Source organism: Anopheles marshallii, chromosome 2 (genome assembly GCF_943734725.1).
Source record: "Anopheles marshallii chromosome 2, idAnoMarsDA_429_01, whole genome shotgun sequence".
Lineage (NCBI taxonomy): Eukaryota > Metazoa > Arthropoda > Insecta > Diptera > Culicidae > Anopheles > Anopheles marshallii.
The window spans coordinates 33317429-33389181 of NC_071326.1; the positions used below are offsets into that span (position 1 = coordinate 33317429).

General features: G+C 45.9%; 4 protein-coding genes across 4 annotated transcripts; 2 read left to right on the forward strand and 2 right to left on the reverse strand.

Annotated features, from left to right (window-relative positions):
• The first annotated feature begins 520 nt into the window (after positions 1–520).
• Positions 521–13034, forward strand: LOC128719166 (sodium/hydrogen exchanger 9B2). Its single transcript, XM_053812788.1, has 9 exons — positions 521–531; positions 9845–9998; positions 10089–10173; positions 10247–10492; positions 10575–10747; positions 11516–12283; positions 12355–12477; positions 12540–12789; positions 12880–13034. The coding sequence occupies exons 1-9, from the start codon at positions 521–523 to the stop codon at positions 13032–13034; spliced, it is 1965 nt and encodes a 654-aa protein (XP_053668763.1).
• A 1620-nt stretch (positions 13035–14654) lies between these two features.
• On the reverse strand, positions 14655–15502 carry LOC128710184 (ras-related protein Rab-30-like). The gene is made up of 3 exons (XM_053805229.1): positions 15247–15502; positions 14930–15180; positions 14655–14861 (listed from the first exon to the last, which is right to left on the reverse strand). The coding sequence occupies exons 1-3, from the start codon at positions 15500–15502 to the stop codon at positions 14655–14657; spliced, it is 714 nt and encodes a 237-aa protein (XP_053661204.1).
• Positions 15503–20716: 5214 nt separating this feature from the next.
• LOC128719421 (phosphoribosylformylglycinamidine synthase) lies at positions 20717–25916 on the forward strand. The gene is made up of 5 exons (XM_053813045.1): positions 20717–20794; positions 21667–22177; positions 22242–23003; positions 23135–25201; positions 25270–25916. Exons 1-5 carry the CDS (start codon positions 20717–20719, stop codon positions 25914–25916), a joined length of 4065 nt encoding a protein of 1354 aa, XP_053669020.1.
• A 3855-nt stretch (positions 25917–29771) lies between these two features.
• On the reverse strand, positions 29772–41076 carry LOC128715716 (uncharacterized). The gene is made up of 13 exons (XM_053810631.1): positions 40682–41076; positions 40398–40618; positions 39973–40131; positions 37969–38157; positions 37693–37888; positions 36122–36226; positions 35772–35967; positions 33048–33236; positions 32668–32810; positions 31942–32516; positions 31328–31477; positions 31130–31252; positions 29772–31006 (listed from the first exon to the last, which is right to left on the reverse strand). Exons 1-13 carry the CDS (start codon positions 40966–40968, stop codon positions 29772–29774), a joined length of 3768 nt encoding a protein of 1255 aa, XP_053666606.1. The 5' UTR covers positions 40969–41076.
• Positions 41077–71753: the final 30677 nt, after the last annotated feature.

Genomic DNA, 71753 nt, shown 5'->3' on the forward strand with positions numbered 1-71753 from the left:
CGTTGTGCGTGTTTCTCGACTGCTTACTTCAGTCAATTGTCCTTCTGGTCAATAAGATCTGAGAGTCTGAGAGTCCTTTTGGTCAAAGGATAAGAGAGAGAGGGAGTGAGATAGTCCTGCGCATCTCATCACCTAGCACCTGTCCGGGTGACAGTAGTCGCGTATGTGCCTCTGTTGTTTGCGTTGCAGTATAGCACCGGCGTGCGCCTGCGGAAGAGTGCATTAGAATCGGTGCGGCGCGTGCATCGCTCTCGGACGTTCGCACTCGTCCTCCGTCATCGGTGCGAGCTCGTGACAGTTCCCGAGGGTACCAAATCAGCCGTCATCATCGTTACCATCGCTAAACGGTTGCCGGGCGTAGTAGCGTGAGTGTGAGGTTAGGAACGTGCCGCCCTTCACGCCCAAAGTACCCGGTTGTGTGCCCACCAGCCCTGTTTCGGGCGAGTTCATCGAGCGTGTGTACTATCAACACCCGGAACCACCGTACCCGGAGCCGGGAGAGCGCTCCCGAAGCGAAATCATGAAGAAAACGTAATTATAGAGCGCAATGGCGCGGTTTCAGATTGTTTTCCATCTCGCATCACTACACCCAGTCGGAGGCACCCAGCACACTCGCATTCTTGTAGTATCTCATTAGTCCGGTTGCCCCCCCCCCCCCTCCCTCCTCCCACCCCAACCGACTGGTGCGCTCTAGTTGCGATCGAATTTTGGATCGAACGGTGGCACAGCACCGGTGCTGTGCGTCGTTGATTGGTGAGAACAGTTCCCACGGCACCGCTGGTTGTCTACTGCACCGGGCCCGGATTAGTTAAAATGGAAGCTGCAGTTGGTTTACTTCCACAAACCCTCCCCCCCCCCCCGTAACACAGCGCATTTGGTTCGTCTCCATTGTGCGTCAACAACGCTTAGTGCGTGTCGAGAGGTGATCTGATCTGATCAACGGTTCGATCGTTGGCTATAGATGCCCGGTAGCAATGACCCAAGGGACGGATGATGGTGATGATGCTGATGATGTTCGTGAACTCTCACGCACTTTGCTTCAAGGTTGTAGTACTGCAGCCGTTGCACTGCCAGCAACAAGTGCAACGTTGCAGAATAGTTGTCTCCAAATTTATAGCTGGACTTCTTGTAAAATGTACTGTCTGTTGGGTGGCATATCTGCTATTCGGGATTCCGCCAGTATGCACAACTTCGAAAATTCTTCCAATTACAGAAAACACTGTTCTGAATACTGATAAACGGAAGAAAATCTGTTTAATGAGACTATTTGTAAGGTCTCTCCAGAACGAGCTTTAAGTTTTAAGAGACAACAACCTCAATAGGACTAGGTCTATCATTTTCAGCTTTCTTTTACTTAATTTACTCATAGGAGGATAGTTTACCATAAAATCAGATCAAGACCAATTTTGTCCAGTCAAGTCCTAACATGCCCCTATTGCATCTTCTCTAGCAAATAGTGGTTATGCTTGTGGAGAATACTTATTGTCGTGTACACAACGATTCTTACCACACAAAATGCTTTCACTGAATGAAACTAATCATGAAAACAAACAACCTTCTGATACAATACACCTTCGACTGTCGTCAATTCTTCCTTGTAACCTTTCAATCCATTGACACATGAGCAACACTACCTGTGCGAGGGGATCACTCGAAGAGATCCTACACCTCCAAACCACCACTGCCCACATGGTTACGGTGCGGCTCTGTACATGAATTGATAATTTCAATGCCGTCTAGCGGTCTCGGGGTTCGTTTGCCAGCTCCCCCGCTCGTGGAAACTTTTGACAGCGACCCTGTTGCATGCCAAAGATGGCCATCGCGTTCAACTAAACGGCGGTAGCACCGGTACCAATAGTAGTTAGGCAGGACGGAAGGTGTTTTTTTTTTGCCATTGCACAAAGGTCATACCAACTGGCGGTGGTCACGGGAACACGGGAAGGTGCACCTCGTTTTAATTGCGCATTGGTAACACCAAAAACCCATCCTCGCCCCTATGGTGCGTCCTTCCGACACCTACCTGTCCGCCTTTTTGGGGGGAGGCTCTTATCAACCGCCGTCCGCAGCCATGTCGATGCGCGCCCTAGCGTAATTATGAAGCGCTTTGATTAATTGATTAACTTTTAATTGATTTATTAAATTCTAGCGCTTATTAATGTCGAGCACTTATCGTGGCGAGGTTGGGAGCCGCCACCGTAGCCGCGCGGCTCGGTAGATTTGTTTTCTGGCAAAGCAATGGGTTTGCTTTGCGCGCCACCACTTTTCCACTGCGGCTGCCTCCAAGCGCGCCAGCCGCGATCGCGATCGTACTCGTACGAAACAATTAGCTTAAAATGGAATGAAAACATGTCTTGAGCACGCAACATGGCAACATGTATGGGACGGGTATTCCCTTTTCCAGCGGCGAAGCATGTCTGGTGCGCGTTAAACTGACGGCGATACTGCGGCCGCGTGCGTGTGATGAAATGTGCGTCCATAAATCTTCCGACGATTGGTGGAATTCCGCGCACAAATCTGTCAAACCCTGAATGGTGGTTTTTGATAATGATTTCAGAACGATTGTGGCCATACGTGGAGGGAAACTACATTTTATGTACGACGGAGGTGTTTTTGTTGCATTGCTTATTACTGCAAAAAATTAAACACCGACGGGTGGCTCGGCCCATCGACTGCTCGGCACTGCTTAATGAATGATCAAGGTTGTGCACTACTGCTACGGCGAGTGTGATGGGATGTATTTTGTCTTATCTGTCGAGAGCTTGGCACCACATGTTCTTTCTAAAAAAACAACACATCCAACATTCAATGCGTCATGTTTGTTTTGCCTTCAATTGATTAGAATGGGGTGGCACTTAAATTAACAAATATTTGTCCTACAATCAATTCAACGCCTCGCAGCAGCATCGTTCCCATCCCATTATCCTTATCGCCCCTGCCAGGGTGAGTAATTTAGCCACTGCACGTCCAAACAAGCGATCGTAAGGATGGGAACGCGAAGAAATATTGCACGCGATCTACACGCGATCTACACGCGATGGTGAAAGGAGCAAAGTTCGTATATGTGGCCATTGTCACGAGAACACAATCAGCCGGCGCGGCATTAGAACACCAAAACGGCCCAGCCAGAACTGGAAAAAGCGAGTGAAAACGTTACCATTGACGCCACGCAACGCCATCAATTGCCCTTTGGGGGTGAACTGTGTAATTGATCCGTTTTGGCACGGGCGCGAATCGGTTTCCCTTTTCATTGTCATAACCAATCGTTTGGTGAGGCCCACTGGCTGATGAAGGCAATCGTTTTATTTGTTTGTCCCACTGCTCTAATTATGTTGTTTGGCGGAAACTATCGACACATTTGGGAGCCATCGTATTTGCTTCCTCGCCGAATCCAACTGTGCTAATGATGATACTGACGTAATAGCAGGGCGGGTCCGTTCATTGACCATCTGCCTCATGGTGATTGCTGTGATCGCAACATCAAGATGGTCAAGATCAAGCGATGTTCCGGTTGTGACGGAACAAGGTGTTAAATGACGATACCGTCCCTACCGTGATGAAGCCGTGTGAGGTTTTGTGGTATTTTGAGGTATTTGTGCAAACATGACGGTCAAATTGTATGCCTGAGAGCCTCCCAAACATTCGTCCTTTCAGGTTCGGTTAGCGTACTGTTAAGGGTGCGGTTGTGTCATCGTGGCTTAAGTGGCTTTTTTTTATTTATACAAAAGTGTGTTTCATCGGATTTTAGGTTAATTGCATTAGATGGTGTGAATGGATTATTGATTCGTTTTCTTATTTGGAAGAGAAATTCCGCAGGAATTTCCATTGTCCATTGTCCCATTTCCATTGTCTTATGGATTTTGTTTGACCAAAGTCTTCATGTAAGACAATTACAAATATATTATTGAAGATACTCCAAGTTCTCGCAGCTATTAGCACTAAACCAACTTCAGCAAGTAGTGCAAGAATAACTTGTATGACATAAAAGTCTATATTTCATGACGTCTGGTCTTAATTAATTGGAGGAAAAATTGAAGGATGAAGAATAAATCTAGTATAAAATACATTATTGAATTGTGTATTAATCCTCAACGGGCCTGGAGGTTTCATTACGATGTACATTTAACAGATTATTAGAGATTTCACGAAATAAAGTTATGAACAACATAGCAAAGACAAACACAAATCCCTAGATATATGACGGCCATAGCAGGAGTCGAAGTCTAGCTATGAAGAGATGAGCTGAATAGCTGAAGTCAAACACATCAAAGTTTGAATTGAATGCAGCAGACATTCAAAATACTTTTCGGATTGACCAGCACTGGATCAGAGCTGAGCTAGTAGCTAGATATCAAAGATAGAAAGCAACCGATAGAATTAGAATACGAATCCAAAGATACAAAGTTCTGATAATTCTGTTCAGATGTAAAGATTTTTACGAATGGAAATGTCAACAACAAATCAAAAAGAGGCTTCTGAAAGGAACCACTTAATCACTTTCAAATGGATAAAAGATCAATAAAAAAGATATCAGACTTTCAACTTGTTCACATATTCCAAGATCACGATCTTAGACATCATAGTTAGCGTAACGTTTGTGAAGCAACTCAATCGTATGAACAGTCTCCAAACTGTTCCTAATTTGCCCTAACGATTGCCGACCACTTGGATGCAATTCTAAGCGGCAAGAACCTCACGCCCGCTTTCCTTTCTCGGCGGTGACGACGAGCGACTTCCCATATCGATTTTCGCGGATGTCCACACGGTTCAGTTGATGACTGGAGTCGATTAAGTGCTGACCGGTATGGTGCCCAGAGACGATTAACGAATGACGTTAGTGGAGCGTGCACTCGTGCCAATTGCCGTTGCCGGTGCTTCTCTCGTTAGCAAGCGTTGGGTATCATGTCTAATGATACTGCCGATTTTAAAATCCGTGCGGATGGAAGATCCCAGATTGGATTATGTCACCTGTAATTGGTATCTGGATTTACTGTACGCCTTCAGACATCAAACAAACATCGTGCGGTGACGTACGATCCGATCGAGAGTGCGAATCGTGATCGTGGTTTGAGGGAAACATAACGTCTGTTGTCTCCCATCGTCGAAACACAAAACCAACACTGTGTGGCGATACAAATGGAGCTAAAGGCTGTTATTTTTTTTGTCGAATTTCTCCTTCGCTATGTTAAGCACACTTACATGTCGGTGTACAAGCGAAATTGTCACTTTCCAGCTTGATGAACGTCAGCCATCAGGGCGGTCAACATGGAGCATTACCGTGTCGAGACACCTTTTAGCATACTTATCACATGGCCTGTGCCCGTGCCGGACCTCATCATCATAACGCCGGCAGTCGCAAGTGGTCAAAAGCCGGTCGGTAAGTCTAATGTCGTGACTCACATGACTCTCGCGACGAAGAAGATTCGACCGTTTATCACCCTTTGGGCCGGTCGAGAAGCACGATCGCCACGTGTGGTGGCGATGGCGGTGTGTCCATTGCTCCCTGCGCTGTCGTGTGTGCCGGTCCTTCTCGGTTCTACACGCGATCGTATGTCAAACAATCATGCATCAACCGACGTGTGAGTTGCACAGGCGAGTGCATGCGCTACATTCGTTGCAAATATTTAGCTGGACTAAAGATATCTATCGCAAACTGTTTTGTGTGTTTGCAGTAAAAATGAACGTTTCTACAAGCTTTGCGTATCACTTGAACGCGATACTTACGGATACTATCAGTTGTCACAAATCGTTCCGATCAGAAATGCCACAACAAACGTTACTTATGTAATTTGTTTTTTCCCCTCATATCAATTAAAAAGGAAGGCTTGGACTCGGGCTAATAAATCAGCGATAATAGGATCCGCAAACATGATCCGTTTCCCATCGTTGTGTTCTTTTCACAACTGTGTGCTCGGCTGGTATTAGCTTTACGGCCACAGCAGTACCCTGCCTCCACAGCGAGGATGCCAAAACAGAGATTCAAAAAATGCGGGACGATCGATCGAGCATTGCGAAAATGGTTAACAAAAATAGCTCCCATCGATGGCAATAACTATATTTGCTAGTCAAACATCGGCCGATTCAATTAACGCGATCTTACCGTCGTGCCCTGGCCCCCCCTATAACCGGGTGGCGATTCCTAGCCGCGCTGATATGATTGAGTTTTGGAAGCACAAATTAAAACGGCAAACGGACGTGAAACGCTCGTGACTCTTAACTGGATGCGCAAACACACATCGAAAATCAGTAGCCTGCCTGGTGTGTGTACCGTGTGGGGCGGCAAAAACACGAACGATTCAACTACCTTACAGTCCTAACACGTAGCCAGAAGGTGAGAAGATCGGGTACGTTTATGTCTTTCCCCTGCTAAACTTGTCAATCAACACACAGTGCGCAGGGCGTTCCAGATTTGGTAATGTGACGCCAATTAGTTATGGTGATTGTTTTCAGCATTATCACCACCTTCCCAGATTCCGTTTGGAGCAAACTGTATCTTATCGCTGAAATTGACATGCTAATCCGTACAGACCTAGACCTAGTTTGTTTTTTGTTGGGGTTGTTGGGTTTTGGACCAGTGGTGACACTCCACTGGTGATCAGTGCGAATAGCTATTCACGCACTTTTCGTGCAGTTGCAGTTGGACGCGAATTGGACAGGCATGTTCTCCGCCTAAAACCGGCATTGCATGTGCGGCTTTAGGTCGGTCTTGAACTATAATTGCTAGGAAGATGAGTGCTAATGGTTCCAGAGATAACCGAGCGCTGATGCCCTTCGATTAACATCGAGCACGTCTGGATCGTACGTCTCTCCCACGTCGGTTGCAATCCAAAATAGGTTCGCTAAGTAGCAAATGATAAGTATCGCTGTACGGATACAGATGCACACCGACCTAGTGCAGGCGGTGCAGATGGAACATGGTCACGGAACGGGTGATCCACAGGCAACGTCGTTTTGGCACAGCGGTCAACCATCGACGATGATGACGCACTTGAAGGAACCGACCCAGTGCCCTCGAACTCGAAAACAAACTGCCATTTCTCCACCAACCGTTGGCCCAACCATTGTGGTGAGCTTCCAGTGAGGGACCAGATAAAGCTTGTCATTTACCGACTAGACATCATTAAGCGACGATCTGCGGTTGCGCCTTTTCTTGGACTTATCATTGGACAATCAAAAATAATGGTTCACATCCGTTTTGGGAGGACGTATAAGTTAGTATCGCATCGCATCCGTGTTCTTGAGGAAAGCTCGTTGAAGAATGCACCGCCAACTTGATCTTGCTGCACCTTTCCCGAACTGCAGCCTGACATGCGAAAGCATTACGCACCGACCCGGCGTTCGATCGCTTTTCCTGAGGTTGGAGAATTTGATCTTTTTATATCCCCCCTTGTGGGCGGCATTTAATTTCTCATCACCCACCGTAAACTCGGTCAGTTTGGTGTCGGCAGCACTCATTAGCCAGCGCAGCGTGTACGAGTTCTCCCCCCTCCCGATGTTGAAACAATAATTATTGTTGAAGCGTCAAACAAAGGGTGGCCCGGGTGCGATTGTTTGAATTCCACGGCTTACGGCAAGCGTGTAGCCGAACTCGTACGCCTCCGGAGTAGGAACGCGTTGTTCGCGGGCCTCTACGCTGGTGTACTGGAGGTATCGGGCATCGGTTGTCGGTTGCATCCCGGTGCCACGTGGTTGGGCGGAACTTGGAGCACACATTTATAAACCCCAGAACACACACACACACACACACGTACAAGATGTTCGTCTGATTTCCAATCAATCAGAGATATCTAGCATTGGATCATCGCTTTGTGCGACTCGTCGTAAAAGATGAACTGACGATTAATGTACCTTCTCATCGGCCGTTGTTGACCTTTGGCATTGACGCGATGAAAATGGCGGTTGGTATGAAATGGATTAATTATATTGAAGCAAATGTATGCGTCTGTGAAGGAAGAGATTTTCTAAAAATTCCAACTATAAGAACAATGTACACACACAGATGGCATGATTATGACACTGGAGTCAACAATCTACTTACATCGTTAAAGATAGTGATCGGGGTGGTAGTGGTTTCGCACGATAGGATCAGTATAAAATCTCATCCAGGTCGTCTCATCCAACTCATCCAACTATAAGACTACTGAGACAAAAATGGCAGCTAATAGGACGATACGACAAGAAGAAAACCGCATGCCTTTCTAAAGCAAGTTCTCTTCAATAGACTGTCAATAATAAGGACGTCTTTTCAATTAATGCATGGATATTAACAACATTTAGACATGTGACGCAATGTGACCACTTAAACCTTGATTCATCCAAACCTGGAAGGAATTGGAATGATATCCCTTCTTCTGCGATCAAAGTTAACATAGGAGTTCAAGTTCCTGTAATGAACTTGTTCGTGAGCTGTGTGTTTCTGACTTTGTTATGCGTTCTGGAACCATTTGGTTGGTTAACGTGATCCTTGTTCCTGATTTCTTGGAGCTTTGTCCATACCTCCAGAATTGGGTCAAAACGTGTTATCTTGATTTTTATTGATATAAAGTTGTCCGCCAACAATGTTTAACAACAAGTTCTTACTAACTAGAAACCTAAACCTAGCCTAAGTTAATCACGACTCGGTAGAAATAATGGAATAGAATGTACAGATTACGACTCGTGGACATTATGGAGACGCTTATGAATGATTTTTAAGGAAATATTGTTATCGAAAGCATTGGACATAAAATTGCAATTTTTTGTTGCGCTTCGAAAAACAGATAATTCCGGCCAATGGAGTCATATGGACAGAGGAGGTCGACGGGACGGGACACAAGTGTCTTGAATCGGATTAACGTAGAATGAGTCGCTAAGCTTTGGGTCGACTTCACTGATCCCATTCTCACCAGTGCGATAATTTTGACCCGTTGCCTGTTACTTGATGTAGAATCCCTAAAAAACCAGAAGTCGTAACACCCAAGTTTCGTTGATGTCCAAAAGCTCATGTTCGAAACACAGAAACTGATGCTCCAAACCAAAAATTCCGCGACCCTGTGTGCATCAAAACACTATACTGCAGTACTCGTCCGTTCGGTTTTGGAGTACTTGCGCCACTTATTTTGCTCAGTTCGAGATCATTCAGCACAAACTAAGTCGGTTTGTCCTACGCTTCTTTGCCTGGGGAGAGTGTCACCTTTCGTACTATACTGCAGGATGCCGTTTTCTCGTCCTTGAGCCTCTCACCGTCAGAAGATGCAACGCTCAATGTATGTTTGTTGCTGGCCTGTTGGCAACCATATCATCGATTCACCGTATCTGTTGTCCCATTTTGACATCTAACCAACATTTTGACTTTTGAGGACTAGGGATTTCCTTCCACTAGCTCATCACTGGTCCAGTGCTGGTCGATCCGACAGAGTACTTCGAATGTCTGCTGCATTTAATTCAAACTTTGATGTATTTGATTTAATCTATTCATCTCGTTCTTCGTCTTTGCTTTGTTGTTCATAACTTTGTTTCGTGAGATCTGTAACAATCTGTTAAATGTACATCTCAATAAGTCCTCCAGGCCCGTTCAAGATTAATAAACAACACATTACAAAACTCCTATCCAGGAATTAACTTACTTTTACATGACGGCAAACCTGTCACCTGCGTCATTTTCGTGCATTGTAACAGATCGTGATCTGAAATCCAAATAGAATTTCGTCTCTTAATGCAGTTAAAACAACCAGGTCTCTTTAGATAGTGCAAATATAACAAACACAACATTCGCATCTTCAACATACATGTTCAATCGTCGGTTACGATCTCGTAGAATAATGTACATGCTAATCGATCGCTACACCTTTGGTCCCATTCCCGGCAGTATTATCAAGATGCCTTCGGAGGAAGGGAATGCTTCCTCGCAGTCGTCCAGCGGCGACACGAAGCGCAAGGTCAGCATCATCACCGAACCGGTCGTCGAGCGATTAGGGCACGACAACTTGGGCTTTGAGCAGAACAAACGGAAAATATCGCAGGTTGGTAATATAACGCGTGTGTGTGTGTGTGTGTGTGCTGGCGTTCTAAAAACATGCCTCCCATTTTCACCGTATCGCGTCCGTTCGTAGCAATCGCACCATTCCGAGGAAGGTCCGGCACGAAGGAAAAGTAACCTGCACAACAACAACTTTGACACCTCGTCCATCCACAGTGGTAAGTGGGCGCGTAGCATGCTTCTAGTGTAATTTAGGTAACCCATCCATCTTTCTTTTCTTTGCTCTTCAAGATCGCTACAACGGCGAAGCTGGTGGTCGTGCCAAAAAGCAATCGTTCTCGGAGGCGCTCGAAAAGATCGAACGGGATTACGATAACTCCCGGCTGGAGCAGTCCTGGATCTATTCGCTGTGCATGCGATGTCGGGTCGAGTACACAACGCCCTCGTGGGAACCGCCCGGTTGGCAAAAGATTTGCCCATATCCCCTGTGTCCGTCCTACCGCCAGTTCGCCCGGATCCTGTCGATCATTCTCATAGGTAATGGGTAGCGAGGCGAGCGAGCAGCACTAGTAGCCGCGCTTTTGCTCCACTATTTGCTCACACCTGTACCGTGTTTCAGGTGTACTGCTATGGATTACGGCGTTTGTCATCATCGGTGATACGGCCGCGCCCGGCGGACAGCTGTTTCAGCTGGTGGTGCTAACAGTGGCTGCCAACTTTGGTGGTTTTCTCATCTCCCTAACCACGCTACCCCGGCTGATAGGTATGCTGTTGGTGGGCATACTGTTTCAGGTGAGTTAGCGGCAGACGACACTTTGTATAAGTGAGTTATCGGCCAGTACGGCTAGTACGGGAGCCATGGGAAAAGGTCACCTGTCGACGGGAGACTGTACACCGCCCCATGGACCTTTACGCGCACGGCTCATTAGCCCGGGTGGTGGCAATGGAATCGGATAATAAATTAGTTGCGTCCTTCCAACGCCACCGTGCCTGGAGACGCATTTTGCACCGGACCGAAGAAACGGATTATTATATTAAGTCATCTTCATGGAACTCGACCCCCTCCCCAATCGGGAGGAAAGATGCGCTCGTGTGCCCCGGAGGAATGCGCGAAAGATTGATGAAGAGTTGATTGCATATGCATTTTCGCGGCAAACCTCGGTCGGTTTGCATCTACTTAAGGCCGATCGAGTAGCGAACCGGGGTAGATGATGGAAGTGCCTGGTAGCGCTATGGTATTTATCATGACCCAGCTCGGCATCATGCTGGGCACGAGTTAAAGCTCATCAGCCCATTAGCTCATGATGTGGAGTGCGCAGAATAGTTTCGTTTGTGAGTAAACAGACTGTAACAATGCGTTAGAGTCGTTGGTTACCGAAGGAATGAACCCAAACGATGATCATGTACTGCGAACCGTAAAGAGATTCTCATTATGACTGTTCTAAGATTAGAAGGCATATTGGGTCTTTGCGTTTAGATGTCACGATAAAATATTGCCTGTTTCAAATAAACTCTCCCAAGCAACCTGTTAATTTCCGTTCTCTTCTCCTCCTTGGACAGAACGTTGGCTGGGTAAATCTGGACGGTGACTTCCAGATCGTGACGGCCGAACTGCGCAAACTCGCCCTGGTCATCATTCTGGTACGCGCCGGGCTGGAAATGGACCCGACCGCGTTCAAGAAGATCTACAAAACCATCCTGAAGCTCGGTCTCATCCCGTGGTTCGTCGAATGCTCGCTGATTGCGGTGTGCGCACGGTTCTTCCTACAGCTACCGTGGATGTGGAGTATCCTGCTCGGTTCGATCGTGGGTGCAGTTTCGCCGGCCGTCGTCGTGCCCTGCCTGTTCCGGTTGCGTACCAAGGGGTACGGTGTGGTGAAGGGTATTCCGACGCTCATTATCGCGGTAGCCGGTATCGACGATGCGGTGTCGGTGGCCGGCTTCGGCATCATCTCCAGCATCATGTTCAGCACGCAGAGCCTCGGGCTGCAAATTGCGCAGGCGCCCGTCTGCATTATTGGAGGGCTCGGATTCGGTGTGGTGTGGGGCTTCCTGTGCAAGTACGTACCCGAACCTGGCGATGCGTACGTTGTTCCGATACGCACACTGATGCTGTTCGGTGGCGGACTGCTTGCCGTGTTTGGTAGTGAGGAAATCAATTTCGAAGGTGCTGGTCCGTTGGGCGTTGTGTTTGCCGCGTTCACCGCGTCGTACTTCTGGTGCGGACAGGGCTGGGAGTTGGAGGACAACCCGGTGTCGACGGCGTTCGAAATTTTCTGGATGATCTTCGAACCAATTCTGTTCGGAATTACTGGTGCTTCTATCAAGGTAGGGACGGGAAGTGGGGGTTGAGAGTTCCAGGAGTGCTTAATCAATACGTGATAAATACTACGCTTCAGATTGCTGAGCTGGATCCTCACATAGTATCGATCGGTGTTGGAAGCATTTACGTGGTTGCTGTAATCCGCATCCTGACCACGGTGGCGATCGCCTTCGGAGATAAGCTTAACGTCAAGGAAAAGGTGCGTAAGGCAGTTGATAAACGTTCGCTAACTTTGCTAACACTCCGACTTCCACTTCACAGATCTTTGTTGCCATTTCCTGGATGTCGAAAGCGACGGTACAGGCCGCCCTCGGACCGGTCGCCCTGAAGACGGTCATGTCGAATGAAAACCGCACGGAAGAGGAAGTCCACTACGCGGAGATGGTAAAGATGGTGTGCATCATGAGCATCATCCTGACGGCACCGCTCGGTGCGATTCTCATTTCGGTGACCGGTACTAAGCTGCTCAAGAAAACGAAACAACAGCTTGAGCCCATGGATGGTACGTTGGGTGCGTTGGGAGCTCAGTCATGCCGGAAGATCAGTCACGAATCGCCCACTATTGTATCGATGTTTTTCTTTTGCCCCCCCTGTGTTTCAGGCTGGCGGCGAAGCCATCGACCCTCACTGCACGACATCAGCATCATCGACGAGGAGGAAGAGCGGGAAGATATCGAAGGTATCGCGGACGAGGATACGGCTGCCAACACGCTGTCCAACGCCCAAACGGCAGCAGCGTTCACCATCACGAAATAGATCGCTCTAACGGTCGGAGAGACGATACGTTGCTAATGGGAAAGAGCTACCACGAACGATCTTCCTGTCTACTTGACGACGTGCATTCTAAAAAAGCGTGCGTACGAGAGTCGCTAAGAAAGGAGACGCTAAGTATTTGCTCCGTTCGTCATAGAGAAGAGTGCCGATCGCGTCTGCGTATCAACATTCGCTGTAGTTAGCATACAATTAGTTTTAACCAATGCTATTGATGTAGCGTTAATATTGCAGAACAATGATCAGCTTACCAGCGTACTATATTCCCTGCTATAATCCAGCTCAACGATATCTTCCAATGATGGTGAATGTGATCATTTGTAGATAAAATAGCGTTTCAACAATTGTATACATTCCTAAATCTTACCCGATAGATTATAATAGTGTGCCGAGCATACCGGTACTGATCCGGCAGGTTCATGGTTCTTTGGTGCTGCCGTGTGTGTAGTGAAAGGACATACAAACGGACGACACGGATAGTTGAAAAAAATAAAAACATTTGTTTAGAGGTGCTCGTGACGGGAAACACGATTCCCTTGCGATTCGCCGATTTGTTTTTTTTTAATCGTAAATGAAATAGTACTCGCAAACGCGCTGTAGTTAGTGTAGCACTGTTATAGCTCATTATTGTTGTATGAAAATAAATGTACTCTAAGATGTTAATAGTACTTACTCCCTTGTGAGGTGATTTGTAGCTGGTGTTTATGAAAGAAATGCCATCCTTTCTAATTTGTGGTGCCCGTAGCTTCACTCCAGAGTCCGCGTAGTGAAAGAGAGTGTCCAGATAAGCTGTACAATTATTTCTATCCATTAAATTTTCTAGTTGAATTTATGTGTTTGTCAACGTGTTATACTCCGTCCTCTACAGAGATTTTAAACTATAATTACAGTATTGAGCCGATTTCATAAGTGTTGACCTTCTGAAATCACTACTGTTTTTTGCGTAAACGTGTAGAGTTAAATTTGATTTCTTTTCTAACTTTTTTTTGTAAATTAGCTTCAATAGCTGGTATTTACTTGCGCACGAACTGATGCGATGGGAGTTCACAGTGAGATAGGAAGGCCACGTGAGATGAGTGTGCAATGTTTTCTCACCAAGCGGCATGTTTTCTCACTAAGGGTTTCTGCTCAGTGATGTTCATCCTCAGTGAGATTCAGTGCGGCAGTTTCTCACCATTCGATTGGAACGAAACGAATGATCGTTACGTTTGAATTTTTTCGCACACATGCACGCCATTCCTTTTTTCTGTAAATTTATTTATTTATCGCTAAAATTAACACAGGAACATAGTCTAAAACCTTAAATCTTACATCAACGATTTCGATCCCCTGTTGCAAACCCCCAGCCATTCCGCACACATAATGGGTTCCTGTTTTTTCCTCTGCTATTTGGTACCATTGCAAAATCTCATGTCTTTTGTGTGCACCGGACGACGCGTTGTGCATGGAACGAACCCAGTGGTTATTGTTTTTTTAAAACACGCACACAAACATCCCTCCAAAGATGATCTCCTGACGGTGTTCCGTACTTGTGGTAGCGGCTTTTTTCCCTGCTCTTTACGTTTCATCATCTTTTGATTCCGATTCGTTATTCTGCACAGTGCTTTACTGTTGGGTGATAAAATTACCACTATTACTACTGATGCTAGCCGGACCGGAACTGTCCGAGTAGTGTGCGTCGCTGGTGCTACTGCTACGGGCATGGTTCCGATCGCCGATGCTGCAGCAGCTCGGATGGTAGATCGTTTTTTGGGAGAGATTCGTCAACACGCTCGTTTCACTGCGCAAGGTAAACTCTTTCGTGCGGGCTTGCTGTAATGGTGAAACGAGAAATACGGGGTTTAGCTATGAGGACGCGCGTTAAACAACTGTGTGTTTACCTCAATCAGTACGGCCGCAATGTCGTAGAACAGTCGCTCCACATTATCCGCCTGTTTCGCGGACGTTTCGAGGAAGTACATGCCGTGCTGTTTCGCAAATTCAGCACCTACCTCCTGCGGTATTTCACGATCGTCCCGGTCCGTCTTGTTGCCGACGAGAATTTTCAGCACTTTGGAGTTTGCGTGCTCCTGGATTTCTCGCAACCAGTCCGGCAAGCAATCGAACGTGGGCTGGCAGCTAATGTCGTACACTGTGGACAGAGAACAGAGAAAGCAGCATTAGCTTACGATACATTTGGTGCAAAACCAATATTTACCGAGTATGAGAGCGGATGCGGATCGATAGTAGCTTTGCGTGATCGATCGAAACCGCTCCTGGCCGGCGGTATCCCAAATTTGTAGCTTTATCTTCTGATTGTCCACCTCGACCGTTTTGATCATGAAGTCCACCCCGATCGTTGCACCCTGGCCGGGCGGAAAGAGACCCTGCGTGAATCTTCGCACCAGGCAGGTCTTACCGACACCCGCGTTGCCTACCAGGACGACTTTGAACAGAAATTTGTAATCTTCCATGGTTTTTCGGCTCAGCTACCGCAATCTTAAGCGTCCGCAAGGCAATGAGCCAAACAGTAGGACCCAGTACCACCTTCCCACTGAGCAATGTCACGGCACAACAACTGGAAAAGTGAAAGAGCAATGCACAGCGAGAAGAGACACAAATTCGGTTAGTATGTTGATAACGCCACACGGTTACATCGCCTGCACATGGTTCAATCCCCTACGCCCCAGGGTACCATTATCACTGTATGCGTTGTTTCTTTAAAAAGTGAATCTTCTCCCTTTCCCACTACCGTTGCCATTCGGCTGCATGGTGATCGAAAGTGAGTCCGCGGGTGATGTGTGAGTCATAAATTGCACGTACGCGTGTACCATTAACGCGCAACTGACCGCAATATTGGACGCTCTTTAATGCCTTAACAGCGTTGGTACGATTGCGTGGCGTTTGTTGCGTGCATTCGGTTTGCGATGGAAGGGATGGATGTATGGAGCGATACCAAAATACCAACCCACACACACACACACACACACACACACACATACGGGCACCTAATCCGAACGGTCCGAAGGAAACGTTCACGTCTAATCAACCCTTGCACGAGTCGCTGCCGGAGAAGTTCGCTGACTTTCGATTTTATTTACTTTGGACTGATTTTTCCGCACATCGGGTAGCGTCGGGGGGGCGAGTGTTCGGCGTTCGATGCGGTGGTAGCAGCGGTGCAACATGCACTCAGGTGTGCTGTTGTTGTTTTGCAGTAACTTTCAACCAACCCACGCCACTTCTAATGCGTAGCGCGGCGTTTCCTAAATCACAATTGGTGGGGACCTAACGTAGTTGGATGCGCGAACCTTCCCCACCGCGTACGGTACTCTCAGCTGTTTTGGTTTTTCGTTTTGATGATAGCGTTGTGTTCCACTTTCTGGTTACTTCGATGCGGGATGCGGTGTGATTTCCTTTTCGTTACAGTGTGCCCCTGTGAAGATGGTTGTGGTACCACCGACCGGGGGTTTGTTTTCATCCAAGCACCCTATGGGGAGAATGATTAGGTGAAGGATCGATTGTTTTCTGAGAAATGGTGGTGCAGTTAAGCTACATCCGATCGTAAATTAACAAACAGCAAACAATTATCGTTCGTTTGTGGCCTTGCCCTTGGTACGACGGTGGGATAGGGCAGATGAAGTGTATGGATTTCTACTTCTTCTACTGTTTGTTTGCGTTGGACAAATGTAGTACGACAAATTATGTCTTTGAGTTATCAATAGAGTGTCCTTAGATTGATAAGTGCGTTTAATTAACGAACTATTGATTAACTATTGAAAAAAAAAAAATAATTGCGTCGGATCGAAAATAATATTCGTTTTTGAATCATTTGTGCTACCCGAAATTGTCGGAAATGCGTGCTTCAATATCAATGGTTTCGTGTCTAATGAACGTCATTTGCCGGTGATCTTACGTTTTGTTCTTTAAAGCTACCCATAAGGAAACTAATGCTTATCAACAACTGGTAAATGTTTAAAGACATGTTTCTTTTTTTAAAGGAATGTTTTTCTACCGTAAACAGAGTGTGTGAAGGGACTATACCCGTATAAACTACTATGAGTTGTTAAAATCGTACGTAACCAGCACTGGAAAATGCTATTGAAACCAATTAATGATACGAAAATCGATCAGCTTAGCAAGATAAATTGATTATATATCATGATTGCATGCCATGCAATGTCAATAAAAAACTGTACTAAACTGAGAAAATCCTATATGAAAATAGTAAGATAACGAATTCTACCCTTGTACCCTACCCTTTTACACGATCTGCCTGACGAGCAACTTTAGTAATATGAGAAGATCGTAAAGTGACTTCATTGTTTAATTGCTTTAAAAGATAAGGACAATTTTCAACCAGTAATTCGGGATTCGTCAGTAAGGCAGCAGAAATGTAGGCAATAACAATGCTGAACGTTACATTACTATTTAAAAACACCTCCCAACTACTGTAGGCACAAACAATTTAACCATTATTACCTTTTTGTACCATGCTGTCATCACTATCATACATTTTAGGCCTTTAACGAACACGTTATCAGCACGTTGTTTTTCGCTTATCATCTTGTAATTTGATATTTGATCGTTGGCCGCACCCAGTAGAAAAAAAACACTCACAATTCCAATCAGAATCACCAAATTTACGTCCACGCTTAGAAATAAGCAGGACATGTATAAATAGGCAATGTTTCTTTTAAAACCGCTTTGAAACATGCTATGTGTGCATTGTAATGGACTGAATATCGAACCTAAGCTACTAGAACCATACTTTCGATGGTCAACTGGCCAGAAACTGTTTCGTCCAATCAATTTAATTGAACGCGTGTGACACCAACGGCAGGAGTCCACTGCTGGTGGGGTCTGCGCATTGTATTCTTTCTCCCCATCACTGTATCGTTTCATCGTATCGGCAGTAGGCCAGGACAGTATTGCATAGCAACTAGGATGAGGGTTAAACATTTTGGCCCATTTCTGTCATCCAAGTGATCCACGAGCTGCTGGCTCTCCCCTCGCTTTACAACCGACCAGTTTCATAATCTAGCCCGTGAATTAATGGAACACCCCCTTCGGGAGGCGCACCTTCTTCGCATGCGTGTGTGTGTGCGTTTGCTTTGTTTACACTACACGCCATGATGCTAATTGGGCTCGCTTGAGTTTGTTTTGCTCTTATCCTTCCCGTAAGGACGCGTGGACGTACCGTTCCTTGCCGGCGTCGGTGTGCAGAATCGTCAGCGCACTGGTTTGCATTTCATCTATTGCAAAAATAAAATGTAACGAGGCCAAACCAGCTGAACCTGATCGCCGTTGACCACATCTTCGTTGCCGTCGCTGTCGTCGTGGTTGAGAGGTGATACAATTCCAGTCCGGTAATCGCGAGCATTCGAATGGTTTGCGTTTGTGTGTGTGTGTGTGTGTCGTTCCGGTTAGCTGCACCCCGTAGACGTCGTTTTTGGGGCGAGGTGGCCGTTCAGGGGCGTATGGAAACAAAGTGTGGTCGGGGAGGTTCCATAAATTCAACACACTCGCTGCTGTTGCACACCTTCGTCCCCTTCCTATGCTGGAGTGTCTGCCCTGTGGCCGCTTATGGACATTTGGTTATAACGTTCGTCAGCGTAGTAAACCCTCGGGGAGATGCTCTGATTGGTGCGATGCAACAAGATACTGCGGTAACCTTCTCAATCCGGACGGACGGAGCAATTACATGTCGTAGTTAAATTGAATTTCCGCTTCACACCAAATACGCCACACTTTTGCCAGTGGCCGTTTTCGGAAAGCTCCAAATTTGTCTCGATGGTGGGCGCTGAATGGGTCGTGCGTTCCACCGGTGGTGGGTGTTTTGATGAGTAATCCGTTCAGTGAAACGGAACCGACCTCCGTCCACCATAGCGCTTAGCCTTCGCACACGTCCGTCGACGGTCAAGGATAAGGTGAATGGTTGAAGTCTGCTGCATACGGTCGTTGCGAACCTAAAAAATAACTGGTCAAGCGCGATGGAGAGAACACGCACAACGATTTCTCCACTAGGTCACGGTATGAGTGGTGCGATGCATTTCAACCGCTAGGTTGCAAACCAAAGATTACCAGCTGCACCAGACTGGTTGCTACAGATCTGTTGCAAAATCCCCGTTTAGCAAAACACTCCCTTCATGTCTGTATCTCTCTTACCATTCGCTGTTCGCCACCGTCGATAGGAACCAGGATGACGGAATACACACGCGAGCAGTAATCCGTCCGCTGCACTGAGATTGTGCGAAATTTGCGAAACACCAAACGTGAAACACTCGGTGTAGTATTATCTCCCGGAATGAGATGCAATATGCATCACCCCGTACGCGCAGTGCACCTTCTCGGGGGCCTTATCTGCTTTCACCGCACAGCACAAACAACACTGTTTTCTGTATAATCAAATGCTTAAACCCGTTTTAATTCTCACTTCCACGCAGCGGTATTTGGGATTATTTTCATTCACAACATTGTAGCTTTCCCCCTGGAACGAGATGAAAAATCGCGACACTGAGCACGGTTGCGAACTGCACGGACAAACAGCACGGAGAACAATAACATTTTCTACCAACACACACCTGCTGTTTTCCAGATGTTGCAACGGTGTGTGCGTCGCACCCTTGCAGCCATATACGCACACACACACTACAATGCACAGTTGCTGTCAAACGTCGGCACACTTCGACCGTGCTCTGCGAGCGTGCTCCGCCGCTTGGGAGCCGAAGTTGCCGAAGTTCCCGTGTAACAAAATTCAGCTCGATTAGTTTTAAGCGGCGTTCGTTAAGACAGCCCGTGAGAAGCGCTTAACGGGATAAATAATAGGCAAAAACAAAAACCTCCATAGCAATCGCGAGCATAACGGGCGCGAAAATATGTATCCTGCACACAAACCAAGGTTATCAATGATGAATTCAAATGAATGAATGAATGTTGAATTCCAAATCAATGATGTCACTCTTGTTTGTATGGAAGATGAATTTTGTTGAGCCCGTAAGGCTTGCGTTAGCAACGGAGAATATTATTATTACATTATAATACATTCCGTATTACAGGGCACCCCAAGGTTTATTAATTTTGACGACGAATTTTTGTCGCTTTTGTTGGGCTCAGTTGGCTTCTGTCAAAAGCAAAAGGAGGAGGGGGTAAGAACCGCTAGCAACACAGGGCTACTCAACCCAGTCAAATTTATTCGTGAAAGAGCGTGTAGCTACAAATGGAATGGTTGTACGGCTTCAATATTACTTTCCGAACTGTATGCGAAAATATATGGGAAACCGTAAAAAAAAAATTGGGACGAATGCAAATATGAAATATATGCAAATCTCGGGACGGATTCAACAATGTAAACCACAAAAACCAAGTCTCAGAAAATGGTAAAGGAACAAAAAGAACAGTAAAATGTACGAAAGGGATAGGAATAATATCTTACCAAGATCCGCTCAGTATGTGTAGTCAACCGGTGTAAAAGGCAGTGAAACTGGTAGTAGCGGGGTAAAAATTGCTCCTTGGGTTCGCCGCTTGCGGAGCTATCGTTCCCGGAGCGGATCGAATCCAGCCTCCTTCAATTCGACTGGCTGGAAGCTTATAAATACCAACCGCTAAAAGCGTTATCAACTCGCAGCATCCAAACGTTTCAGAATTCAATCTTCATCGCAACCGTGCAGCACCCGACCGAAACTCAAACCATGACGATTGTACGGTACTATTCTGCTGGCGCATTGTCCACCGCGAAAACGAACGCACTGCTGGAGTCATTGAAAGCGGTAAGTGTTTTGTTTTGCGCAATCTATCAACGAGTTGATCGTGTGTTAAATTGGCAAGCATTGGTTAAAGTGATCATCAGCTTGATATTTTGACGCTGTGTAGCATGCGGCAATAATCAAGTGAGGTGGGCACAGCGCATTGATCGATGGCCTTTCGCGAAGGAAGTGAAGCGTGAGCATAAAATCCGGTTTCCACACGTGTTTAACTCGAGTGCCAAAAAAAATCTCATGTTGTGTATGCATGTGTGCGTAAGGTGATTGATCTGCAGTAATCAGCTGTTTCGGTTAGCAAATTAGCGATCGCTTACGGGCTTTTATTCTTGCTATAACTTAAGCTAAATCTATAATAAAATAGAGTTTTGTTTAAATTTCTTAACATAGTCATGTGAATAAATCGCCTTTTTACGAGTTGGCAACAAACATCTGTTTAATGATCTTTGAGATGAACTATAATCGTATTGTAACAGCACTGTTGGATTGCGTAGGAACGAGACAAGCTCCACGATGTTTTTGTAGCTTGCCAACGGAAAGTGAAAAACAACAAACAAACAGCACGGAGAAAGATCAGTGTTTGGCGCAGAAACTATGTCAGTTACGAGGGACGAAATTCCGACCCCCATTCTCGATCGAGGTTGTTGCTCGGCAACGGTTGTGGTACGATCGACTATCAACCGGGCAGCTGCAAGCGATCTCGTGTTGCAGGACCTCACTTTGATAAGGATAGCGATGATGATTGCGCTAACGTCACTGATAAGCCAAATACGGGAGTGTTGTTTTTAAAAAATATGTTTCTGCTTCCTATTGCTCTTCTTCTTTCAGAATGAACGCTTTCGCTTTTCTACATCAATGTTTTTTTTTGTATTTGTTTCCAGATCAATCCACGTGTTCGATCGTTACAGACGGAGAAATGTTTCTACGTGCAGAACAATCGATACAAACTGCTGCCGGCCGATGTCGATGCGAAGCTGCACTGGATTCTGAAGGAATCAGACACAGTGGATCAGCTGTCCGCCAATGCTGGACTGATCGCCGATCCAACCCAGGTGTTGATTGAGATTGGGCCACGGTTCAATTTCTCTACCGCCAGCAGCACGAACAGCGTCGGTATCTGTCACAATTTGGGGCTTGAGTTTATCGAGCGTATCGAGGTATCCACCCGGTACCTGGTGGGATTAGACGGACCGGTTGGCAAGGATGAGATGGGAATTGTTTCTTCCCTTCTGCCCTCGCTTCACGATCCCATGACGCAATGCCAATACACGGAACGAAACATTCCCGTTAACGATTTCTACGAGACGGTGTCACGATCGAAGGAGGATTGGTATTTTGTCCCACTGCTAGAACAGGGTCGTCGGGCACTGGAAGAGATAAATGTGAAAAATGGTTGGTTTAACGTTTAGCGTGTTTGTTTCGATGGAGGTCTAAATGTTTCCCTTATTCATTACAGGGCTCGCATTTGACGAGTGGGATCTGGAGTACTACACCAACTTGTTCGTGAAGGTGCTCAAGCGTAACCCGACGAATGTGGAGCTGTTCGATTGTGCGCAGTGCAACAGCGAACATTCGCGACATTGGTTTTTTAAGGGAAAAATTACTGTCGATGGAAAACCAAAGAAACAGTCGCTAATTGAGATGATCTGTGACACGCAGCATCATACGAACCCGAACAACACGGTCAAGTTTAGTGACAACAGTAGCGCCATCAAGGGATACCAGTATACAGCGCTCCGTGCGTCCTGTTTCGATGGTCCCGGCAAGTTTGTACAGCGATCGGTGCAGTCTGATCTGATCTTTACGGCCGAAACGCACAACATGCCTACGGCGGTGTCACCGTTCAGTGGAGCAACCACTGGTACCGGTGGTCGGTTGCGCGATGTCCAGAGCATTGGTCGTGGTGGATTACCGATTGCCGGTACGGCGGGTTACTGTGTGGGTATGCTAAACATTCCCGGCCAGAAGCAACCGTACGAGAGTGAACAGGATTATCCGGGATCTTTCGCACGGCCATTGAAGGTGTTGATAGAGGCGAGCGATGGTGCATCGGATTATGGTAACAAGTTCGGTGAACCGGTGATCTGTGGCTTTGCCATTTCTTATGGTACGGTGCAGTCGGATGGACAGCGAAAGGAGTACGTAAAACCGATCATGTTTAGCGGAGGTGTCGGTACGATGGATTCAGTGCTGGTAGACAAAAAGGATCCCAAGAAAGGTAAGCATCCTTCAAATGCTATAATAATAATATAACTAGTGTTATTGCATCCCTACGGGAGATTTTCGAAAGGCTTCTGGTCTTAGGTTTACGAATATATATGAACCATATTCATTATATTTCTCCTACAGGCATGTTGCTGGCTAAGATCGGTGGTCCAGTGTACCGCATCGGAGTCGGTGGTGGTGCGGCCAGTTCAGTTGAGGTGCAGGGCGACAGCACAAACACGGAGTTGGACTTTAACGCCGTTCAGCGTGGCGATGCAGAGATGGAAAATAAGCTGAACCGCGTAGTGCGTGCCTGCATCGAGTTGGGCGATCGTAATCCGATCCTGGCCATCCACGACCAGGGTGCCGGTGGTAACTGTAACGTGCTGAAGGAACTTGTCGAGCCGGGTTGTGCCGGTGCAGTGATATTCTCCAAGGCGTTTCAACTCGGCGATCCAACCATCTCGACGCTGGAACTGTGGGGTGCAGAATATCAGGAGAATAATGCCGTCCTGTTGGATGCACGTGATCGCGATCTGCTGCAGCGCATCTGCGATCGTGAAAGATGTCCAGTTTCGTTCGTGGGTCAGGTCACCGGTACTGGGTATGTGACGCTGCTGGAGGGAGAATTCGATGGCGCTGCAGACAAGTTTGCCGACCGTACGAAGTGTACACAGGAGCTTTCGCACGTACCGTTCGATATGCATCTCGATCACGTACTAGGCAAGATGCCTCAGAAGGAATTCCGTTTGCAACACATGAACGAACGGTTGGATGAGTTCCAGCTTACGGCAAATGTGAAGCTCGCAGAAGCGTTGAATCTTGTCCTTTCTGCTGCTACCGTTGGAAGCAAACGCTACCTGACGAACAAGGTTGATCGTTCGGTGACAGGATTAATTGCTCAACAGCAGTGCGTTGGACCACTACACACACCCCTGGCCGATTTTGGGCTGGTCGCTGTATCACACTTTGCCCGCGAAGGCATTGCAACGTCAATCGGTGCCCAACCAATCAAGGGTCTGGTCGATCCGGCGAAGGCGGCCCGTATGACGGTAGCGGAAGCCCTTTCCAATCTGGTGTTCGTTGCCATTAGCGAGCTGGCGGATGTGAAGTGCTCGGGCAACTGGATGTGGGCAGCAAAGGTGCCCGGCGAAGGTGCCAAGCTGGTCGATGCATGTGAAGCGATGTGTGAGCTAATGAGCCAACTGCAGATTGCGATCGACGGTGGTAAGGATTCGCTATCGATGGCGGCGCGAGTGAATGGTAAAACGGTCGTCAGTCCTGGTACGCTCGTCGTATCCACATACGCGCCTTGCCCGGATGTGACGTTGAAAGTAACGCCCGATCTGAAGGCGGCTTCACTAGGAACGGATACAACGCTGCTGTACGTAGCGGTTGAAGGGTTGCGTTTCCGTCTAGGTGGGTCCGTGTTGGCACAGTGTTACGGAAAGCTTGGTGGCGATTGCCCAGATGTGAGCAACGCCGAGTGTTTGAAGAATGCATTCAACGTGACGCAGGAACTGTTGCGCAAGGGACTGTTGCTGTCCGGACACGATTGTAGCGACGGAGGGCTAATCACGACGTTGCTGGAGATGGCTTTCGCCGGTTTGACTTCGGTTGAGATAAATCTGGAACAACTACTTACCTCGGCTGATCCCTCCAACATGGAAGCGTCCGCCATCCGTGTGCTCTTTGCAGAGGAATGTGGCTGGGTGCTGGAAGTGCAGCAGCAACACGCTACCACCGTACTGGACGCATTCCGCAAAGCTACCGTTCCATGCTACACTGTGGGTCGTGGCGTTGCCGTGGCCGATCTGCATTCGCGACAGTCCGTGACGGTTCGTAGCGGTGCGAAGGTGTTGCTGTTGCAGGACTGTCTGTTCAATCTGTTCAACCGCTGGGAATCGACCAGCTTCGAGATTGAAAAGCTACAGAAGGCAAAGGCAAGTGCGGTCGAAGAGTACACCGGCATTGAGCGTCGTACGGGACCACATTACAACGTCAGCTTCAATCCCGACACGGTGTATGCCGACCTGAAGCTGAGCGCAACCGGTCCGAAGGTGGCCCTGATTCGCGAGGAAGGAACCAACGGCGATCGCGAAATGGCGGCTGCCCTGTTCAGTGCCGGTTTCGAGGTGCACGATGTGGTGATGAACGATCTGCTGCAGGGTCGTACCACGCTCGACCGCTACCGTGGTATTGTTTTCCCCGGTAAGTTTTGTCGCCCGAATCGAAGAAGCCGTTTCAATAACTAACTCTTTTCAACATTCTGCTTCTAGGTGGATTCAGCTACGCCGATACGCTTGGTTCAGCGAAGGGATGGGCCGCCTGCATCCAGTACAACGACACGATCGCACCCCAGTTTGAACATTTCCGTCAGCGCAAGGATACGTTCTCGCTCGGTGTGTGCAACGGTTGTCAGCTGATGGGACTGATCGGTTGGGTCGAAACGGGACTCGTTGCGGTGCCGTCCGTTGGCAACGTACCGGAAATTGTTCTGGTCGGCAATCGGTCGGAGAAATTCGAAAGCCGCTGGGTTACGTTGCGAGTTCCCGCGAGCCGTTCGATCATGTTGCGCCGTTTGGCAGGAAGCGTGCTCGGATGCTGGGTTGCACACGCTGAAGGACGGTTCTCGTACCGCAGCGAGGCGACCCGTGACCGGTTGCAGATGAGCCAGTGCGTTACGCTGCAGTACGTGGACGACGCCGGTAACCCAACCGAACTGTACCCGATGAACCCGAACGGTAGTGAGCTGGGCATTGCGGGTGTTTGCTCACCTGACGGGCGCCATCTAGCCATCATGCCCCATCCGGAGCGATGTGTACAGATGTGGCAATGGCCGTACGTGACGATGGACTTCCCGTACAAAAATGCGTCGCCCTGGATGTCGATGTTCCGGGAAGCGTACATGTGGTGCCAGCAATAGGCAAAATCCGATTCGCATGCTAAAACCATTCCTGGAATTCGTAAAGGTGTAGCTAATCCTTTCCCTGTTTTTTTTTGTCGTTGCTTCAATCTCATCCAATTTTTTATCCCATTTAATTGAAGTGCTTACCTCATGAAGCTAAAAGCTTCTTTTGCTTCGTTCCCTCTTTTGGTACGTTGTTGTCGTACTGTGTGTAAGTATCTAATGCCATAAAACGGTAGCTCCTAGACTAAGAACCGCTAAGCCATTGAAATAAACGTCTTCAAGTTAATCACAATTTATACGCTTTCGCCATGTAACATTCGACCCCCTCCCCTCACACTCACAAGCACACACACACATTGGTGGCGTATGCTCTACTTGAAAAGATAAACATGGAGGCACACTCCGGTGTAATGAAGTCAAACCATTTAGTGTATCATCAAGATAGATTCCGGGAATTAAACTCATTGCGTTGAAGGATAGGGCTAAGGCAAAAAATGGTTGAAAGCCTTTTCTCCCAAAGGTAAAGGGACAAAGGGTAAAGCGGAACAATCAATCCCGGGGAAGATGCTTGAGAAACCAGCACTTAAAATTCAACCGCAAATCCATTTGGAGCATGGGTGGAATTGATACAGCGTAACGGTACGGTTCCGGGTAAGTTTTTCCTTCGGCGGGTGTTTTCTTCCGTTTGTTTTTTCCCCCCATCTCTTTCGTTTTCTTTATTTGTTAGGTGGAAAACGTGGATGGAGATGATTTCACTGCCTTCTACAGGGCCGCGGTAGGTTTGCTTCCGGAACGACAGGGTGCTTTTCATTAATGTCCGGGTAGAAAGAGTGAGATAGAGCCAAAGAAAGATAAGATAATTAGCCGCACTTGACGGTGTGTACGCCTTGAGACATGCGTTTATGTTAGTTAACCGTTCGCTGGGCAGGCAGGGTGAAGGGTTTCGATGGTTCCGGTTTATTTCACTTTCACCTCCAAATACATGCCGGTCCGATTTCAGGTGCATCCTCCCTCCTTCCCTTTCGTAGTCAAACCATAAATAAGTATCTTTATTTGAACCAAGACCGGAGACGCGCGCTTTTCTCGGTTTCGGTTGTGAATCTTGGTAATGTAATCTGCTCTTTCCCGACACCCTTTTTATTGGGAAACGTCTTGGGCATTGCGAAAGTGCGACGATCGAAGGGGAGGAAGTGAAAAGTTCCAGGGCAGATGGTAGGCAAGACGGCCAATTGTTCGAAGGAAAGGTTCCCGTAGACCGCTTATGTATGTGTGTTCTCAACCGTACCTGCCCGGCAGCAGTTGCGATAGCAACGTTCCCGCTTACCGTGAAGGCAAGCAACGGAAATGTTTAAATTCCCTGCCACGCATCCGTTGAATGTTTCCTGCGGGGCTGTAACCGGAGGGTGGCGCACTGCCTTCTCTATTTTCTCGATGGCTTCTTGCCATTTTTCACAATCTCGACCTTCGCAACACACCTGAATTCGATGAATCTGTTTACCGGCGCGTGGAAGAGGAACAACAATGGAGGATGAGTGTGGAGATTGAATCTGTTCCAAGAAACTTCCTCGATACCGGGCTGGGGAGTAGTATCATTCCATCCGGTTCCGTTCGGGTAGGCTCTTTAGCCTAGCGGTAATAGCGAAAAAGAATACGACGATTGCGGCGTGTCCTGGGAGAGAAAGAGATACCGTAAGGTGATAGTTGTCCGTTAACAGTGTGTTCTCCTGCAAATTGAAGCAGAACGTGCTTCAACTGGTCCAAGGGAGTCTCCCTGGATGGTTTGGTAAGTTCGGAAAATTCCAACGAACATGCTTAACATTAACCTCGGCTGCCTTTCCGGTCCGTCCAAGAAAGGTACTTGATCCGGAGGAATACCGTTTACGTTACGCGAGAGCTACACAAGAAAGAGACCCTACCACCAATCCCTCGTGCCACCATTTATTGTTCATGCAGAACCGTTTTACTGACGCGCTAGGCGAAGCTTGCCGTAAGCCAAAGTTTTTATCGATAGGGAAAGAAAACCTGGGTCCATTTCTTGGTGAATGAATTGAGTGGAATATGTTATAATGTACTGTTGAAAACTTCTAACTGACCAGCCACCTTACATTTTTACTTATAATTGGCACAACAACCTCAAGAGGTGCAGGCCTGTCATTTCTGAGTTTCTGTGACTTTATTTGTCCGTAGTTGGAAAGTCAAGTCCTGCGTACGGGGGATTGGTACGGATGGGATTTTGGTCCGGTCCGTTCGTGTGAAGATGGTACCGGGCCACCTGAGAATAGCGATATAATTATACAAACAGCAATGCCATCACATCTTTCATGCTGTGAACACGTGGTTTACGTTCCTCTATACCTTGATCTGGTTTTGGGTGCAAACGCCTGGAGGTATGCAATGTTTTTTTACAAACATCAGTTTTCTGAGTAGTTTTAGAATCTTTAAATAGTATAACAAAAATTATTTAACTACAATCCCATATGAAAAATGGTCTCGTGAATAAACCTTGCATATTTTCAGGCGTTGTGTAGTTTAGTGTCAGTGAATTATCACCAGAGGAAACAGTAGTAGGAACCCAGTTAGACAGCGCGCTTTTAAATTACCTATTCGAGCAGTTTGCTTCGTCAGCTCGTGTGCTGTGCAGGCAGTGTGTGTGATGGCGTCCCAGAATGCATAAAATGAAACAGTGTTTATTATGATGTTTATGCCTTAAAGTGGTTTTAAAACGTTTCACACCGTTTACTCTACCCGTCACGGGTAATTAATCTTACCGTTTAATTAGACGATAAATGCAGGGGAAAACAGACTGCCACGAAGCTCCAATGTAAACATGTAAAACTGCCTGAAAGGATAAATTAAAGACTGATAATTTTCCCTTAACTTACACTTAAATTACCCGTTAAATTAGGGGTGATTTAAGGGTAATTTAAGGAACTTTTGTCTCATTGAGAACTGTCATACGCAATTAACAAATAATTAGAATGCAACATGATGAATTTAAGCGTTTATAGAAATACCCCATAAAGTACGTAGTTTGCAGAGAAAAATAAAAAAAAATCTTGATTAATAGTTTCGCCCACAGTTTGTACAAGAAGAGTCAAACTTTCCTCAATGTGTAGGGAATAAGAAAACGCTAAACCGTCTAATGTTTTGTGTAGATTTTTTGTCACCTAGCTAAAACCAATTACTAATTTAGGTAAGATGGAATCTATCCACTGAAACCAAAAAAAAACCATCTCCTGAAGTTATATTACCAGGAAGGAAAAGTCCATGTCCATGCTTTACCTTGCCAATTGCATCATGACTTATTCTGGTTGCTATCGTGCTGTGTAAAGCATTCAACGAACATAAATGGCGGATTCAAATATCCTTTTGATCGACAAATCCAAGTCAGGCTGTATTCTTTAGAAAAAAAGTGAGTTTCCTTTTGTAATGAAACATAAAGGAAAAGATAATGGAGAAAATAATGCACACACACTCGTACGCTTTCCACTTCCGATATCGATCGTATTTACTTTATTTCATCACTATTCGTTCGTTTTGCACTTGTCACGTGGTGGACGAATTTGGCACCTGTCACACATGTAATCGATAATGTCCCGCGGAGCGTGTTGTCGTGCTGCGTCCATGTTTTTACGTCCCATTTCGCTTTAATGGAACCAACTTTCACCGTTCTTACAGCACAAAAAACGTATGTAAGTTATGTGTTATATGTACAATTCGCTCCCGCCCCATTCGCACGTGCCACCGGGACACCATCAGACACAAAGCAATCCATTTGCCTCAGTACTTGCTGGGTACAAAACAACTTAAAAACGGGGCATTTTCCTGAAATCCCCGTCCCTACATTGCCGCAAACGGAGCGTTCCGCTGTTACACAGAAATTTCCTGTATCTGTACACGCTTTTTACTGTTGTTGGAGGAATCCTGCTGCTGCTGTTGCTGGGGTTGTTGCGGCTGCTGGTGTAGATGATGTAGATGCTGATGATGATGAAGCTGATGCAGCGATGGAGGCCGTAAGATGCTCGCACCACCGCCCTGCATCAGAAGCTCGGTTCCGTCTCGATGCGCGTAGTCTTTGGCCGTTGCCAACGACCGCGTACTACCGCCGATGGCAGCCGTCGAACGAAAGTCTTCGCGTAGATCCCGCCGTCTGGTCATGGTGGCGGTACTGGCCATCGTTGGTCGAGGTTTGGGATCGATCGAGGTAACGAGCAGATGCGAAACTTCGGCCAGATCGTACTGTGTGGATTGGTTGCAGAGTTCCTTCGGGAGACTGACCACGGAATAACTTCTAGTGTCACGCGGTTGCGCGGGAGCGGGATGGTCCGACGCAAGCGATGACGCCGAACCGGATGAGGATTGTTCGTCCGATGGGTTGGGTGATACGATCGAGACTTTCTTCGGTGAAACCGTACGATTATTGCTGCAGGACGACTGATGATGATGGTACTGCAGATGCTGCTGCTGGAGCTCACATTTGTGCGAGTGCTTGATGGCGGAAGTGCTGCTGCGTCGCATTGATGTGGGATGTCCGTGCCCGTGGTAGTGAGGTGTTAGCGATAGTTCGATTGTCTGTATGCTGTTGGGGCCACTGCTCGACGGTGCTTTGGTGATTGCAGTACCGCACGGTGTGCTGGAAACCACTCGTACCGTTGTGCCACCCTTCATACTAGACACTTGCTCCTCTTCTGCTGCTTGTTGTTGAGCACCGCTGAAAGAGGTTTCCTCCTTTACCTGCTGCCCGTCGCCCGATGCAGCAGAGGCAGCGGCAGCTGCAGCCGCCGCTGCTGCCACGGCACCAGACGAAGATTCGACGACGTTCAACCGTGATTCGAGTTCAAGCAGGTTGATCTTCATGCGGGAGTTGCTTTCGCGCTTTTCGCGCTGATAGTAGATCGCGACAAAGATGAGTACGTTGAGAAAGAGCAGAAAGCACCCGACACCGATCGTGATGGCGAGCGCGGTTGAGTAGCTGCGATGGTAGCTGTTCGTCAGTCGATTGATCAGGCTACGGTTGGAGTCGCCGTGGTGGGCGGGAAGCGCAGAATTGTGCAGTGGCCAGGATGCCGATGCCGTCTGGATGAAGGTGATATTGGGTGGACATTCTGCAAAAAGGGAACAGACAGGGAATACAATAAGCGTACAAGATGGATGCAACTTTCGCGAATGACTTTACCGGACTTTACCTATTATAGAAGAATAATACAGCAGGGAAGTTAATTACTCACCTGTCGAAATGGACTGCAGTATGGTGGAGGCGATCGTTTCCGTCTTGTGCATTTTGGAGGTGGTCGACGTTACAAAGCCAATGTGCATCAGCGGCGGTTCTATGATCTGTTCCCGCACCAGTCCTGTTGGAGTAGATAAATGGGACAGTTGAGGATGAATGCACATCGGAAACAGAATGTAACTACTCCTCCACATACCATCGTAGAACATGGGATTTTCTTCGCTGAAGTGATGATGTCTCATCGATAGTTCTGGTATGTTGAAGGAAGAGTGTAGCTGTGGAATCAAGCTTAGCCAGAGCGAAAGTTTGTGCCCACGGTAGTGGCTCTTCGGTACAACTTGGCTCCCTGCAATGGAAAGATATTCGTTGAATGTTCTTTGTTTTATATTCTCTAGTTATCATGAGGTTGGCAAGCATAACATATTACTCATACCGGACAATTAAACGAAAAGTGACAATAAGTTTGGCATTATGCGTTTGGCATTATTAAGCTTGATAATTGCATATCTTCAGGCGCTGAGAAACTCGTTAAACTTTTTGTTTTATGGAGAGTTTGATTCTCGTGTTCTTTCGCCGTTCAGAGCCGGAAATATCTCCAAACTAAGTTGATACAATTCTAGATTTTCTTTCTCATTTTTTTATGGAATTGGCCAAGGAAAACTATTTTGCTGGACTTCTGAAGCTTTCTGAAGCGAACCTTACGTAAACATTCTTAGAATTCCATGGCACACCCAACTGTCAGTTGTGCGGAAATGTAAACAAAACACAGGGCTTCTCTTTGGTTGCGCCTTTCATCGTCCACCCACTCACCTATTTCCATGAAAACCTGGTTGGTGGTGTCGTAATGTCCCCAGAATGGTAGATTGTACTTGATGGTCGTAAATCCGCTGTACACATAGTCACTATCCACACTGTAATAGCTCGGTTCCGTCTCGCTCCGACCGCCGGACTCTCCACCATCCTGACGATCGTCATCATCCTCCTCGCCATCGCGACCCGAACCATTGCCGTTCGATCCGCTTGGCAGACCGGCACTCTCCTCGCTCGACCCGTAGCTACCCGTTTCGCCAGAGTTGTACCGCTGGAAATCGTTCGAATATCTCGTCCGCTTCCGGCGCGAGTGTTTCTGCTGGCGGTTATTTTGTTCCTTGTGGTAGTACTGCTGCAGCTGCTGCTGCATCAAGGCCTGCTCCGGTGTAAGAGGCGTTTGCCCGGGGATGGCCGGAAGTGGATTTCGTGGTTGAAGCGGTTCCTGCTGCCGAAAGGACGACAGCAGTTGACGCATGAGCGTCTCGTTGTGCGGTTTCTTTGCCGGATTCCAGCTACGCTTATTGTTACTATTCACGAACACATCCATTCGCGTCGAACGAAGCCCGTTTGGATTGCTGTGGATGATGGTGGAAGACAATGGTTCAGCATGTGACAGCAGATCATATCTGGTGACTGTGCATGGGCATTAAACCGGAAAACAACCAGGCGCCTCCATCGTTTCCGGTGGACGGCGCTATACGAAGGCGTACAGTAGCCGATACGTACCCTGTTTTTACAAAATTACACAAGTAACGCATCACGGTACTGCTGACCTGCATGTCCAGCCTGGTGAGGGTGAGTGGAAACATCGGTGATGGTGAGAATCCTAATGCAAAAGGCACATCCTCGCCTCGCACCGACCCACTCCGCTGTGGATGCATGATGTAAGAAGAGGTGTGGAGGGAGAGAAGTAGGAAGAGAGGCAGAAATATAATCGTTGCAATCATAACCTATTCAAATACCTGGCCAGATTTATGGCGTCAAAAAACACAACAAATAGAAAATTTCCTCGCAAATTGCGCCTTAAAGCATGCAATCCGTACGACAGTAAATAACTTTTCAGTTTCTTGATGATGAGAGATTTGCTCAATACAATCAACTCTTACCTGGGGAAATTTCCACTCGTGCGACTGATGCTTAAAGTGCAGAAAGTACGATCGTCCACCCTGCAGGCTGTGCAGATGGCTTAACTGAACCAGTGGAGCCGCCGTCAGTCCATCACTCAGCAACTCCAACATAGCGTCCCGATATCCGTATGCGCTTCTCGGCGAACGTTCCCAGTTGGTGTACTCGTTCTAGGAAAGGGCAAGCAATACCAAGAAGAAACAAAGTTCAACCACTAATGCATTAGCACACGGTCAAACCAGTAAGGCGTTTTTTTGTGAGGATAACTTAAAAATCAATCTCCAAACTTTTCACACCTAAAAGCATCCCTGCTAGTGACCACATTTTCAACACCAAAAAGCGAAAACGAATAACATGGGGGGGGGGGGGGGGGGGGAAACATTTTCTTCCATCCATTTCGATGTCGGATAAAAGTTATCCCTTGCTGCCACCAGTGTTCCGAGGCGCAGTGTTCGTAAAGGAAGCACAAAATAAATGTCCCTGACAGTTCGGACCGGTTTCGGACATTTATTTTGTGCTGCTTTTCTCTTACACGATCCTTTCTTAGCTCTATAGCAAAAACACGAAGGATGGATCAAACATTCCTAGCCGAAGAATTCGATTCTGGCGCCTCGCTTGACTTTTACCCATTTATTAGTTAATTGGCAATTTACGGATTTGCGCTTCTTTTGGCTCCTCGCTTGTGGACGCTTTGCCGAAACGTTAATAAGATTTTTTTGTGATTAATTTACCACCATCACCACCACCTCCCTTTTGTAATAGCCGAATACTAGTGCTTGGCTTGGCATTAATTTGTTTGCGCTAATCAATTTAAAGCAAATTTTCCAATATTTTTGTAGCCAAAGGTTTACGCGGATGTTTCAATAGCCTTGCGGATGGTGCTACCAAGGGATGATCAAAGTGAACGTAAAGGATCGGCTGAGTTGTGTCGTTCGTTAAATTTTTGGCGACCAATTTACAGCAAGAGATTAAGTGTATGAAAGAGACGAAGGTGGCGATAAAGCCGAAAAGATTACTGTAACCGCTGCGCTAAAAAGCTTTTACCTTTTTTGTCATAATTAAAGTTGCATGAAAAGCAATACGGCCTGGCCTGGCTTCATGAATAAAAAAAAGTTGTATAAAAGACAAGCGACGCGAGAGTGGCCAACTTTTGCTGGAAACGTTCGTTAACGAAATGTCAAAGTTTTGCTTTTGCAGGGTTAGTCAGCACTCAGACCGTGCACAGCGGTGTTGAATTATAAATTTCATTGTGCTTGCCTTTCAGCCAAAAAGGATAAATTGAAAATAAACAGATGCTAATCGCGGTTGAATGCATTAATTGTTCCCATCAATAGGTCACAAAGGGTGATCCTTAACTTTAATGAGATAACGATAGGAGATGTGCCACAAATTAGATTCGTAAAGTTGGATGTACAACCACAAGTCCCGCTCTGGGTCTGGTCTGGACTGGTTCGTGGAGATTGAAGACATTTTCACGTGGAAGGCAAGCTGCTGAAAATGTTGAAAATAATGCTATCCATCGTATAATTTCCAGAGTTTACTGCGAGCAAAGCTTAACTTCTCACTTTTGCGATTAACAAAGTAATGCAGTCGACCCTCACCAAATACATAACCAAACCTGAATTTAACAAAGCGAAATTTGGTCTAACTCCTAATCATTCGAATTTAAGCAATCATGGTCTATTTGGTGACACTATTTTGTCAAACTTTCCTTTATGAATTAAACTTTCCAATACGGAAGTTGAATAACAATTTGAGGACTTTGTTAAGACAGGTAATACCGAAAGTTGGTTAAAAACAGGAAATTTGAACACCAAGTACTTCCTAGCTAGTAACATTAAGATTGGCATATTTTAACTTTGTATATCTGATGTTTAATTACACTAAAGGATATAACACACATTGTAATACCGTATCGAAAATTATTAATATTCAATTTATGATATTTTAGAATTAAGAATTAGCTACAAATATTTAATAATTTTGATGACTTGTATTGTTTATTTTACAATCTCAAGTAAATCTAAAATACATCCAACATACTTTTATCGATGACTTTAAGCCATATACTATATAAATTTCGAATAGCACTTACGAAAGGGAGAACATCCGCTAAGGAACTTATGAAAAGTTGTGAAAAAAAACCGCCAAAAACTGTTGCGAAACATAAACAAAGCAAAAGTATGGCATTCAATTTCGAAATTACGATGCGTAATAACAACTTGGGCAACTAACCCTGCACCTTCCGTTCAATCCACATTGCAAACTTTTACTTTACCAAAAGCCTGCCTTGATTGGGCTTCGATACGTTTAAAATGTTTGACCTTGCTTTGTTTTGCTGTTAAATAATAAAATTGGCTTGTTATTGATTAAAACGAGCGACCAGAAGCAGTGAATTAAGACACAAGGCACCCGAACGGTGCCGTTTATACTCCCCGTAGCCGCGTTTTTCGAAACCACCGTCAAGTTTTCTTTTCATTATTCACCAACATTAACGTTTCGGGGTGTTTTTTTTTTTGTACACGGTTGCGAGATTATAGCGCTTGGCTGCACACGGAACTTCAAGGGAAGGAATTCAACCGAATTTGCTTAAAGATAGTTTACGCTCTCACTTTGACTGTGGTTTCGGTGTGCTTGGGTTGCGGCTCAACCGCAGCTCACGCGAACGCTCACGAATACACGGAACTGGAGGGTTCGGTTCTTACCTTCAGCGCGGAATAGATCTCGTTCAGATGGTACCGGTAGGTGTTGCGTACGAAGGTGCGCAGGATGCGGTCGCGCTTGGTTTCGTTGAAACCGAACTCGAGATCAGCGGCCGTCAGCTCGAGGTAGGACTCGTACGTTGTCAGCCCGAACAGGACGTCCTGCTTGTGGAAGTTGCTGAACTCAATGCCGCTGGTGCTGGAAGTGTAGACAGGCAGAGGTTAGTACGAAACTTTTGCACGGATAGGCTAAAGTTACGCGCGTGAAGAAAAGGTCATAAGGGTCGGGCCTCCAAATATCATCATCATCATCATCATCATCATTACCGTCATCATCGTAAACATCGTCCTACCTGGCGATCGCGGAGTCGGTCGGTATTTTAAGATTATTAATAACGGCCGCCTTGGCCGGTGTTATGACGGTTCCGTCGACAAACGGTGCAAATCCTGGCAAAAATCTGTTTTGCCGCGAGCGGTTGAAATGAGAGGAAGGAAATTAAAAATCAGCACAAGATAATAATTATCAGTAGGAGTTTGTTGATATTTGCTTCCCGCCGCTAACCTGTTCCCTTCTCGAGGTAAGCTGTTTTTATTTATTTTTGCTCCGCTAATAATTTCTATTTACTGCCCTAAAGTGAAACCCACACAACTGCCAGTTTGGTAAAGTCGCGAGTTGCCCGAGTTCTATGTAATCTGAGCAATCGCCCAAAAAAAAAAGCGTCGGTCGTTTTCGATTTTGGGTTGATTTGCACTTTTGTTTTCAATACAGTAATGGAATAAAAGGCACAGAAATGGCACTTTTATCTGTTTCAAGGAAAAAGGCAGTAACAAAAAAGACGTGCACGCTGTAATTATTTGCGTTCAGTGCATTTTAATTAGTACCCCTACCAATACTCCCTACTGTTTAGGAATGATTTCAGGAAGGGAACGAAACTTTCAAATTGGCATTGTAGGCAAATCGCCTACAATGCAATGGCAAATCGTGACCTCGAGGGAGTTATCGGGGAGATAAGTTTAAATATCACTCTACAAATAATACCTTTACTCTCTCATAAGGCTACACTTTTTTATTTAAAACGCCTTGACCACCTTTCATAAAGGAGTTACAAGTTTGTGGTACATCTACATAATACCACTCGTTAGTGTTTAACTTAACTCTTGTGAACGTTCGGAAAAAGGCAATGAATTTCCCTTTTTATCTTACGTTCATAACGCCTTAAAGTATGCAATCAAAATTAATTGATTGACACTGTTTAACCTAGTGTTAGTCTTTCGAGTGACCACGCTTGAAAAACATTTCTGTTTATTCGGGCAGCTGCCATATCAACCTAACAAAACTCGATCAACATGAAATGATAATTATTCGTTAATCGCCCCAAAAGTATGCAATTTGCACAACTTTACCAAACCGGCCCTATCAACGCCGTTCTGAGGCAGCTTTATTAATTTGCTACATTTAACCACTAATCACCCAACAAAGAGTTCAATAATTGCCCATGCAAAAGTGATACACCTTAATAGAGCCCCAAAACATTTGAAATAATAATAAACCACATTAGAATCACTGGCAAATACTTCGGCAAAACTCGCATAAAATAATAATGATGGCATCGTACCATAACTTTCATTCTGTTGGTGCTGCTGTTGCAAAAAGGGTACCCTTTTAACAAATGTGCTTCCGGAAAAGGGGTTTACGGGGCCGATTTGTGACCGTGTCGACCTCGTAATTAAAAGTATAAACACTCCGAGGACACCATGAAACATTTATGATGTAAAGCTAATGGGCTGTTGGGTTGCACCGTCAACGGAGTGCAAGTTTCCCGCCCAGACATCAAATACCTTCGGCTTGGTTTGATGGTGGGCAACACACCAACTGCTGCGCACGGTACAAACAAACGAACAAACAAAAAAACGGAACACTTACCTAGGACTACTCAACGATATATTCATAAGCTCCGCTAGTGGTTTGGTTCGCAAACAGGGGGCCAAATCTTCGTTCACCACGTCGCCCGTGCATGAGGTCTGTTGAGCTACTTTGCGCTTCACGGACAGTGGATCCCGCTGGATGGCCCACGGTGAGAGTGCGGAACCGCTCAGCAGCACCACACGATGGATCAGATCTGTCGAAAATAGGGAGGACAAAAATGGCAGCTCGGTTGGTAACGTTGCGGTACGGTTGTACGGGTATCAACAAGCTTACCTCCTGCCACCGGCGATACCGCGAGGATGTTGGCGAGGGCCGCACCTGTCCCGTGGCCCATTAGCGTAATCTTTGCCGGGTCACCCCCGAACGCGACCAAGTTCTCTCGCAACCAGTGCAGACCGGCCACAAGATCCATCAGCCCGAAGTTGCCTTGAGCACTTCCCTTAGCACCAGTTTTCAAAAAACCTTTCCAAATGAGCGTTACGAAGCAGGCAAAAGGTCGGAAAATGGTTAGTTGACTAGTTGGTCGGTTAGTCTACGCCATGGTATGCCAACGGCACTCATCAGTAGGTCGCGCCGGGTAACAACGTCGGTTGAGCTTTATTTGAATTCTTCCCTTCATTGCATCACCCATTTCACGGTACAATATTGCTTCAAACGTTCAGCACGACCATCGTACTATCGTTTTCTCGGAACAGTGAGCAAAACCGTCACAGTAGAACACACACATACACACACACAGATACTTCCCACCAGATAATGATCTCGCTAATTTGCAAGATTTCATTCTACCAAGCGGACATTGGTTTTGTTACGCTTCGTTGCTGGCACAAGTGCACAAGTGTAATGTTGGCAAGAATAAAAACGACGGAAATGAAATGGAAGAAAACTACTTTGAATTATTTACCGCTCATACGCTTTCCTTTTTAACTGGAAATGGACGTTTGAAGTTTTAATGATATGAATGTGGTATAGTTGTAGTGTGTTTCTGTTCTGTCATGCTTAGTAGGCCAGGATTATTGAAAATGATAACCTCGATGGTTGGGTGTGCTGGGTGGCCAACTAAAATAAACCTAACCAGCGAGGGTTGACTGTACAATTGCTGTATCCCCATTGACGATCAAAGATCATCCCTAAAATTCTATTGCATACTTGTAGGCGTCTTTCAACCTTGAGTATATTTCAGCGGTAGCGTATCGCGAACAGTAACGCACTAATAGAAGTCGATCTAACTGACTTCTTTGTTACTCTAGTTTCTAGCTTTAGTTCATTTCTCAACTTAATAACTTCAACTTATTACTCTGGGCACACTCTTTTCCAATAGATCGATCATTTGGTACGTTCACACGATACAATTCCTGCTCGATTTTTTACCCTTTGCTAATTATTGTTTGCACGTGTGGGTGTATTCAAGTAGAGATGGCAAATTTGTTTGAGCAGAAAAGATTGACCAACTTTGGTGGACAACACAAATCTTTTGCTTGCAATCATTTGACAACCGTTTAGCGGTTCAGTTGTACTAAAGGAACGATGTCTGATCACAGTAGCCAGAAAAAGATAAACATACTCCTAAAAGATCTGTATCGTTTGAACACGAAACTCACGCGAATCGTTTTTAATTGCTACTGTATGTATGGATAAGATTTGCAGTTAAAGATTTGTATCGTGTAACCGTACCTATTCAGATAGAACGTTTTCCCCAATGCACCTTATCGCAATTGAAATTTTAAACTAAGTCCCTACAGGTAATCATTTCCGTATCGCACTGTTAGCCGCGCATCTCAATTGTCCATTGATGAAGACCGTTCGGTGAAAGTTTGTTACACCACAAACAAGATACAGCTCAATTTGTGCGAGTCCTAGAGCTAAGTGCTGTGGATAAACATATCAACAACTTTTTTTTGTTCTCTCTCTCTCTCCCTCTCTCTCTCTCTCTCTTTCCTTTGTTCGGCACACAGTATCAATTTGTACGCTTTTCGATCCCGAACCGTGTCACCAGTACCGGACAGATGTGTCGTTTGCTATTTGCCTCTTCGTAAACTTCATAAAAATGTCCACGGTCTTTGTTCTACGAGCAAGAAGTTTCCACAAAACAAAAACACAACCACACCTGCTGCCGAAGTTCGTAAGCTTTATTCGAAACTTTCGCCAAAGGAAAAAAGAAACACATCAAATGAAGGTATTTATCTTGCGAACTTTTTGCTGATGAGCACAGTTAACCATGGCCAATGGGGGGGGAAATGCTAGAGGGCAGTGAGTGGGGACCGCGTGCACACTTACCTAAAACTCCTAGCCTAAAATTTATTGTAACTACGATAACATTCCCGTTCATTGCCACCGTCGAACCATCGTAATGGTTGCCGGAGTTCCACTCGTAGGACTCGCCATGGATATATACAATTGATGGTTTGAGGTGATCCGGCCGATGAGCGGTATCATCTGGCGTGGCGCGCAATTGGTGGGTGTATTGGGGTGAATCAAAATTAGGGAATTGAAAATCGTTGCCAGCACATCGATGTACGTTGTTGCCGGGGAATAATTGGACGGTTGTTCGTTGCTGTATGCCATCGGGCGACTTCACTCCCACAATGCTTGCAGTCGTGCTTGTAACGTTCTACACTGCAATGCACTACGGAATTGAGGCCGTACCCGTGGCTCACTTCTCGGCGTTGCGTCCTGTAACGTGCGTCACCAGCGTCACTTACCTGCGTGGGGCACGTACAGATTCAGATACAGACAGTCCTCCGACTGGTTGACCAGCGTCGGCACTAACCGTCGGAGTTGCTTCAGTCGATCGATTGGAAGGTCTCCCAGCACTCCCGCATCGGTACCGTCTAGCTTGGGCAACTTCTGCGGACACACTGGGGCGAACCGATCGACCAAACGGGGAGATTTCCAGGTAGACGGCGTAACCGGAGGCATGTACCTGTGGGGAGAAATGGAGCTAGAGCAATCGTACGCATCGCCTGCGCCTGTTTGTGCAGCTTACCGCAGGCTGCCGATTGGTGGTGACGCGTACGGTACACCCAGGAAGCCCTCGACGACCACCGGTACCGTCCGGAAGACGATACCCCGCAGTGGTCCATACTTCGTCTTGACCAAGGTGTTGCTATAGGTGATGTTGTTGAGTGAGCCGGCGGGTCCGGTGCCGGTTCCCGCCACCCCAGACGGTAACATTCTGCTCGTACCGGAGAGCCATAGCGTTAGAAGCAGGAAGACTACCGTCAGTTGCCGATCGTGTTGCCGTCCGTCCGCGCGTCTCCCGAGTGCCTTCATTGGCAACGCGATCGTTGTTGGACCGTAGTCGGAAGCGGATGCGGTACTAGCATGCTTCGGAAGCGGGCTCGTTGCTGCTCGAACTATCCCAACCGACGGTGGCCACGGTGCAGACCATTGCCGTGGCCCTCCGACGGCACGCTGGCCAAGCGGTCCAAGCTGCTGCTGCTGCTGCACCTGCTACCGCCACGTTCAGAACCATCCAGCCATGCCACTTGGATCGTTGGACACCTGTGGATGTGGTCGGTGCGAAAGGCAAAGTTAAAAGTGGTAACTGGTCCAGAAGTTAAACACTGGTAAACGCTCTGCAACAGTGCCCCAAAGTTACTCGGTTCCGTCACTTCACACGCTAAGGGTTCCATTCCAAAGAACGGAACCAGCTCCCGGGGACTTCCGGTCACGCGAAACACCAACGTACAACTACGCCTGTTCTGCTCCGGAAGTTCCCATTTTATAGAGCTGGCCAACTGGTAACTAGCAAATGTCAAAGCCCGCTCGCAGCGTGTATACCCACGAAATGGGTGCAGTAATTAACGTTGTGTATTAAAAATTGGAAAAAAACACACACACACACATTCTTAATCACAAAACGTCACGTTGTTTGCGCTGTAAAGCCGTTTGATTTACTGCACTGAATGGATGCATTCTGCTGCTGGGTCAATGTTTACACATCTGCTTCGGCACACTCATTGCTTCTTGAATGGGTGCTTCACCGGAAGATCCCCAATCCCCGTGTGTTACCTTCTAAAGATGGCATTCACAAAAGATGCGCAGCATGAAATGGGATTTCCCATGAATATATCCCACCTGCCCGTGGCTGGCGCTAAAGTGTACGGTGGTTAAGGGAACCGGATCTCAATATCCGGACCATCAAGTCTCACCTTTGCCATCGCCCACATCAACAACAGCAACAGTACGGTAGGAAATAAAAAAAAAGAAAAACGCCGGAAACCTTGCCGGAGTGTGCGGTGACGTTCCGGTTGGTTCGCATCCCACTGCATCGGAATGACGATGCTTTGCATATTTCATAACCTCATTTCATCTATCCAAACAGTTATCTCGGCCAGCTTAAGGGGGCTGCCAAGATCTTCGTTGTCCGCTTCCCATCATCATCAGCAGCATCGGCATGCTGGGGTCTTTTTTTTTGGTGTCCATATCCATCCTTCCACTTGCTTCTACTCCGCTTTCCCCTGTCCCCTTTCTGGCCCCCTTTGCTTCGGGTACTATCGATAACGTTGAATAAAAAAATCATCAACCATGCTTAAACGATAACGAGCCGAACGAGGTGGCGATGATCCCGGGGGCCGAACATTACATACTCCATTAGCATCCGGCCCTGCGGGGAAGCACCGGAGGAGGTACGTTGGTTCGCCCGCCCGGATTGCTGCACAACGTTTCCGCAACAAGTCCGGGCGGGCGTGCGGCACACTGTAACGGTTGATTAACATTTGACTTTTTCGATGTGCGCTATCGCATCTTATACCGGCACGGTGACCGGTGTGTGTGTGTGTGTGGATAACTTTTTACACGTTCGGCGCTGATGTGGAGCGGGTTTGGTACATGCTGCACTGCGGGTCTATTAGTGAAAGGATTTCTGTTCCGGTGTTTTTTTTTTTCCTTTGAGGAGACTATACATTTTGTGCAAAGAGATACTGATTTCTTGTGCCACTGGACAGAAAACAGTTGGCAAACGATTTTTCCCCAAATTGACAGTGTGTGCTGTGTGTGTGTGTGCTGTGTGTACTTAAACGGCACCGGATAGTACATCCGTTCCCGCCTTTATGTATGCAATGTGCATAGCGATGCGATTGCCACACTAAACTAGGCCACCCCGAGCTGACCCGGGTTGGGTGGTGCCGCTGGCTTGGGTTAAGCGTTATATCCGCCAGCAAATATGCATACATGATCCAGATGGAAAGCACCATGTCCGTGGGCCGTCGGGCAGTGCCTTTCTTCGAGTGGATTTCCACTGGTTTATTCTGTTCAAATCGTTTGACAAACGCTTTCCAGTGCAGTTCTTCCCGAGTCGGTGTGTGTTTGTGTGTGTGTGTGTGTGTGATTGTGTGCTATAAAATTCTGTCCATGGGGAGTAGGGTAAAAGTGGGTTCTGCTTGTCATCCGCATTTGACTTTTTGGCTCCAGTTTGAACCTCGTACGTATTAGGATGATTGCAGCAAACCCAGCAAGAAAAAAAGGAAGCATATAACAAAGAGGATTATTTGGAGGACGTTTGTTGACCCCCCTCTCGTCCCTTCCCTCCAACCCAATTTTCCCTCGCCTAGCGGCATCCAAGCATCACGCTTTGTATAAACATTAATTATCAATCAGTCCACGTCCACAAGGGAGCGAGGACAGTGGGGAGGGGTGAGGGTGGACGAGAAGTTTGTTGTTTCTTTTTAATTGGTTGTGTGGAATGTTGGTACTTTATTTTAATTTTTCTCCCACTTCTAGCGAATTTTTCAACCGGCGGTTTTCCGGATCGTTGAAAGATATTCATCCCCATGGGTAATGGCACCAGGGCATGAGAAGGTTCTCCTCCGGCATTTCCCAATCTTCTACCACTACCCCTCACGGGGCAAATTATACATCCCCCCCCCCCAAACCATGCCAGGGATGGTGTTGCAGAATAATTAGGTTAAACTCCTGCACTGACACATGTATATGCGCGAGACAAAACCATACCTCCGCACCCCATCCCAGCCAAGGGGGAACGATTTTGGCCATACGCCCGAAACATGTCCCGAAAGCGAGGGGACGGGGCCAAAGTGGCCATTCCCTGGGAGAGGGTGAGTTTAGCAGCAAACTTTAACACTAACCCTCATCGGCCCATACGGTGTGGAATGCAATCTGCCCGAAGGTTTTGACAGAACCAGGCCGCCTGCTGGATGCTCTGGATATAATCACAAAGCGGCAAGTACACAGCATCACCGTTGCCTTCCAAGCGTCGTAAACTGGTCGTTCCGTACCAGTGCCGCACGCGGCAGTAAAATTAACCGCCTGCAAGTATGCACGCACTCGTCCCGTTCGACGGTTGAACGCGCTGGTTTGAAGTCTTTCCCATTGGTTTTTGCCGCTGTTGTTGTGTTTGTTGTCTCGCTTGTTCTCTCCTTTGTTCTGCCCCTTGAATGGAATTAACTTTACGAAAGTTTTTGTCCGCACCGTGAACTCCGTGAACCGGCCTCGACAGTTGCTTCCGGTGACAGTTTTATGAGTGTGCCACGTCCGACTGCTGTTCAAACGGGAACCAAAAAATGTCCAGTTCACATCGCACAGGAATGGCACACAGTTCGCTGGGGGATGCTATTGAGATGGGGAGCGTGAGTACGCCAGGGTTCATTTACAATAAGGTCGTACCGAGAGTGGCGTTAGCTTTTGGCTAGGTGACATGAAAGGATTTGTATGCAAAGGAGGTCCCCCCGCGGTTTGGGTGGAGCACTACTTTATGAACCTGAAGAACCTTCGGCAGGACTTGAAAGGATTAGAAAGTTGAATAGAAAGTTATAACAAGCTTAGTTATTGTAAGCACTGCTGGCATTCTTGTTTGCTCTGTGAATTTGCCATAAAGTATGCAAACCGTAAAACAATATGCCTAAAGTTAGGCAATTTTCGAAACTATTTCAGCTTGTTACGGGCTTTGCCATGCGCCTTTTGGTGTGAAGGCGTGAAAGATGACTGCAATATTGTAATTGATAGCCGTTCAGAGTAATTCTGATTGTTTGACTAACTAGCATAATAACGTAGCGTATCTTCAACTAGTCTTCAACAAGTACACCAACGAAAACAGAGCAAATCTTCCGAAGTAACCTAATAGTACTTGGTACGTGATAAAAGTTACCCGATGCCTAAATGAACCTTTAAACGATACGCAGCGTTGTTTCGAAGGACACTCCAGCCATTGGTTTAAATTTTCATACAAGCAGCAGGATAAGTATGAAAAAGTGTTTGAAATAATTTTAATAGAGCTTTATCTCGTGTCTCAGGTTGACCCGAATGTTTTAAATATTTATCACAACTCGGCGGGCCAGCCATTCTTTGTGTTGAAGTATCGTCCATATCGTCACGCTTGTATCGTGTGTACTGGGACGGAGTGAGAGCGCGACAACGAGAGACAAAAGGAAACGAAAAGGTCACCATAAAAACAAGGCAAATTATTATCCCATTCTGTGTACCATCCTTCTGCATACCACGTCCTGCCAGACGGTGCCTTACATTTAACGACCCTGCCCCAAAATCACGGGCCAATAAAACGATCTCCTCCCGGGAGAATATTAACCAGGCGAAACAGGAAAGATTTATCATCGAGTCAAACACGCCATTGTGACACTGCGGAATTAAACACATGCTTAACCCGAGTGTTTCAAAGGAAACGATCGCAAGACAAAAAAAATAGAACAGGAAACCCGTACCATGGTAAAGAAAGAGTACAAAGGGTCACAAAAACTCGCTGGCAGCATATCCTTACATCAGTCACAAGCCGCCTGCCAGTGCTTGCTGCTGCTGCTGGTGCTCAACTTCCCCATTAATCTTCCAGGCAGCTGTCCCAACCGGCCTAGTCCAAAAGGGGAAGAGCTTCGCATCAATTTCGGGAAAGCGAATTCCTAACCCACATAAGCCAACCCCGGTCGACCCCGTGCCGATAAGGCTCCCTCCCAAGCTTCGCGCCTTGTTAATGCGATGCAATGTGAAGAAGTGATCGATAATCAATTCGGAGAAGCAAAATCATTCGTTTCCATTTGGTAGCCGGGCCCGCTCACCTTACGTCTTTTTCATTTCCTGTTCGCCCCGTTCACTTTCGTTTTGTTTGAATTCCTGCAGGAAATACAAGCGCTAAAGCTTTGCGAACAGAAGAAATTAAAAACCATCTCCAGTTCTTCAAGCCCGGCATGTCTCGGCTGGAGCGCTGCTCGTTTGCTTTGGCTTTTTAAAAGATAAGCTCCCTTCAGAAGCATCTTTGCCCTTGTTCCCCGTCTTCACGCATACATACCGCGCCCGTTCACACGTTCCACGTCCCGAGGGAAGATTGAGCCGTGGAATCGAAAGACAAGGAAATAAATGCGTCCTGTGCCGGTGCTGTCGAAAGCAAGCGCCCGGCAATGGATAAATCAATTGCTCGGTAAGCGAAATACGGAGCGATGAATTTGCATATTTCTTCATCTGCCCGAAAGCCCAAAACCCAATACCCTGCCAAATTTCTCCCTGCACACCCTGCACATCTCGCCGGGAACAAAACCTTGAAAGCGCAGCATCTCTTCGGAGCGTTAGGGAACCTCCCTGGATGCTGCTACCACAACCGTGTCCGGAGCGAACGGAGGGCACAGTGAAAGGTCAGAGTGACTTTCTGCACACACATGCAAATTGGAAGCACTTGGTCGGTATTTATGATCCTAAGGACTCCCGTTACAGTAAGCCACCACTTAAAGACGGTTGACTTTGGCATTACGGGGCATGCGGCTTGGTTCAGGATTGAATTAAAAGTTTTAATACAATCCACCGCAAATCAACACCACCGGTGGATGGTTTCTGGCTGGAAGCTTTTGCTCTAAGCGTTACTACAAAAAGTGTACTTGGGTATGTAACACGCACGATGTGCAAGTATTTAATTTTTGTTAAAAGTTTCTCCACATCATATTATCGTTTGTATTACATTCATTATAGCAATGCTTCCTGGCCGTTCTTCGCTAATGAAAAATACATTTATTAAGATAATGCCATAAATTTAAGATAGATTTTAAACGAAAAAAACGAAAAGAAAAAGTTTAGTAACAGCATAACACTGCTGCCAAAGATGAAATGGGCACAAAAGAATGTGTACACTGGTGAAAAATGACTTCATGCTATTGATTGCATAACTTTTGGCGTGTTCTTTGTGATAGCAACTGATCAATGCATACATTTCGGCGACCTGCAGTTAATTTACTGAACACGCAGCTACTTTTGACGTGTTTGGCTGAGTTTATTTTTCAATTGTCTGTTTTTAATAATGTTCACTTTTATTATTTGCATTAAATATACCATGCTTAGTAAATCACCTTAGACCTTATTTCGTTTTTCGCCCTTTGGCCGTTGTGCCTAATTTTTAGTACTCGTCTCAACATGGTCACCGATCTATTTAGGGGCCTGTAATTTATTCCCATGTTGATAATTCTATAAGTAGATTATTTAATTTTTTTCGTAATCCTGTAAGTTTAACGAAAATTGAGTAAAAAGGATTACTGCTTGGAACCCGTACGATATATCAATCATCGCTTACGTTATAATGCAAGGATTTTGTTGCCCGAGACTTTCTCGGGCTAATCGGTTAACGGGTTAAACAATTTCTCAACAAAATATTTAGTACTAAAACAAACGTTTTGATTGTGCATGATAACTACACAGGGCTTATGATAGCTACATCACCAGCAATCAACAAAGAACACGCAAATTAACACGTTATCACACCGTGTTACACAAAATTGATTAGCAAACAGGAAACAATTAGCAAGGGGTTCACATTGTGAATTAAAAAAAAAAAAAATAAATCCCCATATTTACAGCTTCAAAAATTAAATCAAATAAATTAGTCACCAAACCAGTATTTACGTGTTCAACATATCTCCAAAATCGTATTTCCGGCGTAAAACGCATAACTTTTCGCAATTCCGTAACAAGCGGATTAACTTCACCGGGGTACAAACCTATCTTAGCAACATCGTTTTCGCATTAAAGCGCTCTTCGCAGCGGCCAACCGGACGCTTTTTCGTACGCTTCCTTTTTCGCTACAAGTTCCAGCTACACAAAACCCATTTTTCACACCATTTTTCCCAGGCGACATTTACCGAACCCAGAACCCAGAACTCCCCCCTAAGACCCGGCGGGAATTGTGTAAGAGCATTTTATTCTTCACTTCACTGTTTGTTATGTTATTTTCCATCTCTCCCGATGGACTAATCGGCACAAAGCTACTGGACCGTGCCGTAAATATTTAAAACTGGTTCCTTTTTGTTCCTATTTGATCAACGTTGGAGTGTTTTTTTTCTGTCTTCCTCTTTCATAGAGCAGTCGATTGCTGGTAAACTGCTGGTGGTACCTTCCCACCGAGACCGTTTTCAATATATTCCCTTGTTTTTTTGAATTTTCCCAATTTTCACTCCACAAAACCCGATCGGGGAAATGTGTGTCCCGAACCGCACTGTAACCTGCTACACGAAGAAAATTGTAAAGCAACGAAGTAGAATAAAAAAAAGACAGTACGATCAACAATTTCTTGGAAGTCCCGAAACACCGAGTCGTGGAAGGCGAAAGCTGTCTTGGAACAGACACACACACACACAGACACATACACACCAACCACAAGCACCATACAGACCGGCCCCAAAAATAATCATAATCGAATCATCGTCCTGCTGCAGCCATTCATAAATTCATGATGATTTTTCCGATGATTTGAAAATCCCGCCGGGATTTTCCGCCGCGCAATGGGCAAGCGGTACAGGTGGTAAAGCCCTAGAAATGGGACAAGAGGGCAAGATTTAAAAAAATAGAACCCACCTCAAAAGCCAACGGTGGGTCGGTGCCCTTACACACACACACACACACATACACCAAAAAGGCGCACTTGGAATTCCGGGGACTCCGCGCGTTCGGTACATTTGTTCGCTTCATAACATTCCATTTGTGGTGCTGCTCACACCAATATCTAATTCACCGAAACCGGGCGGGTTTGACAGGCGTCCTCAGTTTTTCGTTTTGCATGTGGCATCTTTACGTTTGTTTTTGGGGCAACGTGTTGGGTCCGTTCGGCGATCCGCCATCATCAAAGGTACTGAAAAACACGGTGGTTCGGTGTTTTGGCCGGCGCTCACAGTGATGGGCCACAGTGCATGGCATAACTTTTCTCGGTCAGGGGAAGAGAGTAACGTGGCGCGGGGGAGCCAAAAAAAAGGATACTCTGGGCTTGGGATTATAGGGTACGCTTTTTCCTGACAGCACACCCGTCGTCCATATGTTCGATGACGGTTGGAGAGGGGAGAGAGGGTCTAGTAGCTGGACGAGCTGGAAAATATGTGTGCCTCCCAAGGAACTTACTTCGGCATGGTTTACGGGTCCTTCCAACCAACCGTTTCCAACGTTACCACCCCCAGTTGCAAACATTCTTTTATTTAACGTTTCCGTTTGACGTACCAAAACGTTGGCCACCTTCCCGATTTGGAGCTGGTGGTATATGGCCAGCGAACGATGAGATTTGCATGATGTCGGAAAACCGCCAATCAAATCAAAATACGCTTCACCATTTCCGTCCTAATGTGTGGTTTCACTTCAAACGGAATTACAAAGCAGCAGCAGCAGCATCAGAGGCTTCCGCGGCAAACAGATTCAGTGCGTACTTTTGCCCGAGGTTCAGCCACACGCGTGCTTTTCCCTGACACCATTTTGCCTTTCTCTGTTTTCCTTTTTTGTTTTGTTCTTTTCCACAGACACACACACACTCCGAACTCGTCCGTTAATAGAGCCATAAGGGCTGGCCCGATCTCCGGCCTCGTACACGCAAATTGTTCATAATTGTAATGGATGCTGTGTCGTTCGTTCGGCGCCCGAGCTGCCGCTTCCGGTGTGCACATTCACCCAACCCTCATCAATGCCGCTTCCGGCGATTTCGAAGGTGGTGTTAAAATATTAACATTTGCATACCTTTCGGCGTTGTTTTGCACCGCTTGCGCTTGTGTACGTGGGGCGCCATGTGCAAAAAAATAAACGATGGAGAATTCCTAAACTTCTGGCTTGGCGCTTTTGGGTTGTTTTAGCTGATGGACAGGCCTTTCCCAGAAACGCACACTCGCACCACCACACACTCTCACAGACACACACGTACAATATGGTGTATACATTGTATTAGAAGGATGTTATATGTTCCTCTGTTCTTCTTTTGGCCCGACGATAATGCCATGCTCTACTCCCCATATGTGGGGCCCTAGTTGCTGCAGTACACATTTTGTGGCAGCCCGACGTTGGGATGGAAGTTTTCTTTTTTTTTTTTTGGTTCTTCGTTCGGTGATCTAAGCGATGCGAGGGTGTGTTTTATTTGATTCGCTTTAGCACATTCAATGTTCCGAGCTTCGTTCCACAAATTGCTGATGATTTTGCGTTTAAGTGGTTGTTGCGTCTTCTACACTACGGTCGTTTCTTTGTGTCGATCGAGCAGCTTAATGTTGCTTCAATACGATTTTCCGCCAGAGCAAACCGTGCCATTTGAGTGAATGGTACGGCTGTGCAAGACACCGGTTGTGTTTATGAGCATTTGTGGAACTTTTTTGAGTTGCACTTAAATCAATATTTAATTGAACTGAATTGAAATCAATTCAATGGAATCAATATACTGTACTTACTTTGAGACCATTTTTCTCGGTAGGTGGTTTAAAAGTTTAGAATAAGCAACGAAAAACTGTAATTATATAACATCCCTTTGTTTCATTTCGTGTAAACAGGCCTTACATTTGCTACTTACGATTAGTCGCCTGAAAGTATGCAATGCTATGTCGCTCGGTAAGTTTATGGTTGTCAAGGGAGCGTTATGCGGGTAGCTTGGCGTTTAGTAACGTGGCTTACACTATGATCATGGAAAGCAACAGGTCCTCATGAAATGAAGACACATTTTCGACACAATATTTTACATATCTTTAGGCGCCAGTACCCAAAACCAAACCCATTAGACAATCTGTTGGGATTTGACTGCAAACCAAATGCCTTTAAAATTGCTTACATGCAGTGTTTGATTCTAACGGTTCAGAATTAAACCCCAACCATTCTGTGAACTCTCAACCTTTTGAAAAGGTGCCGACCTTGTGATATCTAACCCCGCAATGTTATTGTTCCACTGTCGGTAACGTTTTGCGTTCAATCAAGCACAACGTAATTGTTTACAAATGGAATGTCCGTATTATCCGTAACAATAATTCGTCCACGACAAGCGAGCGCTTCAATCACATAAAAATCACCGCTAAAGTGCTTTATCAAATTTATGAAATACACAATCTAATCCGTCATCAAAACAGCTTGTCCATCCCTGCTCAATATGGATGAGCGCTGAGGCCGGTGAGTCCGAAGGTTGTTTTGTTGTGCTTTTATTTTATAGGGTCGATTTGATGTTGCGTAAAATAAATCACAGATCGGTCCGGTCCGGATGAGCCACAGTATAAAATCCATGCCCCGAATTCCAGGGGCCTATCTAACAAAAACTGTGTACAAAAAATCAGGAGAGCGCATTTAACGATGGCACCAGAGTGACTGATAATGGTATAGTTTTGTTTTTTTCACCGCTCTTCGGTTCGGGAAATCTGGTGCCGGGAAATGGCGGGCCGGGATGGAACAAACACAACCAATCCAACTGGCTCTGGATGCCGCCACTCGAAAGCGTACCGTATGTGCGTTGGATAAAACGAAGCATAAACATACACAAACACACCCAACACTCAGGAGTATGGAATCGCTTTTGATCAGTGAGTGATAGCCTAAAGAGGAGGGGTGATAAAATGGGCCCGGAAAGGTTATGATCAAACCTCCTCCACCGAGGCAGCCAGAGCCACACGCTATTGACTGCGAACGAGTGATGGATCAAAACGCTTCGGCAAGGCTTATATCGAATTATGCTTCGATTTTGCTTCCCAATCGGTGTTGATTTCGGGCGCAAAGTCGTGCTTCGCATTCGTAACGAGCCGATTTCAACGTTAACTGTAACAACAGCAACAACGAAAATATAAAAAAAATATACAAAATGGCGAAAAAATTGATACAAGTAAAAGCTCCAGTTTGACGCAGTGTAGTTTTGTTTCATCCTTGATTTATCTTTCCGTTTATTGCATCGTTTAGTATAGCCGACTGGTGCGTAGCGTAAATGCGTGTGTGCGTGTGTGAGAACGTGCGCGTGTTTCGCCATTTTAATGAATTTATGATGAACATTGTCAATTGGTTGCCTTTATGCATCACAAGTGTGCCGTTAAGTGGCGCATCGAATGGTTCTTCAATCGCACCCTCAAACCACCGGGAAAAGTGATACACTGGGCGATTACAGTGTGTTTCAAAATAAAAACGTACTGAGGTTTTTTTTTCCATATATGTTTTTTTTTCAATCAAAATTGTTTCGTTGTTTACTTGGATGGAATGATTATTAACTTGCTAATTCTGTCATTTGGAGTACTCGTTGGTGTTTTGTTTGTTCTCAAAGGGATCAATTCCCAAACAACATTTGGACAATATGTCAATCAGTGGTAAGAACTGATTTCCCTGTTAGTAATAATATTAAATATTTTATAGGTCCAATTAAAAGTCTAGTAGTCCTTACGTGAACAGTTCATTCCATCGCATGACATACTGGCTGTTGATAGGCCACACTCAAGTCGGTTAATATTTCTATGTCCAGTACATGTAACGCTTTATTAGAACTGGATAACGAGTACAACACTTACTGTTATTTATTAACAAACGATCAACATTTTGTATGGCGCCTGGGGTAAATGACTCGAGAGAGACTACAACACAGACGTGGCGGAATTGTGACACGACCAAACTGAAACTGGCTTCAAAAGATCATGCATTCCAAAGCATCATTGCGTGGATTCAACGTACCGCCGATATAAGGAATAATGGCCACAATCGGGCGAGCTGTGAGATGATAAAAACCTCCCCCAAAGATACGCCAGACTCTCTTCTCAGCGGTTACTATAAGACAACCGCATTTGGGATTTTTTTTTATTTAAGTTTAATTAAAGTTTATACATGAAGTTACTTAGCGAAAAGTATGTATGCATAGCTAGAGCGTAGTGCGCAACACTTGCAACTACGAGATATGCTCGGTACAAAACAAAATTGTAATGCATAAACCAACCCAAAAATCGCCCTCAATAATTGCCCTACAATTTGTGCAAACATACCCCCAAAAAAACCAATAGCAACTTGTTCGCATTGCACTGTGCAACTGTTCGATCGTTTATGTGTTTTCACGCGCATCGGCTGAAATTGTAGTATTTTACATCGGGTTTCGTTTTATCTTCATGCACACCACTTTAACCACTGATAGCACGCACGGACGTATGTGGCCGGTCGCACACGAGTGCCATTTATTTTGCTTGTTCCTACAGCGAACATTTATAGCTCGCAGGTAATGCGTTTACTTCAGCTTACTGCACCGCCGGTTGCGTCTCTGCCATCGTTTCCACAAGGCACTTGTTAATTATTGGTACCAATCGTTACAAACACGCACCATTAAAGTGTTGTTAATATGGTTCGTTTTGCCCTGCCGTTCGCTTGCAGTGTGGCCACAGACAGACACAGTTCCAGCAGCACTTTAAGGTTCGGAAATCGGTAACGCCGCCTATCTATTGTGCAGTATCCGCTGCGGATCGGTGGCTGTGGAGGATCACAAAGTTTAAGATTGAAATTTGTGACTTTCTGCAATTTTATCAAATTTTATTGTCCACAGTGTGTGAAAATTTATCGCCCATTTTTTTGTGTGTTGCTTTTGTTTTTTGTACTCTTCTCAACCGCAACGCATGATGCTGCCAGACAAGCTTCGGTTCGACTTTCGCAAACAAAAAAGGGTACGACAGGGGTTTGCAGTTCAGGTTGCATATCCCGCTTTCGCTAAGCATGGTTTATCTTCTGTCCGATAAAAATTTTATTACAAGAAACTTCCCCATCGCCTACTTTACGATGTAGCTGTGAGGGAACCCTTTTTTGCGTACGGTATCATGATCGTACAACCCACTCAAGAAAAACAGGAGAAAAACACACACACACACACCAGGCGAGAGAAAGATTGAGGTAAAACTGAATTTGATGACGAAAGTTTTTTCCACCGCTTCGCGTTAAAGTTTAGGCTTTTATTTAATAGCGCGGTATAAATCGGTCCTGAAAGCTCGCCTATATGTTACGCTTGGGGGATGAAAGCATAAAAAACAATCGCTTTCAATTCTGCGCTTGATGGATGAGCCACGTACCGTACCGTACCCGGTTACCGGTAGTAAGTTAGAGAGTTGGTTTTGGGAAAAGGGTGCAAAAATAAATCGTATTGAAAAACTGGTCAGGTATTGTTTTTCTTGTGTTTCAAGAATATTTTTCCGTTTTTTTTTTCAAGCAAGGGATATTCAATTACTCAAGGAACTTTTTAAAGGTGTACAGAACAGTAATGGTAATAACAATAATTATCATAAGCTGCAGTAAAAGAATGCAAACATAATTTCAAACATAGTGCAATAAGAAGTACATTTTATGGCATCTGTTTCACGGTACCAGGAGTCATCAAAACCCTTTGAAGTTGAACACCTTCAATTGTCAAGCATTTAATGCTGACCTTTCTGCCCGACGCTTCAAACTCCAAGATTTCATCTCAATAAATACATACCGCACTACGCCTCTATCAAGTCTAAAGCGGCTTTACGAACTGGCCCGTTTGGTGTGGTTTTAATGACATGATTGTGGTCTGGCTAGTTTAACACGGCAAGCATAGTGGTGTAGTCATTATACAGCTCGTACCGTTTAGGTAGCCGTACAACAGTTTGCCAAGATGTCCCTTTGGTTCTCATCGACAATTCGTCTGGTTTTCATCGTGCAAAATGACAACAGCATCCCTTAGTTAAGATGAAATTTCTGGAGCTACCTTTACGGTTAGATCGTTCGGTGGTGAATAGCTAAATTGAGCGGAAATTAGCAGTGTAGATAGCGTCACCAGATGCTAAACTTAACTCCATACTCCTTTGTAGAATGTCGGAATCCGTCAATGATTCTCGGGTTTTTGAGCTCAATCGCACAGCTTCAGTTACTCATTTGGAAGGAATGTAATAATACAGTGCGTAACATAGCTAGTTGGCATTGCGCATTTTTAGAAGTTGAAGAGGAGAAACCGGCATTTTAGATTAAAAATTCACCACACCATCGAACCATTCACATCGACTGTTGGTCTATTTCTCTCTACTTTTAATTACCCTTTGTACATTTGGAAGGTATCACATCAATAATGTTCATAACTATTTTTCATATCACTCATTTTGACTGGTACCCTTCATTTTTGATAAATTGATTTTATTTGTTAAACAATTCTAGCTTAGCTGAGGCATTACTTTTACACATCTCTGCTAAAGAAGGAAGAGAACAAAAATTTTAAAATATGTTCTAGGATATGGATTTTTTACAAAGTAACCAACTATGAAACACGCTCAAAATGCTTAATCAATCTAGTACTAAAGTGTCCTAAAATCATTAAAAAATACAGTAGTTCGTCGGTTATCCGGCCAACTGCGGACCGGCCGCATACCGATTAATCGATTTCGATGGAAAACAGACTCTTCAGCTTTGTACGTGCAATAATTAAAGATCAAAATTACAGGTAAACTTTCAAAGTATTCATGTGATTTTAATATTACAAATTAGTGATTATTAACAATGTGTAATATTTAGCAGAAAATTTAACTAGAAAAATCTATTTATAGAACACACTCAAGTTTCTCTTAGGACCAACAACAAACAACATTAAACAAGTCAAAACTATACCACTAGCTGTCATTTTTAGCTCACGCTTAATCCACCCGCCTGTTAATCAGCCTCCGAAAATTCGACGTTCTACTTTTTATTTTATATGCAATTCCCCACAAAACTTAAACATTTATATACATATGAATATATTAAAGAATTTATTCAATTTCATAAAAGAATGACTATTTGTTCAATTTTGTTACGCACTGTGGACTGTACGAGAGCATACCGAGTGGCTTAATGGTATCGTTTCAGTGTCTTCAAATGTCACTACTTGACTGGTACGAAATCTTTACTAGAAAAAAAAAGATTTGATACACATTTCTGCTTTGCTTTAGTTGAAATAGGAAAATGATATTTCATTCCAATTCAAGGTTATGTATTTAAGATTATGTAATGTAAATTGAACAGTTCATCTATCAATCAATCTATTCACAATGCCATTAAACAAAGCCTATCTTATCGATCTTCATTGCAATCAGTGCCATACCATCGTCACGGAACATTTTAAACGACTGAAATTGCACCGTTCCATCATGCATCAGCGCATGGTGTTATATTTTTTAATTAAAAACCAACATTAGGGAACCGTTTAAGGTCTGCTGGTCACGGATATATGTGTGATTGATCAGCAGCACAAATTAAATTAATTTTTTTGTCTTCATCGATAATCAAATTTGTTATCCTATCATTCCTTCCATTAACATAGCATCCGATTACGATGTCCAGCCGTGTCGTCTTTTTGCAGTGCACGTGGTCAATTATAAAATTCCATAATGAAGTCATAATTAGTTCGAGGGCGTTCCCAGCCCGCTCGTACCTGTAAAATATACACAGCCGTGTTAATTAATTTCACAACCAGTACCGTGGTGGGGTCCATCAAGGACCATCTATGCCTGTCATCAGGTCAAAAAATGACGCATGGCAATGGCTTTCCACTCTCTCAAAATTTGCCGACAAAATCAAACCGCCACTCCACCTCCCCACACATACATAAAACATCGAAAAATTGACTTTTAATTTCCCCAAAAAGCTAACACTGGCCACAACTCATTCCCCCACCGAGAAATGGGTGCACGATCGCAGAGGCGGGAAGTCCAAAGTCCATTAAATTCAATTCGTGTACACGCCAAAAGTTATGCCATGCATGTAAACTCAGCAGTCCAACAGAAAACCCCGGACCCCCTCGGACTACGGGTGTGCTGGCTCGGTTTCGGGTTTTCATATTTTTTGGGGGTTCATCATGTCCAGCCCTACGGTTTTCTAGCATTACACCACCGTTCGGGGCCAGGCCAAAGTGCAAATATATATGCAGAGAGCAGAAAGAAGCAGAAGAAAAAAACAATGAAGGGCGTTGAAAAGTTTCATTGTGTTCCGCTCTGGTCAAATTTGCTCATGCAAAGCACTTACCAGGCACCCAGATTGCTCGCGCACTGGGGTTTTTCCCTTTTTGGTGCGATCTCGCCCTTACATGGGGTCCCCCGGTTCGTCTGGTCTGCCACATTCGAGGAGCAAACTTTGATTTCATTATAGTTCCCCAGTAACTTTTGTCATTCAGCAACGTTCGTTCGCAAACGCAACCGGCCCTGAGTGTTTCCGACCCGTCAGCTGAGAGCAGCTGTATTCATTAAGCAGGGACCGCTTTGTAGACCACCAACGAGCGAGCGCTCGCTCGTACCGTGTTCGTCGCGGAGAAAGCAGGACAACAAAGCATGATTGTCACTTACCCGCCAGAACACGTTCCCAACCGCGTTGTTATGTTCCACCGTTTTACCATTTGCTACACTCTCTGCAGCTGGGAAAATACGTTCATGATTACGATTTCCCATCAAATTCAGCTTCTCTCGGTGCTGCTCCGATGTTTTCTGCACGGTACCAAAAACCTTTCCTCAAAATGCTACTGGAACGAATCTCTGAACTCTAACCTCCCTAGCGGGTAAGCCCAGTTCCTTCGTTTTGCTGGACCGGTGGTGGAAAACAACACACGCCGTACAAATCCCGTCCGGTTCGTTGTGCCTTCTTTTATCTTTTTACTGTAGTCAAGCACAGTGCACGGTAAGAAGAAAAGAAAACACAATGAAAACAAAAATACAATCGCCTTGTAACGCTTCGGAACGCTCGGTAAGCCTCGGTAATGATAAAACAGCAAAACGAAACAAACGGCGAAGAAATATCTGTGCATACCTTTGGGGCAAATGGGACTCCACACTGTGTCTGCTTCAGCAGGCTGGGAGAGAAAGAAAAATTGAGCACGGAAGTAGGACGAAAAGTCGACAGGGCTGTTTTCTACCAGCTCTCTAGACGATTGGAACCGGGTCACCAATACTGATGCACAGTGAGTGATTTGCAAAGATAGTGAATTGCCATGTTTTTCATCTTTTGGAGCGAAATTATTACTCATCATCTTCTTGAGCGAATTATTCAAAACTTACAGTAACAATAAAGAACGAAATTGTGAATGTATTTTGTGCTGCGGTATCAATGGATTATATTATAAATGTATAGTGTATTTGTATTTGTGTTTTGAATTGTTTGCAAATATTTAATTTAAAAAAATTGTGAATAGAGGTATTTTAAACCCCTATTTATATTAATAGTAATTTAATACATAGTTCTTTTAAAATATCCACAACGTAAGGTAATGCTTCAAAGGTTCTTTCATGTAATGGAGGCGCCCAGTAGTCGTTAAATTCAAACGCTCCTTCATGCAATGGAGGCGCCCAGTTATCCACAGTACTACTGCACATGAATGACATCGATGTTACATTAAGTTAAATCATTGCTTACTTCATGCATTTGGTTACGTTTGATCGCTTTAATTTGTTTAATATCATTTATTTTTACCGTGAAGTGTTCACAGTAAAAGGTTTTCCCTTAAAGTACACCAATGACATTTTTACTGCGACATAATTACCATTGTATAAAGCTGTACGTATTGGTAGATTAACAACTGCTAATTTACTGTTCATTTACCTTGAAAATACCTCGTAAGTAAAGGACGGTTTAAGGGTAAATGAGACAAATTTGTCTGGTTGCGTGTTTTATTTGGACATTTGTCGGGCCACTCATTGAGAGTGGCAACTTTACAATAAGAAAACAACCCTTCATTTGTATAAAATATTACATCAGCAGTACATCAGCTTTAAAACATCCAAACGGATACAAAAAAATTAAGTATGATTGTCTCCATTGTTTTATTCTTCTAATTCTAACCCATTGTACTAAAACATTTACTAAATGTGCCACTGAACGATGGCAGCATGTCCCGGAAAATACTCACACAATAACACATTCTCACGTACCAGGCAGCACAAGTATACAACGAACAACCAACCAACACGTCGAAGCCTGAACACTTCTCCCAATCCACTCATAAAAGACAATCAAGAAAATGGGAGGGAAAAAGGTGAAATAAAATAAAAATATCAACTTCAATAATAACAACGAAACGACAACGCAAAAAAAAAATACACGCGATAAGAACATCTTCAACGCGTCGGAAAGAAACGGAATCGAATGCGGGTTTAAACAAAAAAAAAGGGCAAGAAAAGCGTCACCGAAAAAACCCCGGACAGGTGAAGCCCGAATGTTTGCCTTCCTATTTCCTCGAAATTCACCACAGACACACACACACACATCCACGCCCCGAGTGTAGATTGGGAATGGGATTTAAATTTCCCTTCGGTTCCTTTCCAACCCGCGTGGCCAGCATCGGGCGTCATTGCTTTCCCACCGCCTTCCAAGGCTAATGGAGCCGCCCGGTGATCCACCCCGGGGTGACCTCGGTGATAAGTGGAAATTTAATTCAATTCCTTTGTTGGCTATTCGTTTCGTTCACCGTTTACCACCTGCAGTATTTTTTTGACACAGTGTGAACGTTTATGCTTAAGAATCCGCACCAGGTCCATCCTGGGTTGATTGGCGTCGGTCGCGCGCAATGTTTAAAGTTGGATGAAGTGAAAATGGAAGCAACAAAAACGTAGGCACGAGTGAATTATGAGCACACGATTTAGTGCAAGTGGGCATTAAGTGAACCGACCTTGCTGTTTGGCGGTTCGCGACCTCTACCCTTAAAGTAGATACGGTGAGGTATTGCGAAAGTGTTCCCACCTTAAACCGGTCGGTACGGTCGCTTCCCTGCAGCTAAGTAATCAGGCAAAGCATTCACAAAGCTGTTGATTATTTTTGGGGAGCGCAAACTTTTCAGCCAATCTTCTCTAGACACAGCGTCAAATATGGTGCACAGCTGTGGGGTGGCACGATCTTGACGTAAGGTATAACCTGGTTGAGCGCAAGGCAACGGCGGGCGGTGGACAAATAAATGACATACGTAATGTTTTGGCTTATTCGCAAGGGGATGGAAAATGTTGTGTTTCGAAACTTAGCGGAGAGGCGAAGCAAAAAATCTAAAGCACGGCAACACCCTTTTTTTAAAGCTTAACCAACGAAACAACGGCAGGCAGAGAATGGAACATCACTTGTCACTCCAAAAATGGAGTACACACAGTTCGAGGTTCTCCACACCTGGTGGAAAGCAAAGCAGGCAAAACATGGAATAAAAAAAAAACAGCAAACAAAACATAACACAAACACACGGAATACATGTGCGGTCGGAAAGTGTTCGGTGCTCGGTTTGTGTTACCGGGATTTTGCCATCGTACCCGGGACCGAAAAAACGCCCGGTGCCATTCGGTCCGATTCAATCGGTAACCGGCACCGCCGGGGCACCAAACTCGTACGACACGATATTGCGACTCGATAGGAAGAAAATCCGTTTAGCGCTTATCCGTATTTGGGTGTTTGCTTTTGCCCGCTCCACGCTGCGAGCAAACTCCCATCGGCCACGGAAAACTTGGCATACGGTTCGGCAACAAAGCAAAGCGAACATATTGCTGCAGCAAAATATTGCAGCACGAGCCGTTGTTTGCTGCCGGAACAGAACGAAACCGTTTCGCCCGGAACGAAACAATTAAACGTTCGGGCATAACGTACGCACAGCGCATGGTACACGATCGTACACGGAGCGGGACAAAATCGGCCGCAGCTTTCACGGTAAGTTGCTGCTTGGGGTAATGCTTGGAGTGTAGATAGCAGATCCCGGATTTCCCCGCACCGGAATGGAATGAAGCCATCCTGTTTAAGGGTTTACGGTGTAATTCAGACACTGCCGAATGGATCGTCTTTTGTAAACAATCGTTAAAGCATTTTTAATGATGATTTTCGGTGTTGGTTTTACAAGTGTGGCGGATTTACAATTCAATTTAAGCTTTGTTGCTACTCGTTAAGCGTTTGCGGCGAACGCTTTCCTCTGACAGCGTTGCTAGAATGTTTGCAGAGATTAGAACAGTAATTATTGGTGTAATATCTCTTCCGAAGTTCGTCTGTGCAATTACCGTTGAATTACATTTTTTCTTAGAAAGCAATAAAATTTTATTTACTCGCTTTCACCGTGCCAGTGAGACAAATGTGAATTATTCCGTAGTAAATAATTTATCCACAGAGCCAGCAACAAATATTTTCCTTTTTATTAATTGTACAACAACAAGTCCTGTATTGATCCTGTAGCAAAACTTATCAAATATATTTAAATTAATGTTGTGTCTAGTGTGTTTTTTGAGAATAGATTTTCATATGAATCTTTTGTAAATTCTCCTTAACGGCACAATAACCTCAAGAGATTTAGGTCTGCCATTTCAGACTCTCTTCGACATTATTTCTCTGTAGCTGGAAGTGCATACGAAGAATGGTTCGGATGGAATTTTGTCACGGTTGTTACCAAATACGTTATTAGTTGATTTATAATGGCTACCACGAAAACAGTTAAGAAATTGCTTTCGAAGCATTATTTAAACTGCAGGCGTCAATTTGCAGCGAAGAAAATTCACATCATGAAGCACTTCGTATCGGCCAAATGATTATAGATGTGGCAACTATAATATTTTTCCGCCATCTGGAACAAGGTTACAGTGATGAACAAATCCCTCAACCATCAGCCTTTGCTGGCCATCCGATAACAGTCATTACCGTAAAATACAGCAGAATCTAAAGAACTAAGTGATCTCTTCGTTCTCGCTGATGGTCCAAACGATGAAGAAGTACAGGGACAAGATGGAAAGAAAGAAAAAAAACCTGCTTTTGTGAAAGAGTCAGTCGAGATCAGTCACACCTAAACCTGCAGGCGTTGTCCTTTTCATTTCCTTCGTTCTTTCTTTACGAGTGGTTAAGGATGATGTTATATCCAAGACCACCAAAGGCACTCAGATGCGTAGGATATACATTTATAAAACAAATCGCAAACGAAGGAACTAATCCAATAGTTTCACGGCCAACATCGAGAGACAGTTGATCGACAAACCCACGGAGAAGCAAAAATAAATTGTTTAGGGTAGCGTTAGCTAATGGTTTTCCCTGCCGTCGTATGGCCGTTCAGTAGGGCTTTAACGCATTTTTACTAAAGGCTCATTAAATAAATAATTTATATCATTCAAGCCAACTTCTATTTCAGTCCCTTTTTTAAAGCAAATGCTAATTTGGTGCTGAATATGTTTGAATTGAAGGAAGAACGCCCAATAAGATATTTTATTTCATTCCCTTCTACCTACACGTAAGCCATCGTTAATTTCTGGTATTTCATGCAATATGATTCCACCAAAAGGGAGATACAAAAATGTGTCTGAAGTGTGGGTTCAGCATTAATAGACTTGGATCGAGATCAAACAACTTTGTGTTTGACGCTGGTTACATGGTTTTACGACAGCATTTGTCACATTATAATCAGCGAATCAAAATCCAACCCCAAGCTGCCTGTAATGCGTGTAATGCGATACGTTACACGTCTATTTGGCTTGATCGAAACGTAATCATACGATTACAAATGAACCAATTAAACCGAAACGATAACGCGGCATGCTCATCAAAGAGGAAATGATCACGGCGCGTCACAATCCATCACTTACGCTAATCAACAAGGCTTCCGAAGCATAAAAGCGTCCCGCTGTTGCCTGAGATGGGGAAGAAAAAAAAAGTTAAGCTCAATGGCTTGGGGACTCGCGAGCTGCTGCAAATTAGCGTGGCTCGATTGCATCTCATCGCGCTCCGGTTTCAATTACGACAACTCTCCCGAGAAGGAGACGAAGCGTGCCCGCAATTGGACACCGCCCCGGCGCAGGCACATTTGCATGGAAATGGAAAAAATAAATAGTAATTATTCAAAATCTCCTCTCCCTAGAGTGGAAAGCGACTGGAAAAACAATCGTCTATTATCATCCCGGCCGAAATTGATAGCACCTGGAAGGTGCACAACCAAGGCAAAGAGTCACCAGGAAGACAACGGTAAACAAATGAATGAAAAAAACCAGCACACGCTGTGTAAATGAGAACAAAATACATGCAAAAGGGAACGCAATGTGACAGGGATGTGGGACAAGAAGAAGAAAAAAACCCCCGACACTGGCAAATAATGGCCAACGAGAACTAAACTAGACCAATAGAGAACAGAATCCTAGGTGGTTGGCTAGAAGGCTCTCTTTTCGAACGTGAATAAATAATAAACAATGATTCGTGTGCGAAGTGAACATTTTCGAGGCTCGGTTTTTATTTCTGTTATTGTTTCGCTTGTATTTTAAACAAAGCAGCGCGATAGCAGAGCGACCGGTGTACCGTCCGGGCAAAACACGACAACCACTACTGCCGAAAGTCGGACCGACCAAGCAGTGGTAAAGTCATGGCAGCTGTTACCGTGATGCTTGCTAAGCGTCAGCGCGACAACCATAGCGTTCCATTGGCTTTTTCCCACACTGCTGTGCGCCACCGTTGCTTTTCATTAGCGCTGCACATTTATTATCTAAGGCAGGCATATCCCCACGCCACGTGGACGATGGAGACGCCTGGTCGGTTGTTCGGCACACGGTTTTCCCACGGTGTGTGACAACCGGAACGCAAACGTTGAGTTACAGAAAGAGCTGTTGTGAGGGAGGGATAGAGCGAGAGAGCAAGAGGAGGTGGGGAGGGGGGGGAGAAGAGGGAGGGAAAGATAAAGGGGAAGGGAGCAGATGAGCAACCCACCGATAAGGGACAGGAACAGTAAGGTGGTGGACCGTCTTTTGGTTTTCCTGGGGACGCTTTTATGCAAATGAATCGTGCAAAATGCGTGAGCACATTGACTGGAAGTGCAGAGCTGGAGGAAAATGCCGGGTATAAGTTGATACGGTAAACGGGGCGTTGGTCGAAGATCTTCCCACCCTCCCCACGCGCTACCGATCAACCGCTCTATCGACTCACGCCACAGACGACGATGGAAAGTGGCAGAAAATTGCAAACGGCTCTTACGGGGTTGGCAAAGGCGTGATTTGTTCTGGGTGGATTAAGGGAAGCACAACCGAGATGGATGGGGCGTAGAAGAGAGCGCGAGTGAACGATAGAGTGCGAGATAGAGAGACGAGGGTAGCGAATACCAGCAGGACAGGGGTTGAATTTTGTTGTAACGAATAAAATAAAACCCTCCTTGCGAACCATCGTGTGTCATGTCTGCCTATCGTGTGCCCTGGAGCGCAATAGCAAAGAAAAAAATATGTTGGTGTGTGTGTGTGTGTTTTTTCCCTCTCCTCTGTAATATTTATTATTTTTGTTTTTCCTTTTCCTTCGATGGCTCTGTGTATTCGTTTATGCGTGGTTGTTTAGCGTTTTCCTACACGCCTGCTTATTCTATCACGCAAGAACGCGTCCTTCACATCGTTGAAAGTTGATCCTTTTTCTGGTGTGCAAAAGTGGTTTTTCGCTGTTTTATTTTATTCATTCTACACACACACACACACACTCATATATATGCGTCCACCCTCATAAACACCGTCTGCAAAGTGAATCTTTTGACTGCTTTTCGTGCACAATGTAGGTAGCAGAAATAGCGAGATGAGTGAAAAATAACGCGCGAGCACACACACCAACACATACACGCACAATCACACCGGCACTTAAATCTTAAACGCTAAATTACAGTTTAATCACACGGAAGCAAGCTACTGAGAGATGATCAACGGTGTTCCCTTGACTGTTGATGATACAACTCTCCACAGGGATTTGTCGCGCCTGCATGTGTACGGTGTGGAGTGTGGACGGACGAAGCAACGAAACGCGGCAAAGGAAGGACCCGTTGGAAAAGTTTCTAACCCTCCTTCAAGACAAGTGCGATTCGCTCTAGGGAACCATGACGTGTAGAGCAAATCGCCCGGCTTACAATGTTAAAAATAATAAACATTACGGAATGTTCAAGAAGGTCACCCAGGCGGAATGGCGCAACGTGTAGAAACTGAGTTTGCTGCCAGTCTGCTGGAAATATGTTAGAACAATGGAGCAGATAAGCGGGAGCTGTATGATTAATTTATTTTCCTCTTGTTCATATCGATAAAAAAGATAATTGGATCATAATAAGCTAATGCTACCATGTGGATTGCATAATTGTAGGCGTTTTAAAATCGATAAAAAGCGAGCTGGAAGCGAGTTAGGTGAATTGCATAATTTTGGGCGCTTTAAGCAAAAACAACCTATAACGATTATTATCCCTGCAGCATTATCCTAACGAATAACAAAGTTTCAATGACAAACTGGTCTTGTGAAAAACTTAATAAGAGAATACACTAAGAAGACAAGCGAAGCGTGCTCAGTGACTGTACCACATCTCGCCCCATACGATGGTTTGAACCGTGCCAGTCCGGTGTACACTAATTGCGTAATTCATTCACTTCAGGTGCTCACAACGTGCCCGTGCACAGCCAAAAGGGTGAAGCGGCCCAATCACGGTGCAACGATCATAGTAGACAGTTTTGATAAATGTCAAGGTGACGTGCACGTATGCATTCCATCACCGACCGAATACGTTGGAAAAGCATTGGGCGCACCGGGGTGAAGGGAACCGGAACGGTTGAAGATGATGTGCAAACATGTGGTTTTACATGGTCCGGATTGAATGTAAGCGAGCAAGCTTCATTGCGAAACATATGTAAAGCGCAAAAAGGGAATGGCTCGTGAAACATGGGTCGGGTAGTACACGGGTATCGTTCTAATTGAAAACCGGCCACCACTTGAATGAAAATTCATCTTCCGGCGTCATGTTCGCTTTGTGTAACTGGTCCCAATGTGTCTTGCCTACCGCCCCCTCTCCTCCTTCTCCACACCCTCTCCTCCCCCGGGACCGTTTGCCTGCCCGATGACATGCTGATGTGTCACTAATCAGGCCCGTTTCTACACTAGTCCTCGCCCAACCACCACCAGCACGGCGTGTTATTGGGGTTTTGGGTAGCCACCTTCTTTGCTGGTGGCCGCAATGTTTCACCACGCTGGTAGGCGAATGACGGCGATAGCCCTATCGCCACCGTGTCCACGCAGAAAGGTTCGCAGTGCTTGGCTACATGGGTTTTCCGTCCATCGTCGATCATGGTACCCAACGGTGAAGAAGGCACGTCGTCGTGAAAAATAAAACATAACCTCAACTGTGACTCCACTTTCCCTCGCCCGCTGGGAGTAAAAGGGTGGGGTCTTCTCCCTCTTTTTTTGCGCGCGTCTCGCGTACGAAGTGGGAGCAAGAGTGGATACAGGGAGGGCCGTGCGGTACCGTTCCACCGTTTGGTAACCGAGTGGATGAGAAGAAAAATGATGATTAGATGCTGACGGGAAGATAGATGACATGACCGGATCGTTGTTGTAGCGTAGATTGCAGTACGGGGCAAACAAACCGGGGCGGGAGTGGGACCGGACGCAAAAAAATGTGCCGGAGGGAATTTCTGGGCCACCGTTTGTCCGTGCACATCAACCACGAAGCAACTCTTGGCGGTCTCGCAAATTGCAAACCCAACAACGCCACCGCTGCCCAGGCACGCCACGACCCGCGGCACTGTTTGCGTCTCCTGTTGTGGCACTAATATTTCCTACGAGCGCGTGCACGGGCAAATTGAGTGGAGAGTAGTTCTTCAGTTCCGTTTGGTTTACCAGCGCGAGAACGATGGAGGCAACAACAAGAAGCAAAAAAACAGCACAGGAAGCCGAAGGCGTTGCAAGGAAACAACAACATCATCAACAACAACAAAAAAACTCACACAGAACGAAACAAAAACACAGACACACACACACACACGCACAAAAACGCATACACAAAATGGGGAAAAGCAAAGAGCGAAGTGCAAACATTCTTGCACAACCGCGATCCCTCTCGCTCGTTTTTGATGCTGTCGCGCTCCTTCCTGCGAAAGCGCACATTTGCTTTGCAGCATCCCGCTTGAGCACAGTTAAGCGGATCAGCAGGCGATGACGTTGACAGCAACAGAGTGTATAGTGAGCGTACCGAGTGGTAGCCATCACAATGGCGCTTCGTACAGCGGCTTTGACGTTTGTACACGATCGAGTGGAGAGGGCGATGTTGGACGAGTGAAAAGGGTGGGTGAAAGGGGAGTTAAAATAGCAAACAATAAAAAGACCACACACACACCCTCTAATGGCCGTGAGGAATGCCAGAGGACACTTACAGCAGAGCGCCCGTGTGTGTGTGTGTGTGTTGTAGCCTTGCGTGCAGCACACTGGGTGCGTGTACACTACGTCAAATGTTCACGTCCACCGAGAAGGGTGTACACAAATCTCACATTCACACTTACTTATCGGCCATTTTCTTCTCACCATGCACGTGTGTGTCCCTATTGCTCACCGCCCTAGCTTGCAATAGGGGTTGTTTTTTGTTTTCGTTGTTAGCTTTAGCTGCTCAACAGCACGTTTTTATCACACCGTCTGGGGCGGGTTTTCAGGCAAACACGCTTCACGCTTCAAACGGCCACTGGACGGAAGGCGCCAGGACAAGGTTACATGGCAATGACAAGTCGATATCGGCTTCGGAAATTGTACAATAATTCCATCAATAAAGCTTGGTATAATGATCATCTTGATGGAATGGGTGGGATAAAATGAGGGTGGAGAGGCGGAGAAAACAACACGAGGGAATGGGTGGGTAGAGAAGGGGCGGTAAAGATAAATTTAAAAGAGAGGTCGGCAAAACACCATGGACAGCATCTCAATTTCTTTTCGCTTATCGTGTTCGCTTACGGCACCCATCCTCTTCAAATTGCCCATGGAGCGGGGATGGATGACACATCGACCGTCACCGACAGATATCGATGGCCAGATAGATAGATCGGTTCCACCGACAAACTCACACCGGCGTAAGGCAACCTTCGGACACGAAGTCTATCGAACCTAAACTAATGTCCTTTTTCCATTTTTCTTTTCGGTTTTTTTTTATTCTTGTTGTGCAAATGTTTCGCACAAAGTGCTTGACCTCAAGTTAGGATGTTTTTTCCCCCCCTCCGAGCATTACCTGTGTGCCCGAATGGACACATCTTGCGGAGTGGCGGATGAGGGGCGGAATGAAAAGTTTCGGACATCGGTCGAAAAAATATCTATATATATTAAGGATAACGATATTCGACCGGGGCCCGATCCAACCGACACAGAATACGAAATATCGCATTACTGCCTTACGGTGTAACCATCGTCGTGACTCCTTTTTCTCTCTTTGGTGGGGGGGAGGGGAGTTGCAGGGTAAGCCTCAATAAAACGCAAAAATACAACGCTTGGTCCGGCCAGTGTTGCCTTCATTTTGATCCCACCGGATGTCAATCCACCTTGCGGAGCACCTTCCAAACGATGGCCATCTCATTAATGATGGGCATAGTGTTGTGGGGTTCCCCATTTTCTTTTATCCGCAAATGACTCGCAAGTTTGTTTGGTTATGTTTGTGCTGTTTTTTTTTTTTTAGGTGAATTCACAACTGAGCCATTCGGGTACCGTTGGCGTTGTTGCTCTTTTTATGAGCCGGCCACGGTACACTTGATTCGGTGGTTGTCGTTTTATTCTTATGTTCGTTCCGGCTCGTTGGCTTTTGGCTTTCCGTTCGTATCCATCCCAAACTCCTGCCCGAGCTTTTCTCGGTAGGCCTACACCTTGGTGCTCCGCAAACCCACGTTGGATGTGGACGTGTGGAGACGTGATTGGTGCCGAAGGCACTGTGTGTACGTAGCAGTGAGGTATCGGCCGAAATCCCCGGGCCCTCGCTTGGGAGTAAGGGGAAGTTCCTATACCATTGGCCGTACCCAACACCGGCGTACGGCTGGTGAGAATGAGCAAAAGGTAAACAATTAATGGGCGCTTCCGAGAAAATAGGGTGCTCTGAAGGGTGCCTTTTTGCGTGATGTACGAGCCCGGTAGGTGCCGCAGATGATGCCACACTAGATGCCTAGAACGAATTACCCCGAAACTATTCCGAATACCTCACGTACGGATCAGGCGTGTAAGCAGCTAAAGTTGGAACCACTTGAGCGGGGACCTACAGTCGTGGAATGTATCGGCACGCCTCATAAGAACTACCGGGTCCGGTTTGAATGTGATGCGTTTCTGAGTGTCCGGCGAGACGGCCGAGTATCGCTCGTAACTTGCAGAAGGGTTGGAACGATTTAATCCAGTCTCACACCCTGTTGGAGAGAAAAAAAAAGCACTCGACACGAGCTGATTTCCAATCGAATTTAGCAAACAAACCGTATACGCTTTGTACCGCCTCACTTCTTGATTGTCCCAACCCAAACCCTAATTCAACTTTAACAACAGCAAGAGAGAGAGAGAACCCACCAGCATTAAACCAGATTAAATGAAAGTGACTTCGACCAGTGGGTGCAAAAGCAAGCCAAACAACAAAAAAACACAGGCCAAGATCCCTATGCGACCAAGCCCGTGGGACAAGCAATTTCGCCGTTCCGAGGCACAGCTACAGCTGCTGCAGCTTAGCAGATCCACGAACCCCACACGGATTTGTGGGTGGAAAATTACCGAAACTGACCCAAATCGCCGATGGCAACCAGAGATGACGTCTCGGCGAAACGTTTTGTTTACATAGAAATAGGGCCTCCATTTGTTTTTTTCTTCGGTTTTCTCGCTTTCCCGCAAAGCTCACAAGCTTATCCCATCTGCTTGCTACCAATGCCATGCAGGACCACGACTCTATCGCGAATGTGTTAATTTTTGGTGAACGGGTGGGAGGGATTTCTTTTTCGTTCTTCGCTACCCCCGCCTCGTTACGGGTTTTGTTTTGACTATCGTGCTGTGGCCATCTCGGCTGAAGATTAACACTTCATTTCCGGCGTTATGCGCCACGGGACGGGAAAGTGATCCTAATGAAAATAATTCGCAATTTCATCTTTGTTGTGTCTCCCTGCTTCCAGTGCCCCGTAAGGCGTACAACAAACATTTCAACATCGTCCTAGGTCCTGGACTGCACCCTCCCGACCCGACCGGTTTTTTGCGTTGTACGTCCCACTAGCTCACTCGCTCGTCTACAATGCCCAACCGAACTGGTTCGCTCATTCCCACTCGCTGACGACCGTCACTCATCGGGAGTTGGTTTTGTTGGGATAGGCAACTTGGAGCTGCCTCCATGGGGACAGGCGAGGTAGTGTGGTGAGGTGCACATACACACACACACGTATATGCCTGTGTGGAGGATGCTGGATGTTCGCCCGGATAGATGGAGTCCCCCTTTCCGGGGGGACCGAGTCCTTAAGGATGGAGCTTCTTGAGCCACGGTCCAGGGCCCTCGGCAAAGGGTGCCGACAGGCAACGAACCGGGGAACGTTGCAGATCGATACGTTATTTACAACACATAACGGGGTTCCATTCCGTCGAGCATCCTTGGCAGCTCGATTGCGCCTTGCATTCCTACACGTACCATCGTGGAGGCTCCTTTACCGAGTGCGTGTGCTTGCGGAACCGAATGCCGCCCGGAGGCGAACATGCTTCACAAAAGCAGTGAGTGCTGCTTTTTTTTTTACCCGCTCCGTGGACAATAAATCCGTATTGCGTTGGCAAGAAAGGGACATTTCATATATATTCTTTGCCTTTGCGTTTTGCAATTGATGCGCTCCAATACTTAAAACGCATCGAAATGGAACAACCGCGGGAACTCGGTGTGGAGTGGCGTGGCAATTAAACTTCCGTTAGGAGGCTAGAATGAGCCAACTCATGTTGCCGTGATGAAATTGGCCCACGTGACGGATATCGCGCTGTAACGAGGCCCGTCCATTGATATCATCCGTCCGCCAGCTTTCATCAAGCGTCAAGATAAAGCAGATTGGAAGCGAAACATCCCAAAAGTGACGTTGAAAATACTGTTCAAGTGTATGCGTGTGGGTTTAGTTACCGTCGACAATGGACCGTACCGGAAATGGACCTTTTGCTCCCGGGAAGGTGATCCTTTTGCTGGTTGATTCCGATTCCTTTCGAAAATTGTGTTTGCGCTATCCTCGCTTTGCCACCTGCCAACTGCTTCGGTATCGCACAAACACCCCACACTGATATCACGCTCGCTGCAGATATATTTTATCCGACTTCGCAACAAAACTCTTCGCACGAACTTTTCCACGCGTAACGGATGGATTCCTTTCACGGCACGGCACGCTTCACTATGGACGTTCTGGTACACGGATCTTCAAGCTTCTCAAGTCAAGAAGATTTTTCAACAAATCACACGACACGCACTCACTCGCTCGTACCCCGCTCACTCGAAGGTCACACACAGACACACGCACGGAACACACGGAAAGTGGTAGAGTACCGAAGGAGACAGCGCGCTAGTGACGAAGGCTGAGCAATTGGAAAGCTGTCAACAAATGACGGGGTGACCAAAACCGGACGAACGGTTCACTTCGACAGGAACCGCATACGCCAGCCAGCTAGGCAGGCAACGACGACGACGACGACGACGACGTGACCCGTGTCCTTGCGAGTTCAAAGCAGCAGCGGAGCCAACCAAGCCGAAACTGGTGCCGGATGCTGCGCTCGCCCGAGTCCGGAGCGCTTGACATTCGATCGTCCGATAGCGTCGTGAGTGCTCTCGTCGGTCGCGCGTGTGTTTGCGTTTGTGCGTGGAAATGATGCTGGCACTGGGAGGCTGTACTGAGTGCGCGCTAGAAACGCTTTCGGACGGAGCATAATCTCTGCTGCCGAAAGCGACAGGTCTCGGCACTGGGTGGGTGAACAGGGGTGCGAGCGCATGGGGTGGAATGGCTGGAAGAAGTGCTGATTGAGAGTGCAAATATGATGGTAATGAACACACGATAAGCTCTCGAGTGCTCTCTCGGAAGCGTCATGCCAAAGGTGGAAAGCTTTCATGGTGAGCTTTTACTCACCATGGGCTCTCCCATCCTGGCTCGCTCTCAGATCGCATGCGTTGCTAACGAGCCTGCTTGGATGGCAACCGGGCT

Coding starts and splice junctions, on each gene's coding strand:
- LOC128719166 (XM_053812788.1), top strand. Junction 10,493..10,574: donor CCTGTCGATCATTCTCATAG/GTAATGGGTAGC, acceptor ACCGTGTTTCAG/GTGTACTGCTATGGATTACG. Junction 12,790..12,879: donor GCCCATGGATGGTACGTTGG/GTGCGTTGGGAG, acceptor CCTGTGTTTCAG/GCTGGCGGCGAAGCCATCGA.
- LOC128715716 (XM_053810631.1), bottom strand. CDS start 40,968: ATGAAGGCACTCGGGAGACGCGCGGACGGACGGCAACACGATCGGCAA. Junction 32,811..33,047: donor ACGAGTGGAAATTTCCCCAG/GTAAGAGTTGAT, acceptor ATGCATCCACAG/CGGAGTGGGTCGGTGCGAGG. Junction 32,517..32,667: donor TGTAATTTTGTAAAAACAGG/GTACGTATCGGC, acceptor CATCATCCACAG/CAATCCAAACGGGCTTCGTT.
- LOC128719421 (XM_053813045.1), top strand. CDS start 20,717: ATGACGATTGTACGGTACTATTCTGCTGGCGCATTGTCCACCGCGAAA. Junction 20,795..21,666: donor TGCTGGAGTCATTGAAAGCG/GTAAGTGTTTTG, acceptor ATTTGTTTCCAG/ATCAATCCACGTGTTCGATC. Junction 22,178..22,241: donor AGAGATAAATGTGAAAAATG/GTTGGTTTAACG, acceptor TATTCATTACAG/GGCTCGCATTTGACGAGTGG.
- LOC128710184 (XM_053805229.1), bottom strand. CDS start 15,502: ATGGAAGATTACAAATTTCTGTTCAAAGTCGTCCTGGTAGGCAACGCG. Junction 15,181..15,246: donor CGCATCCGCTCTCATACTCG/GTAAATATTGGT, acceptor CTCTGTCCACAG/TGTACGACATTAGCTGCCAG. Junction 14,862..14,929: donor TTGCGGCCGTACTGATTGAG/GTAAACACACAG, acceptor TCACCATTACAG/CAAGCCCGCACGAAAGAGTT.